The 59,222-nt window shown below is 44.3% G+C and overlaps 1 protein-coding gene across 2 annotated transcripts; it reads left to right on the top strand.

The window, feature by feature from the left end:
- Nucleotides 1-4,010: 4,010 nt before the first annotated feature.
- On the top strand, nucleotides 4,011-58,902 carry LOC110504119 (SPRY domain-containing SOCS box protein 4). 2 transcript variants are annotated; one of them, XM_021582951.3, is made up of 4 exons: nucleotides 4,011-4,362; nucleotides 36,916-38,154; nucleotides 55,902-56,000; nucleotides 57,562-58,902. In XM_021582951.3, exons 2-3 carry the CDS (start codon nucleotides 37,446-37,448, stop codon nucleotides 55,997-55,999), a joined length of 807 nt encoding a protein of 268 aa, XP_021438626.3. In that variant the 5' UTR covers nucleotides 4,011-4,362; nucleotides 36,916-37,445; the 3' UTR covers nucleotide 56,000; nucleotides 57,562-58,902. The 2 variants fall into 2 exon arrangements, with proteins under 2 accessions (XP_021438626.3, XP_090074961.1); XM_090218835.1 differs by lacking the exon at nucleotides 55,902-56,000.
- Nucleotides 58,903-59,222: the final 320 nt, after the last annotated feature.

Raw genomic sequence — 59,222 nt, 5'->3', positions numbered from 1 at the left:
TTTGCCCTAGCTAGTCCATAGCCCAATCAAAAATCAAATAAATACCTATGCTTACAATATACTGTGGTCTTTCTCTTTTCTTCTCTATCTCCTCCATCTCTCAACATCTGTTCTCAGTATGCAGTTATGCAATATGCAGTTATGCAAAACTCATATTTATTCAATAATAATAAGCGATAAGTAGGAGGTAGGAAAGGAAGCAGTGGGAGAGAGAGAAATGACAAGAGAGAAAGAGAGATGACGAGAGAGAGAGCGATTGAGATAAAGTGAGAGAGAGAGAGAGAGAGAGAGAGAGAGACACACACACACACACACACACACACACACACACACACACACATGTAAATGCAAACAAAACACTCGCCCACATATAAGGCGAAGTGAAAGAAAGTTCAGCACAGTGGAAGCAATATAGGCTGTTACTCATTTTCCTGGTTTTTAATGAGCAGAAAACATGGTGGCGTTTGACTGTCAATATATGATGATCAAATCAATCTGGTTTAGTGACACACCGGGTAGGAAATTAGATGAGAAACACACTATGACATTTGAGATGAGAAACACACTGACATTTGAGATGAGAAACACACTATCACATTTGAGATGAGAAACACACTATGACATTTGAGATGAGAAACACTATCACATTTGAGATGAGAAACACACTATGACATTTGAGATGAGAAACACTATCACATTTGAGATGAGAAACACTATCACATTTGAGATGAGAAACACACTATGACATTTGAGATGAGAAACACACTATGACATTTGAGATGAGAAACACACTAACATTTGAGATGAGAAACACACTATCACATTTGAGATGAGAAACACACTATGACATTTGAGATGAGAAACACACTATGACATTTGAGATGAGAAACACTATCACATTTGAGATGAGAAACACACTATGACATTTGAGATGAGAAACACTATCACATTTGAGATGAGAAACACTATCACATTTGAGATGAGAAACACACTGACATTTGAGATGAGAAACACACTATGACGTTTGAGATGAGAAACACACTGACATTTGAGATGAGAAACACTATCACATTTGAGATGAGAAACACACTATGACATTTGAGATGAGAAACACTATCACATTTGAGATGAGAAACACTATCACATTTGAGATGAGAAACACTATCACATTTGAGATGAGAAACACACTATCACATTTGAGATGAGAAACACACTATCACATTTGAGATGAGAAACACACTATGACATTTGAGATGAGAAACACACTATGACATTTGAGATGAGAAACACTATCACATTTGAGATGAGAAACACTATCACATTTGAGATGAGAAACACTATCACATTTGAGATGAGAAACACTATCACATTTGAGATGAGAAACACTATCAAATTTGAGATGAGAAACACTATCACATTTGAGATGAGAAATACTATCACATTTGAGATGAGAAACACTATCACATATGAGATGAGAAACACACTATCACATTTGAGATGAGAAACACTATCACATTTGAGCTGAGAAACACATACAGTGCATTTGGAAACTATTCAGACCTCCTTGACTTTGTTCTAATTTTGTTACACTACAGCCTTATTCTGAAATGCATTAAATAAAACATTGTCCTCAATCTAGACACAATACCCAATATTATTTTTTTAACCAGAAATACCTTATTTCCATAAGTTTTCAGACCCTTTGCTATGAGACTTGAAATTGAGTTCATCCTTTAGATGTTTCTACAACTTGATTGGAGTCCACCTGTGGTAAATTTAATTGATTGGACATGATTTAGAAAGGTACACCTGTCTATATAAAGGTCCCACAGTTGTCAGTGCATGTCAGAGCAAAAACCAAGCCATGAGGTTGAAGGAAACATTTTTTTAAATACATTTTAGAATAAGGTTGTAACGTAACAAAATGTGAAAAAAATCCATGGTTCTGAAGATTTTCTGAATGCACTGTATACACACACACACCGTCTGTCTGTAGCTCACAGCTCTCACACACACAGTTGGTCTGTAGCTCACAGCACACACACACACAGTCTGTCTGTAGCTCACAGACCCAGCAAAATGCTCACTAAGACATTAGTGATCGGTCGTCCCATAGGGCGGCGCACAATTGGCCCAGCGTCGTTAGGGGAGGGTTTGGACGGGGTAGGCCGTCATTGTAAAATAAGAATTTGTTCTTAACTGATTTGCCTAGTTAAATAACTAAATAGAACCATACCGCAATTGAGAATTTATTTACTTTTAGATAGAGTATTTGGCTGTTTGGCTTCCAGAGCCAATTCACCCTTTAAATAGAGGTCCTTGGACTAAGGACAAACGTTAGGCTCCTTTAGTCCAAAATGTGGCTATGTAGGCCTATAATATGCTGAACAAAAATATAAACGCAACATGCAACAATTTCAAAGATTTTACTGTTACAGTTCATATAAGGAAATTAGTTAATTGAAATAAATGAATTAGGTAGGGGTGTGGATCAGAAACCAGTCAGTGTCTTGTGTCATGCAGAGCAACAAATCTCTTTAGCAAAGAGATGGCTGTTGATTGTGGCCTGTGGAATAATGTCCCACTCCTCTTCAAAGGCTTCGAAGTTGCTGGACATTGGCGGGAACTGGAACATGCTGTCGTACACGATCCAGAGCATTCCAAATATGCTCAATGGGTGACATGTCTGGTGAGTATGCAGGCCATGGAAGAACTGGGCCATTTTCAGCTTCCAGGAATAGTGTACAGATCCTTGTGACATGGGGCCGTACATTATCATGCTGAAACATGAGGTGATGGTGGCGGATGAATGGCACGACAATGGGCCTCAGGATCTCGTCACGGTATCTCTGTGCATACAAATTGCCATCAGTAAAGTGCAATTGTGTTTGTTGTCTGTAGCTTATGCCTGTCCATACTATAACCCCACCGCCACCATGGGGCACTCTGTTCACAATGTTGACATCAGCAAACCATTCGCCCACACGACGCAATACATGCTGTCTGCCATCCACACTTCTCCAGCGTGCCAGTGGCCATCGAAGGTGAGCATTTACCCACTGAAGTTGGCTACGACGCTGAACTGCAGTCAGGTCAAGACCCTGGTTAGGACGACGATCAAGCAGATGAGCTTCCCTGAGACGGTTTCTGACAGTTTATTCAGAAATTCTTCAGTTGTGCTGACCCATAGTTTTATCAGCTGTCCGGGTGGCTGGTCTCAGACGATACTGCAGGTGAAGAAGCCAGATGTGGAGGTCCTGGGCTGGCATGGTTACACGTGGTCTGCGGTTGTGAGGCCGGTTGGACGTACTGCCAAATTCTCTAAAACGTTGTCTTATGGTAGAGAACTTAACATTAAATTGACTGGCAACAGCTCTGGTGGCCATTCCTGCAGTCAGCATGCCAATTGTGTGCTCCCTCAAAACTTGAGACATCTGTGGCATTGTGTTGTGTGACAAACTGCCCATTTTATAACTGTCCTTTTATTGTTCCCAGCACAAGGTGCACCTGTGTAATGAGAATACTGTTTAATCCGCTTCTTGATATGCAGGTGGATGGACTATCTTGGCAAAGGATAAATGCTCACTAACAGGGATGTTAACAAATTTGTGCCCTAAATTTCAGAAAAATAAGCTTTTTGTGTGTATGGAACATTTCTGGGATCTTTTATTTCAGCTTATGAAACATGGGACCAACACTTTATGTGGGGTGGCAGGGTAGCGCGGTTAGAGCGTTGGACTACCAACTGAAAGGGTTGCAAGTTCAAATCCCTGCGCTGACAAGGTACAAATCTGTTGTTCTGCCCACTAGGCCGTCATTGAAAATAAGAATTTGTTCTTAACTGACTTGCCTAGTTAAAAAAAATGTACGTTTATATTTTTGTTCCGTATATTTAGTTGAATTAAGGCTAGTTGCATAAAACTTTCAACTCTCTCTCTGATGTGTTGTCAAATTTAGACTAGGCTTCTTATTCACTCCCCGAGGTCAGTGTTGAGTTGTATCGTTATATCATTGCTACGAGACTCGGCAGACTTTAGGACGGCGAAAAGAAATGGCTCTGCTGGTGCCCTAGCCTTCACCTATTCCCGATCCTATCCCTCGAGCGACGTGGCCAATCAGTGTGTGTGTCAGCGACACATGAATGGTGATATCCAAGAAATGGAACAAAGAAGCCGCTCGTATCGAATTTCCGTCGATAGAGAAAATTCGCGGATGAAACAGCACAGAAGATTTGTTGAGATTTGTGAAACCAAATGAATATCTTCGACGCAAAGTCCAACTGTTTTGGTTTGCTCAAGGAGGGAACTTGGTCTCGTGAGAGCTTTGTCGGTCGCCAGGCGAGGCTGTTGGCTACATTGGAACGTAAGTAAAAACACATCTTGCCTGTTTCATTTTATTGCGTCGAAAATAATCATGTTTCAACACATTAAATAGTGTTGTTCAATATGCTTTCTTCGTGATGTTTAGAACATTTGTCAATGTTTACAACTTTTGGTACATGTTTTTATGACCGCACCGACTCAAACCGCATGAGAAGGCTAATTTAGGACTTTTTGAGAACAAGCGGAATCAAATTAAGTCTACTGGGAAGCGCGGCTTGGTAACTTGAGAAACAATAACTTGTCTTTGGCATCTAACGTTACTTGTAAAGGACGTTTTATTAATTCATCCCACCGTTTACAATAGCTTGGAAAATAATGACGAAAGATTAATACACTGAATGTTTTCGAAACGATATAATGAAAAGGTTATGTGGCTGCAAGCAAATAAACAATTTCCAAACATGTTTATAGTTGACAACATGCAGTACATTCAGCACCTCATATTGTCGAGAACAGGGACACCGAATAGGCCACCGTAATTGTTAGTTACATTAGGAAAGGATTTTTTTGCAGAAAATATTATGCCACTATTGTGGTGTACACATTTGCAGAACTCGCATGTCTGGTTTCAGTTTCAATTTGATTTCCCATTGTCACAGCGGAGTTTACGTCTGTGAGCGAGTCTACAGACGTGAGCAAACAGTAGAGAGATACAGTATTTTACAACGAATGTGGATTTGCCAAATCGGACGCCTATTCCAGTGTATCTGTTCCAGTTTGTTGGTGGTAAATGCTTTATCCCCTGGAGTAGTGGGTAAACACACCATCTAACTGGCATGGGCATTGTCCAGATGAAGTGTCTGATGACCGGTTACTGTGTGATGGACCTGTGGAGGAGCCAGTAATATAGATAATGATTTGTCTTTCCTTAATGTGTTTTAGTGCATGGTACATTAATATACCTCGTTGCCACCAGAGTAGGCCTTGCTTACTAATTTGACTAGGCTTACAACTAACCCATTAAATGGAAAACTATTACCAGTTTATGGTGGTTGCATATAGGCCTAATCAATGAATAATTCCCTGGGGTAGGAAGCAGTCCATATTTTATTTTCTGGTGTAGAACCATTCATGGCTCCCACACTCCAAGTTATTGACATCTGGAGTTTGAACCCATGACCTCAGTCATGTTCATAGGTCACATGACCCTGTAGCCACCTGGGTGGGCTACATCCATAGTGTATCATGACCACACAGATGTAGAGCTTGGATAGGCAAACTTGGATTTTTAGGGGGGACCAAATACAATGCTATTTCTCTGTAAACAATTAAGACTTTCAGCTTGCTTATAGAAAAGAGCACTCAACATGTGCTGCACTGGCACAAATGGCTGATTGGTTAAAATAAATTGATAATAAGAATATTGTGGGAGCTGTACTGTTAGATTTCAGTACAGCCTTGCATATTATTGACCATAACTTGTTGTTGAGAACTTATGTTATAGCTTTTCAACCTCTGCCATAGCTCATAATCCATGATATCTATCTAATAGAACACGGAGGGTTTTCTTTAATGGAAGCTTCTCTAATGTTCAACATGTACATTGTGGTATACCACAGGGCAGTTCTCTAGGCCCTCTACTCTTTTTGAAAATATTTTTACCAATTACCTGCCATTGGCATTCAACAAAGTCTGTGTCCATGAAGGCTGATGATTCAACCCTATACACGTCTGCAACCACAATTAGTAAAATCACAGCAACCCTAAACAAAGAGTTGCAGTCAGTTTTAGAATGGGTGGCCAGTAATATACTGGTCCCCCAACATCTCTAAAACTAAGAGCATTGTATTGGGTACAAATCATTCCCTAAGTTCGAGACCTAAGCTGAATCTGGTAATGAATGGTGTGGCTGTTGAGACTAAATTGCTTGGAGTTACTTTAGATTGTAAACCGTCATGGTCAAAACATATTGATTCAGTGGTTGTAAAGTTGGGGATAAGTGTGTCTGCGATAAAGAGATGCTCAGATTTTTTGGGCACCACACTCCACAAAGCAAGTCTTGCAGGGAAACATACAGTATTATACATAATAATGATGACATGGAACTCCCATCTCATATAGCGCAAGTGAACAGCTAATTTGGTTTAAAAAAAACAATAAAGCAACACCTCACAGCATGCCTCTTCCCCGTGTGACCTACTTTTTGTGTGTATGTATACAGTTGAAGTCGGAAGTTTACATACACCTTAGCCAAATGCATTTAAACTCAGTTTTTCACAATTCCTGACATTTAATCCTAGTAAAAACTCCCTGTTTTAGGTCAGTTAGGATCACCACATTATTTTAAGAATGTGAAATGTCAGAATAATAGAAGAGAGAATTATTTATTTCAGCTTTTATTTATTTTATCACATTCCCATTGGGTCAGAAGTTTACATACACTCAATTAGTATTTGGTAGCATTGCATTTAAATTGTTTAACTTGTGTCAAATGTTTTGGGTAGCCTTCCACAAGCTTCCCACAATAAGTTGTTTGAATTTTGGCCCATTCCTCCTGACAGCTGGTGTAACTGAGTCAGGTTTGTTGGCCTCCTTGCTCGTGCACGCTTTCTCAGTTCTGCCCACACATTTTCTATAGGATTGAGGTTAGGGCTTTGTGGTGGCCACTCCAATACCTTGACATTTTGCCACAACTTTGGAAGTATGTTTGGGGTCATTGTACATTTGGAAGACCCATTTGCGACCAAACTTTAACTTCCTGACTGATGTCTTGAGATGTTGCTTCAATATATCCATATAATTTTCCATCCTCATGATGCCATCTATTTTGTGAAGTGCACCAATCCCTCCTGCAGCAAAGCACCCCCACAACATGATGCTGCCACCCCCGTGCTTCACGATTGGGATGGTGTTCTTCGTCTTGCAAGCATCCCCCTTTTTCCTCCAAACTTCTTCCTTGCCGAGCGGCCTTTCAGCTTATGTCAATATAGGACTCATTTTACTGTGGATATAGATATTTTTGTACCGGTTTCCTCCAGCATCTTCACAAGGTCCTTTGCTGTTGTTCTCGGATTGATTTGCACTTTTCGCACCAAAGTACGTTCATCTATAGGAGACAGAACAAGTCTTTTTCCTGAGCAGTATGACGACTGCGTGGTGCCATGGTGTTTATACTTGCGTGCTATTGCTCCCAAGGATAAACCAGACTTGTGGAGGTCAACTATTTTTTTCGAGATCTTGGCTGATTTCTTTTGATTTTCCCATGATGCCAAGCAAGGAGGCACAGATTTGGAAGGTAGGTCTTGAAATACATCCCCAGGTACACCTCCAATTGACTCATGTTGTCAATTAGCCTTTCAGAAGCTTATCAAGCCATGACATCAATTTCTGGAATTTTCCAAGGTGTTTATTGTCACAGTCAACTTAATGTATGTAAACTTCTGACCCACTGGAATTGTGATACAGTGAAATAATTTGTCTGTAAACAAGTGTTGGAAAAATTACTTGTCATGCACAAAGTAGATGTCCTAACCGACTTGGCAAAACTATAGTTTGTTAACAAGAAATTTGTGGAGTGGTTGGAAAATGAGTTTTAATGACTCCAACCTAAGTGTATGTAAACTTCAACTGTACTCTCGTTCTCACTCAATCTTTCTTTTCTGCTCCCTCTCACTCTTTCTAGCCTTCTCTCTTTTTACCCCCCTGCCTTCTATGTCTCACAAATGTGATGATGGTGTGATGAGGTATTTCTATAGAAGTTAAGTGACATTGCTTCATTCACTCATTTTAAGGACTCTGAAGAATAGCAACCAAGATGACATTTGGTCACCTTTATACTGCCAGTCAGTGCCACACCCCTCAGATTGCCACTCCATCTCCCTCCATCAGACAGGTGCATGCTACTCATGTTGATCATCTTAGGAACATACCTTCCAGGAACATAATTTTCAGAACAACACAAATAATTTCACATCCTCTTCTGTTGGTCTGTCCAATAAAAGCCTGGGAGGGACAAGCACGCTCCAGAGGAACGGCAGGCTGCGGTTCTTCCACTCCACCCTCCTCGGAGCCTGTCTGGTCATGAGAAGTGATGAATTCATTTTAATCTCCACACAAACCAACAGTGCTGCGTCAGTAAGCTGTCCAGAGTCTTGACACACCAGCACTAGTCCCATCGACTGTGCCTGTCCCGTAATCCATTGTCCCTCCCACCCACCCGCGGCATGACTCAAGTGTTCATATACTGTCCAAGGGTGTTTTAATCAGTTTTGGACTCACTTGGGCTTCACCTTTAGTAGCTGTGTGACTCGATCAAAGGTCATTTGCTTTTCTATAGCCACTTTTGTACTATAGTTATAGTCTGCTCTTCCTAATGTCACTTGTGTCTAGGGCTGTTACCGTGACCATATTACTGCCACTCCGGCGGTCGAGTTATGACGACAGTCAAATTCCATGTGACTGTTTAGTCACGGTAATTAGGCTTCTCTAAGCTCTGCTGCTGATGGTCATTAGTAGCCTACCAAACTTGCTAACTGCCTGGTACACAGCACTCTACTGTTCCTCTAATCACTCTGACATCATGACAGCCTATGCAATTGCATTAAAGGTTTTGATGGCCTCTCAAAAAGAGGATCCCATCAGCTTTCTATTGGCTAGGCCTACTATTTATCTTAACTTTTCTAATGTAAAGCTTAGCAATGTGCTTAATAACAGGAGTATAGCCTACATGCCCCTGTTCCATGATAATGGTCTATTCGAAATCAAAACATATTTCACACGTTATTTTGTATATTTAAAGACCTTAATAGTCCGATGGGTGACAATATTAGCCTAGTATAGAACAAGAAGCCCTGCACACTGTTAGCTCCCAATTCACTGCTTTATTATCCACCTTTTGATCCAAAAGGGATGTTCGTCAGGTCTTTATTGATCGGATGTAGATCCGTTTCGGTTAGGGGGTTAGGGTTAGGGGGTTAGGGTTAGTAAAGTGGTGAATTGGGAGCTTTAACAGTGTGCGGGCCTTGTTCTATGCTAGTATTTTTTTTATTAGCCCAGCACCTATGTTTTTAAGGATGTGCGTATGACCACAAACCTTTCTAGTGACAATATTAGCCTTATCAATTATCACTTGTGAATGATGCTGATGTTGCAACTTTTTCAAATCCTAGTCGCACACCTCATGTAGCCTCGCCCATAGGCCTAATATGTTTTGAAAAGGTTTGTCACAACTAGTGGCCAAGTAACTTCTCGAAATGAAGCACATTAATCAGCGTAATAAATGCTGTAGAGCCTAACTGGCATACATAGTTTCAAGTTTGGGCAAAATCATTTTCACAGAAGGACAAGTCGACCAATAGAATAGGTCAACTTTTCTACTATAGGGGATAGTAGTGACATAGGCTAGTGCTTTTGCTGTTTGTTAGGGCTACTCTTTTTCTATAATTATATTCAGCCCAAGGGCACAACGTCCACTTTGGCCACAAAAGGCATGGATTTTTTTAGGGGGCATTATGGCCTCACAAGGGGAATTTAAGGCCTGGTGACAATATTATCAAGTGCTTGTGAAATTGTGAATGAAGCATGTGCAGCTTGAACAAGAAACACATCGGAGCTCATGCCTTTCATGTGACTTTTTTCTATGTACCATTCGTCCCACCATGCAGCCTTGTAATGTACTGAAAATCCAAACCTATAGCTGCATAAATAACTCAATTAAGCAGTGCTTTCGGAAAGTATAAATTGTTACGTTACAGGCTTATTCTAAAATGTATAAACTTTTTTGTCATGAATCTACACACACTACCCCATAATGGCGAAGCAAAAACAGCTTTTTAGATTTTTTTTGGGCACAAAACACATTTCCATAAGTATTCAGACCCTTTACTCTGTACTTTGTTGAAGCACCTTTGGCAGCGACTACCACCTCAAGTCTTTTTGGGAATGACTCTACAAACTTGGTACACCTGTATTTGGGGAGTTTCTCCCATTCTTCTCTGCAGATCCTCTCAAGCTCTCAGATTGGAAGGGGTGTGTCGCTGCACAGCTATTTTCAGGTCTCTACAGAGATGTTTGATTGGGTTCAAGTTAATGGAGCTGGTGGCCACACAAGATACTGACTGTTACTTTTGATTTTGACCCCCTCCCTCCCCCCTTTTGTTCAGGGACATATTATTCCATTTCTGATAGTTACATGTCTGTGGAACTTGTTCAGTTTGTCTCAGTTGTTGAATCTTATGTTATACAAATATTTACACAAGTTTGCTGAAAATAAACGCAGTTGAAACGCAGTTTTTTTTTGCTGAGTTTATTTTTGAGACGAGTAGGATGACAATCGATATGCATTACACATCTTTCTGGTCTTAGATATTCTAAAATGAGCCTTAATACAAACATATTGCCCCCATTTGTATCCAGGTGTGTTAGTGTATAAGTCAGTTGGCAGGCTCTTTTGATGGTAATCTTGATGTACAGCATGTTCACTCACCTCTGTTCCCCCTAAATCAGATCAGACAGGGCATGCAAAAGACCACTGATATGGTTTTGCATGAGTCTGAACTAAAGGAGAGGAGAGCAGGAAAGCACCGTTTGACTGAAATGGAAAATGGGGAGCAGGATACAGTGAAATGTACCTAGGGGGAGAGACGAGGAGAGGGAGAGACTGGGGATCAAATTGATCTGACAATGAGAAAATTATTTAAAATGACTGATAGCAATTTCCCTCAAGTCAGTTTTTTAAATTTTTTATCAATTAGTTTGAGACAGGCACTTCTCACCTTTATCACGAGTAGCTGCCTAAAAGATAATAGAAATGGTTGAGTTTGGGAACGATGGTAGCAATTGATTGTGAGCGAGAGCCCTGGGCAGTTTCTGATAAATGTGTGATTGTCCTCGTGTGTCTAAGTGACAGATCAACGTGTTCCCTATTTGCATTACAGAGAAATAGAGTAGCATGAAGGACCACTTGGGTCCAGCCAACTCTAACACAAAGCACTGCCCCCAAACAAAACATCTGTGTTCTTTCTGTCACATGCTGTTCAGATCAAGCCCTAGTCCCCAGTGACGTATCTGGAAGGATGGGAGTTCTGTAATGTTCTAATAATCATGTATGGCATTCATTGGGTTTTCCCACCAAGTTGGTCTTTCAGTTTAGTTCAGCGGATGGTCAGGTTCACCGTAGTCTTATAGGTTGAGAGATCGCTGTGTCATGTCACTAAATCACGCACCAGGAAGTATTCCTTCCAGTATGTTAGTGAGACCTCACCCCAGCTGCTGCTTTTTCTCATCTGTTTTACAGTCTGTTCTATCTGGCATGCAAAGTGTTGTACCCGTTGCCTGGGTCAGACACAGGGCAGTGTCTCTGGGCTGCCATCCACAGACGGGCACACAAAGATAACTCTCACTGACCTGCTCAGAATAGTCAGTCACGCATCACTTCCCCCTTCTCATCTCAGCCTAATGGAACAGCAGGACTTGACATTAACGCTTGTCCTCTTGCCAGGAGATTCCAGGAGAGCTACTGGGGGTTCCAGGAGAGCTACTGGGGGTTCCAGGAGAGCTACTGGGGGTTCCAGCCCTGCATGAACACATGACATTGTAAAAGATCAGCTGCTCAACAGGACCTTGATAAGCTGACCCAAATCCTGCACATCCAGTAGTTTTCCAGATGGAGACAGCACGGCGAACGGCGGCTCAACGCGACGGCACGGCACACGACGGCTGTTGCATCTCCTGTTAGGCTATGCTTGCTAGGCAGCAGTAGACTCAGTCTAGGCCTTCCCAGCAGGTTTGACATGACAGTGGTCCCTGCACAGTGAGTCTTGTTGACCAGAACAAGACAGTGAGTGAACACTACATCCCATAGTCCCCCTTAGCACCGGCGTACGCTGAACAATACACAAGTCCTTCAGTGTTCAGTCAATCACCGGCCAGCTAGTAATGACAGTAATGCAGAGCTGGAAAATGTTATTCTTTGTACCTGACTGAGTCTTTAACAGTCAACACTAGGGTTGCACATTTTGAGGAATATTCAGAGGTGGAAACTTTCCGTGGGATTTAATGGTAATATATGCACATTAATATCATTTCAATGTAGGTGTTTTTTTTGCATTGGATATATTTACCATATCATATGGAGACAAACAAACATTTTACCTTATCAAAAGTATACTTAATTGCAAATGAATAAATCCTTCCAATAGAAATAAAACTATTTAGTTATGAATTGAACTTTTAAATGAGTTGACTCTTCACATGGGATGATTTCACTGGGATGATTTCACTGTGTGTGTTGCTGGGCACCCAGCAACACACACATCCTCTTGGTGGTGCTCTTATTCTTGCCACTTTTGGTGAGGTAGATTGCTGCTATAATTTGATGACCCTTCACACACCTAACCATTTCCTTGGCTCTCTTGTAGAGTGTATCCATTGTTATCTGTGCCATGATGACCTTGAGGAGCAGATTCAATGCATGAGCAGCACAGCCAATGGGTGTGATTTGAGGGTAGGACTCTACTTTAGACCAAGCAGCATTCATGTTTGCAGCATTGTCTGTCACCAGTGCAAGTACCTTATGTGGTCCAAGGTCATTGACTGCCTTCAGTTCATCTGCAATGTAGAGACTGGTGTCTGTTGTCCCTTGTGTCTGTGCTCATGTAGAATACTGGTTGAGGGGTGGAGATGTAGTTAATTATTCCTTGCCCATGAACATTTGACCACCCATCAGAGATGACTGCAATAGTCTCCTTGACCTTAACTTAAACTCTGTTTAACTCTGCATCCAGCAAATGAGTAGATAAGGCATGTTTGTTTGGTGTATGCTGGGCGAAGAACATTCAGAAATCTCTTCCAATACACATAGCCTGTGAGCATCAGAGGTGAACCAGTTGCATACACAGCTCGATTAAGATATTCATCAGCATTTCTCTGACTACGTTCCTCCATTGAGTCAAAAAAACTTCTGATTCCAGGAGGACCATGAGCTGTTTCTGTCGATAAGGTGTCTGATTCATAATTTTCACCTCAAATTGAATTAGAGGGACTTTTGTCAGAGGTTGCTTGTTATGAGCACTGAGGGAACTTTATGCACTTGGCCAGGTGATTCTGGATCTTTGTTGCATTCTTCACATATGATTTGGCACAGTATTTCCAAATGTACACAGATTTTCCTTCTATATTAGCTGCAGTGAAATGTCATCAGATAGTGCCTGTGGCATTTTCCTGTAAAAATTAGAAAAATATTAAACAAATACAATTCCATCTACAGATAATTAGTCAAGCAGTTAGATTAAACAACTCCTCTGTAAGATAAATGTTTAAAATGAAAAATGAATGGAAACGGGTGAATTAACACACCTCACTTAGCAAGCTAAAACTTACATGGTAGCAAAAACTAACTAGCAGAAATTGTTAACAAGTTAGACATTATTTAAACACACTTTGCTGTAGGCTACTATTTACCAGTTAACAAAAAATCATGTATGTCATATAAAATATATTCACCCCACCCAGTATTGTAATCAAAACCAGAAAGCATAGTCCTTGGCTCAGACAGTATAGTAGTGTGGGCTCAGTAGCATCTCATTAGGGTGCAAGATCTTGAGAATCAGCTGTACATGTGATGGAAGAATGCACTGTGCATGCAGAGGGTTGCAATTCCATTGAATCGGGGCAAGTTTAACCAAAATACAAAGACGTGGATGTCGACTATGGCAGCCCCCCGCACCTCTGATTCCGAGGTGTTTGGTTAAATGCAGAAGACTCATTTCAGTTGAATACATTCAGTTGGACAACTGACTAGGTATCCCTCTTTCTGGGTTCACCAGTTTTCTCTGTGAAAGTGGTTGTTAGTTGTGCAGTTGCAACATGAATAATAGAATTATCTTGTGCGTTCAGTGATGTGCTCTACACAGGGCCCAGTGTTCCTCTAACACACCAGCTCCGGGTTTGTGGGTCCTGCCACGCTGCACAGTCTAATGTATCTTTTGTTCTCAGCAGTTGTTCCCGTCCGTGGAATTCTTTCTTCTGTACAATTTTCCCTATTATTTTGTTGGCAACTGACATACTTTAAAAATACCTATGTAAATGTAACTGCTGGCCTAGAGTTGTGCTGCTTGCAGTGACAGACCATATATACTGTAAATGTTTTATTCCCAAGATCGGTGTTTGCATGTTTTTCCTGTTGATGCATACAATGCGTGTGTGAGAAGCTATCACGGCAGTTCCCTGTTATGAGTAGAGGTCATCACATCCCTGTCCACATCACCCAGCGGTCATCACATCCCTGTCCACATCACCCAGCGCTCCAGACTGGGTTGAGAATAGATGAGTGATGGCTCTCTGTCTCAAACGGGGTCATCTCTCCTGGGGGGTTCATCGCTCCCTGGGGGGTGTTTGACAAGCTCAGTGACGCAGAATAAGCCAGGGGGCAGGATCAAAGATGTGCAAAACTGAAATTATATTTGTCACCAAAGGTTTTGTTTTACATTTTTAATTAGGGAGGCTGTCAAAGGGCCAAGCTGAATGACCCATAAATTATATATAACTAATAATACACTGTGCCTGCTGCTACATAAGTTAATGACTTTAGTGTGTGTGTGTGTGTGAGCCAATTTAACTGCTAAAGTGACCTGTCATTTTTTTTAAACTGCTAACAATGGTGCCTGATGTCAAATGAATGCTCACAGTGCATACATAGTGTGATCACAAAATACTACTGAGTCCAATGTAGTTTTGCCTTAATTTTGTATTTTATTATAAGTTGGTCAGTGTGTTATGACCCACACTAACAAGCTACTAATTGGTTGTCAGTGTGACAGACCAGGTTTGGACATGGGTCTCCGAGTCACAAGATGATTTTAGCCCACTGAGCTTAAGCCTAGACATTTGAACTAGACATCAGACTGCATAAGTCTGAAGAAACTATGTACTTAAATCAGTGATTGGCCTACATTGGGCAGACTTGCTTGTTCGGCTAAGCTTTGTGGAAGCTGATCATGTCCCATGGTAAAACGGGCACGTCGGACCTCCACAATTTAGTGTATTCAGACCCCTATACTTTTTTCACATTTTCCTCATCAATCTACACAATACCACATAATGACAAAGTGAAAGTTGTTTTTATTAATTTTTTTATTTTGTATTAAAAATGAAAAACAGATACACTACCGTTCAAAAGTTTAGGGTCACTTAGAAATGTCCTTGTTTTTGAAAGAAAAAAGCACTTTGTCCATTAAAATCAAATTGATCAGAAATACAGTGTAGACATTGATGTTGTAAATGACTTATAGCTGGAAATGGCTGATTTTGTTTATGGAATATCTACAAAGGCGTACAGAGGCCCATTTATCAGCAGCCATTACTCCTGTGTTCCAATGGCACGTTGTTAGCTAATCAAAGTTTGCCATTTTAAAAGGCTAGTTGATCATTAGAATACCCTTTTGCAATTGTTAGCACAGCTGAAAACTGTTGTGCTGATTTTTAAAGAAGCAATAAAACTGGCCTTCTTTAGACTAGTTGAGTATCTGGAGCATCAGCCCAATTTACAGACTCAGAATGGCCAGAAACAAAGCACTTTCTTCTGAAACCTGTCAGTCTATTCTTGTTCTGAGAAATGAAGGCTATTCCATGTGAGAAATTGCCAAGAAACTGAAGATCTTGTGCAATGTTGTGTACTACTCCCTTCACATAACAGTGCAAACTAGCTCTAACCAGAATAGAAAGAGTGGGAGGCCCCTGTGCACAACTGAGCAAGAGGAAAAGTACATTAGTGTGTAGTTTGAGAAACAGATGCTGCACAAGTCCTCAACTGGCAGCTTCAATCCCGTGAACGGGATGAAACTCGACAGCATCTGGTGAAATCGGAGCAGGCCAAATTCAAAATAAAAAATCGTAATATTAAACATACATGAAAATACAAGTGTCATACATCATTTAAGAAAGTTTTTTTTTTTTTTTTAAATGAGCTAGAATTTGTAGTTTTTCTAGGTGGCTCCCATTTTGACTGTATTATTGTGGTAGATTTGGGCGCGCACTTTGTTATTTATCTCCGGTAATGAACATATTATTCTCCGTCTTCAATTTTATTGTTTATTTGCATATTAGAGTACCTCAGAAAATTGCATGGTATGCTTTCGCCGTAAAGCCTTTTTGAAATCTGACAAAGCAGCTGGATTAACAAGAAGTTAAGCTTTTAACCTGTTTGGGGTAAGGGGCAGCATTTTCACTTTTGGATAAATAGCATGCCCAAACTGAACTGCCTCCTACTCTGTCCCAGATCCTAATATATGCATATTATTAGTAGTATTGGATAGAAAACACTGAAGTTGCTAAAACTGTTTGAATCATGTCTGAGTATAACAGAACTTATTTAGCAGGTGATACCCTGAGGACAAACCATTCAGGTAATTTTTTTTGAGGTCACTGTCTTTACAATACGTTTTCATGGGGAATCCAGAATTCTAATCGACTTTCCTGCAGTTCCTACTGCTTCCACTGGATGTCACCAGTTTGTAGAAATTAGTTGAGGTTTTTCCTTTGTGTAATGAAGTAGCCCTGATCAAAACGAGGGTCACTTCAAGTGCTTGTTAGAGGCGCATGACCAGAGAAGTAGTGTCAGTTTGTTTTGCTCCTGTATTGAGCACAGATCATCCCGTCTTCAATTTGATCGATTATATACGTTTAGAAATACCTACAATTTTATTACAAAAGTAGTTTGAAATGTTTTGGCAAAGTTTATAGGTAACTTGAGATATTTTGTAGTTGGAAGTGGTGTTTTTCTGGATCAAACGCGCCAAATAAATGGACATTTTGGATATATATCGATGGAATTAATCGAACAAAAAAGACCATTTGTGATGTTTATGGGACATATTGGAGTGCCAACAAAAGAAGCTCAAAGGTAAGGCATGATTTATATTATATTTCTGCTTTTTGGACCACGCCTGCAGAGTTGAAATATGCTACTCATTGTTTACTGTTGTGCTATCATCAGATAATAGCATCTTATGCTTTTGCCGAAAAGCCTTTTTGAAATCTGACATGTTGGCTGGATTCACAACGAGTGTACCTTTAATTTGCTATCTTGCATGTGTAATTTAATGAAAGTTAGATTTTTATAGAAATGTATTTGGCGCTCTGCATTTTCCCTGGCTATTGGCCATGTGGGACGCAAGCGTCCCGCCTACCCCAGAGAGGTTAACCTCTTAGAGCTCTAGGGGCGCTATTTCATTTTTGGATAAAAAACGTTCCCGTTTTAAGCGCGATATTTTGTCACGAAAAGATGCTCGACTATGCATATTCTTGACAGTTTTGGAAAGAAAACACTCTGAAGTTTCAGAATCTGCAAAGATTTTGTCTGTAAGTGCCCCAGAACTCATTCTACAGGCGAAACCAAGATGATGCATCACCCAGGAATTAGCAGAATTTCTGAAGCTCTGTTTTCCATTCTCTCCTTATATGGCTGTGATTGCGCAAGGAATGAGCCTACACTTTCTGTCGTTCGCCCAAGGTCTTAGCAGCATTGTGACGTATTTGTAGGCATATCATTGGAAGATTGGCCATAAGAGACTACATTTTCCAGAGGTCCGCCCGGTGTCCTTTGTCTAAATTTGTGCGTAATCTTCAGGTGCAGGCATTTTCTCCTGGGATTCAGGAGAGAAAGCATGTTTCCAAGAACGATGTATCAATGAAGAGATATGTGAAAAACACCTTGAGGATTGATTCTAAACAACGTTTGCCATGTTTTCAGTCGATATTATGGAGTTAATTTGGAAAAAAGTTTGCGTTTTGAGGACTGAATTTATGGATTTTTTTTGGTAGCCAAATGTGATGTATAAAACGGAGCTATTTCTAATACACAAGGAATCTTTTTGGAAAAACTGAGCATCTGCTATCTAACTGAGAGTATCCTCATTGAAAACATCAGAAGTTCTTCAAAGGTAAATGATTTTATTTGAAGGCTTTTATGTTTTTGTTAATGTTGCGTGCTGGATGCTAACGCTAATGCTAACGCTAAATGCTAACGCGAAATGCTAACTCTAGCTAGCTACTTTTACACAAATGATTGTTTTCCTATGGTTGAGAAGCATATTTTGAAAATCTGAGATGACAGTGTTGTTTACAAAAGGCTAAGCTTGAGAGATGGCATATTTATTTCATTTCATTTGCGATTTTCATAAATAGTTAACGTTGTGTTATGCTAATGAGCTTGCTGATAGATTTACACAATCCTGGATACAGGGGTTTTTTCATAGCTAAACGTGACGCAGAAAACGGAGCGATTTGTCCTAAACAAATAATCTTTCAGGAAAAACTGAACATTTGCTATCTGAGAGTCTCCTCATTGAAAACATCTGAAGTTCTTCAAAGGTAAATGATTTTTTTGAATGCTTTTCTGTTTTTTTGTGTAAATGTTGCCAGCTGAATGCTAATGCTAAATGCTACGTTAGCCATCAATACTGTTACACAAATGCTTGTTTTGCAATGGTTGAGAAGCATATTTTGAAAATCTGAGATGACAGTGTTGTTAACAAAAGGCTAAGCTTGAGAGCTAGCATATTTATTTCATTTCATTTGCGATTTTCATGAATAGTTAACGTTGCGTTATGGTAATGAGCTTGAGTCTGTATTCACGAACCCGGATCCGGGATGGGGAGATCAGAAAGGTTAACTTGTTGAGTATATGGGGCTGTATTTTGTTGTTTGGATGAAATATGTACCCAAATGAAACTGCCTATTTCTCAGCCCCAGAATCTAGAATATGCATATAATTGTCCGATTAGGATAGAAAACACTCTAAAGTTTCAAACTGTCAAAATATTGTCTGAGAGTATAACAGAACTGATATTGCAGATGAAAACCGGAGGAACATCCAACCAGGAAGTACTGTTTTTCCTGAAACCTCTGTTCCATTGCATGCCTTCACTCCATATAAAGGCATATCAACCAGATTTATTTCCCTATGGCTTCCACATGGTCTGAACAGTCTTTAGACATAGTTTCAACCTTTTATTCTGAAAAATGAGCTAGAAAGATCACATTGCGTCAGTGGATGTCTGGGAGCCAGCAGCGTTTTGCATGCACAGGCAGCTTGGAGCAGACATTTTCTCTCACTCCTATTGAAAAAGCTACTGTCCGGTTGAAATATTATCAATTATATATTGTAAAAACAACCCGAGGATTGATTATAAAAAATGTTTGACATTTTTCTACGAACTTTATGGATGCTATTTAGAATTTGTCATGACCGCTCGAGCCTGTGGATTTCTGAACATAACGCGCCAACCAAGTGGGGGTATTTTGGATATAAAAATAATCTTTATGGAACAAAAGGAACATTTATTTTGTAACTGGGAGTCTCGTGAGTGCAAACATCCGAAGAGCATCAACGGAAAGCGATTTAATTTATTGCTTTTCTGACTTTCATCAGACATTATTGTAACAGTTTTTGAAACTTCAGAGTGTTTTCTATCTAATACTACCAATTACATGCATATCCTAGCTTCTGGGCCTGAGTAACAGGCAGTTTACTTTGGGCACGTCAGTCATCCGAAATTCTGAATACTGCCACCGGCCCTCAAGAAGTTAAATAGTCCTCGCAAACACCAGTCTCAACATCAACAGTGAAGAGGCGACTCCTTCTAGGCATATCTCAGACTTGCCAATAAAAATATTAAGATGGGCAAAATAAGACATTGGGGCCTCCTGGGTGGTGCAGTGGTCTAAGGCACTGCATCGCAGTGCTAGCTATGCCACTAGAGACTCTGGGTTCGAGCCCAGTCTCTGTCGCAACGGGCCGCGACCGGGAGGTCCATTGGCCTAGCGTCATCTGGGTTAGGGAGGGTTTGGCTGGTAGGGATATCCTTGTCTCATCACGCACTAGCGACTCCTGTTGCGGGCCGGGCGCAGTGCATGCTGACCAGGTAGCTAGGTGCATGCATGCATGCATGCATTTATGCTGGCTTCTGGGTTGGATGCGCTCTGTGTTAAGAAGCAGTGCGGCTTGTTTGGGTTGTATTTCGGAGGACGCATGTAAGTTTGAGGTGTTCTTTGTGATCTGAACAACATTTGTGAGACGCAGAAAAAATGAAAAGATGCTGGAGGAGTGCTTGATGCCATCTGTCAAGGGAGGCAATGTGATTTTCTGGGGGTGCTTTTTGGTGGTGGTTAAGTGGGAGACTGGGTAAAGGATCTTGAAGGAAGGCTATCACTCCATTTTGTAATGCCAATTCCCTCCTACAACAGGACAATGACCCAAAGCACAGCTCCAAACTATGCAATAACTATTTGGGGAAGAAGCAGTCAGCTGGTATTCTGTCTATAACGGAGTGGCCAGCACAGTCACTGGATCTCAACCCAATTGAGCTGTTGTGGGAGCAGGTTGACCGTAAGAGCCAATTCAACTTGTGTGAGGTGCTTCAGGAAGCATGGGTGGAAATATCTTCAGATTACTTCAACAAATTGACAACTGGAATGCCAAAGGTCTGCAGGCTGTATTGCTGCAGATTGAGGATTCTTTGATGAAAGCAAAGTTTGAAGGACACTTAATTCAATTAAAAATGATTATTTATAACCATGTCAACTTCTTGAGTATTTCATATTCATTTTTCAACTAATTTCATGTATGTTCATGGAAAACAACAATATTTCTAAGTGACTCAACTTTTGAACGGTAGTGGAGTATTCAGACCCTTTGCTACGAGACTCCAGATTGAGCTCAGCTGCATCCTTTTTCTACAACTTGATTGTAGTGATTTCAATTGATTGTACATGATTTGCACACCTGTCTATATAAGTTCCCACAGTTGACAGGGCATGTCAGAGCAAAAGCCAAGCCATGGTGTTGAAGGAATTGTCCGTAGAGTTCCGAGACAGGATTGTGTCGAGGCACAGCATTTCTGCAGTATTGAAGTTCCCCAAGAACACCATGGCCTCCATCTTTCTTAAATGGAAGAAGTTTGGGACCACCAAGACTCTACCCAGACTTGGCCACTTTGCCAAAACTGCGCAATCGGGGGAGAAGGGCCTTGGTCAGGAAGGTGACCAAGAACCCGATGGCCACTCTGACAGAGCTCTAGAGTTCCTCTGTGGAGATGGGAGAACCTTCCAGAAGGACAAGCAGCACTCCACCAATCAGGCCTTTAAGGTAGAGTGGCCAGATGGAAGCCACTCCTCAGTAAAAGGCACGTGACAGTCCGCTTGGTGTTTGTCAAAAGACACTTAGACTCAGACCATGAGAAACAAGATTCTCTGTTCTGATGAAACCAAGATTGAACTCTTTGGCCTGAATGCCAAGTAACGTCTGGAGGAAACCTGGCACCATCCCTACGGTGAAGTGTGGTGATGGCAAGATCATGCTGTGGAGATGTTTTTCAGCGGCAGGGACTGGGAGACTAGTCAGGATTTGAGGGAAAGATGAACGGAACAAAGTACAGAGATCCTTGATAAAAACCTGCTTCAGTGTGTTCAGGACATCGGACTGTGGTGAATGTTCGCCTTCCAACAGGACAGCGACCGTAAGCCCACAACCAAGACAACACAGGAGTGGCTTTGGGACACGTCTCAATGTCCTTGAGTGGTCCAGTCGTAGCCCGGACTTGAACCCCGATCAAACATCTTTGGAGAGACCTGAAAATGGCTGTGAAGCAACGCTCCCCATCCAACCTGACGGAGCTTAAGAGAAGAATGGCAGAAACTAAATACAGGTGTGCAAAGCTTAAGGCTCAAGGCTGTAATCGCTGCCAAAGGTGCTTCAACAAAGTATAGAGTAAAGGGTCTGAATAGTTATGTAAAAGTGACATTTCAGTTTATTTTTTACTACATTTGCAAAGATTTCTGAACCTGTTTGTACAAATCATTATGGGCTATTGTGTGTTGCTAGATGAGGGAGAAACAATTTAGTACTTTTTTTTAATAAGGCTGTAACGTAAAAATTATAACAAAGTCAATTGTCTGAATACTTTCCAAATGCACACCGTTTGCCTGTGCTTTGTTTGTTCAAAATGAATTCATATGCATCATTACCAGTCGTCAAGGCTTTGTGGAGTACAATTAACTGACTGCTCCAAATGAGTTAAATTACTGACAAACAGGTAGAGTTTGTAGTGAAGGTTTAATGTACTTGCATCCTTGCTCTTGTTCCCGGGGGCTCGGGCGTTCCCGGAGGCTCGGGCGTTCCCGGAGGCTCGGGGGTTCCAAAGTCTGATTTCTCATTTTAATAACAATCTCTTAGTATTTCATTACTTTTCATTATTCCTGTTATTAGTGATGGGCCTGTGTAATGTGCTCTCTGCCAGGGTGGACCAGTAGTGGTTGGAACAGAGCCTCATGTCTCAGGATTGTGTTCTAATAGAGTCCCTCTGTCTGTAGGCTCATGCTGTTGTGTCTGGTGGGCCGGCTGGGTATTTTGGGAGCTAATTTACTGTCTCTCATGAGGGTGGTGGAGTGGGGATGGAGGGAGCGGTGTATGAGATGCACCCAGGGTGATTCATCTCCATGCTGCATTGGCAAGACATGCAGATTTTTATTTTATTTCACCATTTAATGTTTGTGCCTATGATGCAGTTCAGCCCGGCACTTGTATATAAGTCAAGTACAGTCTGGGGGAGAAACGCACCCTGAGTGTTTTGTGGAGAGATGAAGAAAGAGCACAGGGTTGAACGGCGATAGAGGTCTCCCCAGTGGCTCACACCGATAAATGGCTGACATAGAAATGTCAAATCATTGAAAACAGTACTCACTCTTCCAGCCTCTCTCCCCCTGATCTGCAAAACACTCAATTGTACAATAGGGGTTTCCTCCACCGCCACCACATCCTATAAAGGGGGGGGGGGGGGGGGGCACAGTGGAATAATGAAGACCCTTACTGAAGACGATTCAGTGGGTGAATGAGGGGGAGGAAACAGGTGGTCAATTGTAAAGGAAGAGCAATAAGAGACCGTCTCAACTCTAGCTCTTCCAACCTGCTGCCCATCTCTCACATCGGTTTCTTTTTGCCTGTGGGCCTGGTGAGCTGGGAGAGATGACTCATTTTGTCAGTAGATCGGTCAAACACAGCACACACCGAGGTTACCCTGACTCTAGCACTTAAATCGATAACCACTCTTTATGTGTACAGACCGGTATGAGGGTTGAATGGGAATTGAAAATATATGGCCACTAAGGTCACAGCAAAACAAACTGGGAAAAAAGGTCAGATTCCTCCTTGTTTGTTTGGGTACTGGTTTCTCTCAACACTAAAACAAGTCATTATCTTTAGGTAAGTCCCTAAATGACTGGCACACACAAAAAAAACACATCAGGTTTGCACTACATCAAGTGGGCTAATCAGAGAGAACTGTGGGAAGCTGCTTCTTTGATTTGACTGCAGATCAGATCCCATCCATTGGTGTAGGCTGTTTATCTCCCAAATAAGCAGGGCTGCCACAATTGCATAACTGACAATTATGGGCAATAACCATTAACTTTATTTTCAAGTAGATATATTTCACCTAATAGCAGTTTCGTACCGGCCAAACTTCTGCTCTGGTGATTACACAGAGAACATGAATACATCATCATAAAAAGCACAGTGACTCTCAGCAAGCCTATCGCAGTAAACAAACTTCAGGTAAATAACTGAAGAACGTTTTTTACATGAAGCAGGTAAAGTTAGTAAGAATTTTACGAGCACAAGGGGTGTCAAAGTAGATCAGTCATGATGATGCTGGACTTTGGGCCTGAGGGCAGGGCACTGTGATCTGCCCAGCATGTCCAACTTCTTTAACCCCCCACCCCCCCAGGTTTTCCGTATGTTACAAAGTGCCCTCTATATCCCTTATCAAATGCACTATAGTCTGCCCTGCTTTGGAAACATTTGCAGGTGTGCTACATGGATCTCAGATTAAGATTCCTAAAAGGTTGAAATATGATATATTTTTTTCTTCAGTCCTTTTTCTGTTCATTTGATGTTGCGTTTCCTTTGGATTAATCTCCACATGAATGTGAGAAACACACCACTTTCTCTTGGAGCACACTGGCATACCTGGAACTCTTTTGAACAAAACGCACTACCTTTTTTCAAGATACCTTTTTGTGTAGTGAAAATGATGCTGTTTCTATTCGGCTGTGTAACTGTTAACAAGACTGCTTATACGATCTTATTTTATAGTCTATGAAACTGCAGCTTTACAGCAGCAGCCAATAGATGTCACATCCTGCTCCTACTGCTTTAACCAAAGTTTTTATTTAGCGCCTTAGCTACCAAACGGCCTGCTCTCCAATCCTCATTTTGTTTAATTGCTGCTGACCGCCGGAGAGTGAGCGGGGAGATTGTGGGAGAGGTGAAAGTAGCTGTAATGAGAAAGGCGTGATGTATTAATCAGGGCTGACATCTCTCATCCCCTCTTGTCTCAAGTGGCAGAGAGCTCCCAGTTCCACCCAGCAACATCTGGAGACTCAGCAGGTGGATAAACTCCCAATTAGAACCAGGTTTCCACCTAAGTGAAACTGGAGGCTGCAGCACTTTACACAGCTGATGGATGTAGTCTTGGCTGGGCAGTCTAGTCTCAAGTGGTTCATCATGTGGTTGAGGATGGAAGTTACTGCTGGTTTGGTGCTGTTTTGGATTTATTAAGTGTGTGTTTGGGTCTATTTTGCTGGAAGGTGAAAGCAACAGGGGCACCGTGAGGAGAGGTTTGTTGTCTGGTGAACTGTGTGTGTGTGTGGAGGCTGGGAATTATTCTGTACACGAGAGACCTTGTAGTCACATGGTGATTAGAGGCCTGTTTGCCTGAGGCTGAGAAATGTACTATATCGACGGAGTCATTTCATCAATTCCGCCCCGGCCTAATGGCCAATTTAGCCAGCAGACGACAGGCGTTGAGGCACTACACACCTTGTTAACGTTTGAAGAGTCGCCTGAACATTGAGATTGCAGGCCTCCCAAGTGGCGCAGCAGTCTAAGGCACTGCAGTGCTTGAGGCGTCACTACACCTCGACCGGTAGACCCACGAGGTGACTCACAATCTGTCCAGGTTAGGGGAGGTTTTGGCCAGCCGGGATGTCCGCGTCCCATCGCGCTCCAGCAACACCTGTGGCGGGCCGTGCGCATGCATGCTGACACGGTCTCAAGGTATATGGTATTTCGTCCGACGCATTGACTGGCTTCCGGGATAAGCGAGCAGTGTGACTTGGCAGTGTCGTGTTTCGGAGGACACATGGCTCGACTTTAGCTTCTCCATAGTTCGTACAGGATTTGCAGCGATGGGACGAGACTGTATCTACCAATTTGGACATCACAAAATTGGGGAGAAAAAACATTAAGATCGAGACTCCTCATGAATACGGTTTCTCTCTCTCGCTCTTATTTCTGACTTAATGACTTGGTTCATTGGTATTGAGCTATTCTCACTTGGTACAGATTATCTCCTGCCTACAGCAGACTGGTTATGTGGGGGTTGGAGCATTCAGTCCTGTGATCTGGTCTGAGGAAGTGTCCAGTGCAGAGGCCTATAAAAGTAGCCAAGTGTACTGCACATCCAGGTTAGTGAAGTCCCTTACCCTCAGGTTTACTAGGTCACTGTTTGACTCTTAATTGCCCTACACTCAAGTGTAGTGCCTTACATTTTAGTGTCCTTATCTTCCACCTCCCAAGGCTCCTGCCTTACCCCACGTCACTGTCTAGGCCTGTGTCCTGTCTTCTACTGGTTGTCTCGTTGATCCTCTCCTCCAATCCACTTTTAAGAGAGGTGAGGAAGCAAGGATTTGACCGCTAGTAATGTTTCCAGACACTGTCTATATTTACTGTCCTGATTTTACTTACTGCCTCATTGGCTCCCTTCTGTTTGTTCTTAACTGACTTGCCTAGGTTAATCATATATATATATATATACACACACACACACACACACACACACACACACACACATACACAGTGCATTGCGAAAGTATTCGGCCCCCTTGAACTTTGCGACCTTTTGCAACATTTCAGGCTTCAAACATAAAGATATAAAACTGTATTTTTTTGTGAAGAATCAACAACAAGTGGGACACAATCATGAAGTGGAACGACATTTATTGGATATTTCAAACTTTTTTAAGAAATCAAAAACTGAAAAATTGGGCGTGCAAAATTATTCAGCCCCCTTAAGTTAATACTTTGTAGCGCCACCTTTTGCTGCGATTACAGCTGTAAGTCGCTTGGGGTATGTCTATCAGTTTTGCACATCGAGAGACTGAAATGTTTTCCCATTCCTCCTTGCAAAACAGCTCGAGCTCAGTGAGGTTGGATGGAGAGCATTTGTGAACAGTAGTTTTCAGTTCTTTCCACAGATTCTCGATTGGATTCAGGTCTGGATTTTGACTTGGCCATTCTAACACCTGGATATGTTTATTTTTGAACCATTCCATTGTAGATTTTGCTTTATGTTTTGGATCATTGTCTTGTTGGAAGACAAATCTCCGTCCCAGTCTCAGGTCTTTTGCAGACTCCATCAGATTTTCTTCCAGAATGGTCCTGTATTTGGCTCCATCCATCTTCCCATCAATTTTAACCATCTTCCCTGTCCCTGCTGGAGAAAAGCAGGCCCAAACCATGATGCTGCCACCACCATGTTTGACAGTGGGGATGGTGTGTTCAGCTGTGTTGCTTTTACGCCAAACATAACGTTTTGCATTGTTGCCAAAAAGTTAAATTTTGGTTTCATCTGACCAGAGCACCTTCTTCCACATGTTTGGTGTGTCTCCCAGGTGGCTTGTGGCAAACTTTAAACAACACTTTTTATGGATATCTTTAAGAAATGGCTTTCTTCTTGCCACTCTTCCATAAAGGCCAGATTTGTGAAATATACGACTGATTGTTGTCCTATGGACAGAGTCTCCCACCTCAGCTGTAGATCTCTGCAGTTCATCCAGAGTGATCATGGGCCTCTTGGCTGCATCTCTGATCAGTCTTCTCCTTGTATGAGCTGAAAGTTTAGAGGGACGGCCAGGTCTTGGTAGATTTGCAGTGGTCTGATACTCCTTCCATTTCAATATTATCGCTTGCACAGTGCTCCTTGGGATGTTTAAAGCTTGGGAAATCTTTTTGTATCCAAATCCGGCTTTAAACTTCTTCACAACAGTATCTCGGACCTGCCTGGTGTGTTCCTTGTTCTTCATGATGCTCTCTGCGCTTTTAACGGACCTCTGAGACTATCACAGTGCAGGTGCATTTATACGGAGACTTGATTACACACAGGTGGATTGTATTTATCATCATTAGTCATTTAGGTCAACATTGGATCATTCAGAGATCCTCACTGAACTTCTGGAGAGAGTTTGCTGCACTGAAAGTAAAGGGGCTGAATAATTTTGCACGCCCAATTTTTCAGTTTTTGATTTGTTAAAAAAGTTTGAAATATCCAATAAATGTCGTTCCACTTCATGATTGTGTCCCACTTGTTGATTCTTCACAAAAAAATACAGTTTTATATCTTTATGTTTGAAGCCTGAAATGTGGAAAAAGGTCGCAAAGTTCAAGGGGGCCGAATACTTTCGCAAGGCACTATATATATATATATATATATATATATATATATATATATATATATATATATATATATATATATATATATATATATATATATATATATATATATGATTAACCTAGGCAAGTCGGTTAAGAACAAATTCTTATTTACAATGACAGCCTACCCAGGATGATGCTGGGCCAATTGTGCACAACCATATGGGACTCCAAATCACGGTTGGTTGTGATACAGGTTGGAATCGAACCAGGGTCTGTAGTGACGCCTCTAGCGATGCAGTGCCTTTAGACCGCTGCACCACTTGACCTTCCTGATGCAACAAAAGTGCAGAGATGAGGTGCTGTCGTTTTATTTAGAGATACTAATAAAAGATCCTGGACATGTCATGATGCCAATTGGCTCAGAGTGCTTTTGATTGTTCATTCCTGTTGATGGAGCCACCAATGAGATTGTTTCTGTTACCCATGGGGCAGGGTGGGGAACCTGATCAGACCAGTTTGGGCTTACCTACTTGCTCGCCCAGGTAACCAGAGCCTTCAGCCTGGATACCTTTTTAATATTTAAACAGGGCTAAGCCCGAACAACTGAAATGTTCTGTGGACCTGGAGAAAATGCCTTGGGTTTTAACCAACTGCATGATCCTAGCACCACAAAGATAGTCTAGCACTCACTGTATATTATGTTGATAACCCACGTCACCCCATTGTGGATTTCATTCGAGAGCATTATTTGTCCATGTACCCCAAGCCCTTTTATAAATTGTATAGGAGGTTCTCGTCTCGTGCACTCGTTCTACCCATGTGTAGCATCAACCTGCCACAGTCAGTTCCCAGGTGCTACTCAAACCTGTTTTTCTGGGCTTTGTTGTTGCCAGTATAGTGCTATTGTCTGGTGACAAGTATCATTATCTGTAATCTATCCATTAATTTGCCTAACTGTTGGCTGATGGGATGGATGTGTGGCTCTGGCAAGGCAGGCACAGGGATTTTGAGTTTACTAAGGAACAGTATGAGAAGGAATAGACAAGGAGTTGTGAAAGAGGAGACACCTGCTGACCTTTCAACTTGACTGACCTCTGTTAATAGCACCTGGGTGTGTGTACTCAACCCAAGTGGATTACGCCTCTAGAATACACCTTGAGCTTCCAGTAAAACAACTCCTGCAAAGTCTGACAGGACTTGGAACAAGCGGCTTTGTCTACTGGGGCCAGGTTTCAAATACTTCACTATCTGGATCCAACTTGTGGCAATGCATCTACTGACCCCCAGAGCAGTGCTAGGGTATGATGCCTTTCTGACCTTCTGTGATCCAGCTCTATAGGGAACTAGCCATTCTGCTCTCAGCTGGGTGCATATCTGAAGGAGCTGGATTACAGTAGAAGCTGTGGGTAAGGGGGTGCTATTGTACTCTTTAGTCTCCTTTTGTATATGAGATGGCAAGTCATTTGGACGAATGGCCTCATTGACCAACCCTGCTGGCAACTCCCTTTTGATCTTTGTCGTGAAGTGATGAAAAGTAGCACCAATCTGTCAAGATAGCTGTTTGTGATGGCGTGTTACTATTTTATAGCTAGCGTCCTGCAAGGTTTTTCTGTTTCATCTTTTTTCATGTAGTGTGTATGCACATAGTTTGATTCGTAATGTTTCTACCATTCCTCTTCCTCTGCTAAATGTTTTCTGTTGCACTGACTGCTTTCTTTCATCTCTCCACCTTGTCCCCCCCCTCTCCCCCACCCTGCCTTCATCTTTAGCCATCTCTTTCCCTCATCTCTCCACCTTGTCCCCCCCTCCCCTGCCTTCCTCATCTTTAGCCATCTCTTTCTCTCTCATCTCTCCACCTTGTCCCCCCCCCCTCCCCCACCATGCCTTCCATCTTTAGCCATCTCTTTCCCTCATCTCTCCACCTTGTCCCCCCCCTCCCCTGCCTTCCTCATCTTTAGCCATCTCTTTCCCTCATCTCTCCACCTTGTCTCCCCCCCCTCTCCCCCACCCTGCCTTCCTCTTTAGCCATCTCTTTCCCCCATCTCTCCACCTTGTCCCCCCCTCTCCCCCACCCTGCCTTCCTCATCTTCAGCCATCTCTTTCTCTCTCATCTCTCCACCTTGTCCCCCCCTCCCCTGCCTTCCTCATCTTTAGCCATCTCTTTCTCTCTCATCTCTCCACCTTGTCCCCCCCTCTCCCCCACCAATGCCTTCATCTTTAGCCATCTCTTTCCCTCATCTCTCCACCTTGTCCCCCCCCTCCCCTGCCTTCCTCATCTTTAGCCATCTCTTTCCCTCATCTCTCCACCTTGTCCCCCCTCTCCCCCACCCTGCCTTCCTCATCTTTAGCCATCTCTTTCCCTCATCTCTCCACCTTGTCCTCCCCCTCTCCCCCACCCTGCCTTCATCTTTAGCCATCTCTTTCCCTCATCTCTCCACCTTGTCCCCCCCTCCCCTGCCTTCATCTTTAGCCATCTCTTTCCCTCATCTCTCCACCTTGTCCCCCCCTCCCCTGCCTTCCTCATCTTTAGCCATCTCTTTCCCTCATCTCTCCACCTTGTCCCCCCTCTCCCCCACCCTGCCTTCATCTTTAGCCATCTCTTTCCCTCATCTCTCCACCTTGTCCCCCCTCTCCCCCACCCTGCCTTCCTCATCTTTAGCCATCTCTTTCCCTCATCTCTCCACCTTGTCCCCCCCCACCCTGCCTTCCTCATCTTTAGCCATCTCTTTCCCTCATCTCTCCACCTTGTCCCCCCCTCCCCTGCCTTCCTCATCTTTAGCCATCTTTTTCCCTCATCTCTCCACCTTGTCCCCCCTCTCCCCCACCATGCCTTCATCTTTAGCCATCTCTTTCCCTCATCTCTCCACCTTGTCCCCCCCTCCCCTGCCTTCCTCATCTTTAGCCATCTCTTTCCCTCTCATCTCTCCACCTTGTCCCCCCTCTCCCCCACCATGCCTTCATCTTTAGCCATCTCTTTCCCTCATCTCTCCACCTTGTCCCCCCCTCCCCTGCCTTCATCTTTAGCCATCTCTTTCCCTCAACTCTCCACCTTGTCCCCCCTCTCCCCCACCCTGCCTTCCTCATCTTTAGCCATCTCTTTCCCTCATCTCTCCACCTTGTCCCCCCTCTCCCCCACCCTGCCTTCCTCATCTTTAGCCATCTCTTTCCCTCATCTCTCCACCTTGTCCCCCCTCTCCCCCACCCTGCCTTCCTCATCTTTAGCCATCTCTTTCCCTCATCTCTCCACCTTGTCCCCCATCTCCCCTGCCTTCATCTTTAGCCATCTCTTTCCCTCATCTCTCCACCTTGTCCCCCCCTCTCCACCACCCTGCCTTCCTCTTTAGCCATCTCTTTCCCCCATCTCTCCACCTTGTCCCCCCTCTCCCCCACCCTGCCTTCCTCATCTTTAGCCATCTCTTTCTCTCTCATCTCTCCACCTTGTCCCCCCCCTCTCCCCTGCCTTCCTCATCTTTAGCCATCTCTTTCTCTCTCATCTCTCCACCTTGTCCCCCCTCTCCCCCACCCTGCCTTCCTCATCTTTAGCCATCTCTTTCTCTCTCATCTCTCCACCTTGTCCCCCCTCGCTCTTCATGTTAATGATCAATGCTCCCTTCTGTGTGGTGCTGTGTTTGACAGTTGTGTGACAGGTTGTTACTAGCTAGTTGACTGAGTCATACATGGTTAACTGTATTTTGTCAACGTTGTGTGGTGAGGGTTGAAATGGACTGTAATGTAGACACACAGTGGGGTTTAAGAGGTTTCCAGCCCGTGCTCTCTGCTGGCCTCGGGACTCCTCTGCTCTGACGAAGGGAGCTCTTTAGTCTCACACAGAGGTCAAATACGTAGCGATGCTGTCATAAATAGAAGCCCATGTGAAAACAAGGCAATGGAACAGACACATCCTAATGTACTCGTACGCAGAAGCTGCATTAGGATTTTTATACAGTATGCATTTCAATTTATTAGCTGGTGGTTGTAGAATCTGTGTGGGGTTAGACTTGACTCTGCTTTCTACAGCTTGTGTGATTAAGCCTCCCCAGATTGAGGAAAGGGCATGGTGAGAGGAATGCCACTCGAAAGTGTGTGGGAGTAGAGATGGTGGGAAGGCTCTCATGTCTCTCATGGGAGAAACATGAGAGGGAAAGGGGATGGATAGGCACTGAGAAGGGTAGCGAAGAGGCGGGCATGGTTGCAAAGCTGAACAGCGAGATGGTTCGACGGTAGAGGGTTGAAATGTTAACATGAACAAGTATGTCTTCATGCTCTCTCCATACTTGGAAGGTGATGTCTGTGAGAGGAGTAAGATGACACAGCTCTCCCACCATCATTCTGCCCTCTGTCCCTCCCTCTTTCTCCCCCAGTTTCCCTATTCAGTCTCACCTACTGAAGTAACACTACAGTGCTCTCACTCACATGAGGCTGTCTCTGCAGCAACCAGCGAAGTACATTCCAGCCAGGGAGGCTTTCAGCTCTGAGTGGCATGTCTCTTCTAGGAGGTTTGGTCAGTGGCATGTCTCTTCTAGGAGGTTTGGTCAGAGAGCAGGATCGACATGCCATTCTTTTTCTAGCTCCACTTGAAGCACAGAGCAAGCGAGACTGGATTGTTTTGTAGTCTTTGGGAAATAATTTCTGTGGCCTCGTGCTTAGCCCCCTTCCTCGCTCTTTCCTTCTGTCTTCCCCTCCCTCTCTCCTTCCAGCGGCTGTTTTCCTGTCGTATCTGAGAACTGACTGAGGCTAGACTGTTTATCTATCCTATTTCTCTCTCTCTCTCTCTCGGTCTTCCTCGCTCAATCCACTGTGTTCTGGCCATAGTTGAACAAGGCATCCAGGAAAAGTCTGAGATTCCCTCTCTCCTCCTAGTGTTTGCGTACACATTGCCTTGAGTCGTGAGAAAGCTAAATGCTGAGACCAGCTTGACTTTGGATATCGTTTCACATGGTAAGAAGTTTCTGTTTTTCTCCATGTTCCCTCTCTTGCTCTCTGTCTCTCGTTCGTTTGTTACTCTTGCGTTCAAGCTGCGTTGTGCTAAAGAGACTGAAGGGAGCGTTGTGGTATCATTCCACAGCTGTTTGGCTAACACACACACACAAAGAGAGAATGCACTTCCTCTAGGGTTGGGATGAGAGATGATTAGCTGTTAAGATGTGCTGTTACACAAGTCTGGAGAGTGATTAAGTCACTGTCTTTTTCTGTCCTGTGAGACGATGTGCTCTGCTTTTAACTGTAAAGCAAACTCGCTATCAAGATGTTATACTCCAATTCTTAAAGTATTGGATTTCACCATGGCTCTCACTGTAACCGTATCCTATGGTTTGTCATACTTGCGCTGCGGCAGTGTACTATTATTCAGTCTCGCAGTAAATCCCTCAGTGTTGTATTTAAGTTACTGTTAGAGCAAGTCATCTTTGAGTTAGGTTGAGTGTTTACGACTAGGGATGTGCTTGCCCTATCACCTAACAGTTCAGTCACACCTCTGTCTGCTAGTCCTGGCTCAGATGGACTGGAACACTGAAATAGCCCAGACTCCACCCACCTTGTATCAATGGCGTTATTCTCATGCTCTCACATTAATAAACAGTGTAACCCCTCATCTTCCAATACGCAACATATCACTCTGGTGTTTTCCCCTCTGCTCAATAGTCATTTCTAGAGAGGTTGGGCTCCAGGAGAGTTGTATTGATCCCCCAGCCAGCCAATGGCCCGTGACACAACACAATGTTATGGGAATCCATTTATATACTGAGGTAGGACGGTGTGACGGACATCTGCTCTTCCACAAAGCACATGAGGTGGTGGGGAGGAACACGGGATGAGGAAGCACCACTGTCTTGGCAATAAGGGACAGAACATCACAGAGAGGAGAACTAAGGGGAGACGGAGGAGCAATAAGGGACGGCACGTCACAGAGAGAGGAGAACTAAGGGGAGACGGAGGAGCAATAAGGGACGGCACGTCACAGAGAGAGGAGAACTAAGGGGAGACGGAGGAGCAATAAGGGACGGCACGTCACAGAGAGAGGAGAACTAAGGGGAGACGGAGGAGCAATAAGGGACGGCACGTCACAGAGAGGAGAACTAAGGGGAGACGGATGAGCAATAAGGGACGGCACGTCACAGAGAGGAGAACTAAGGGGAGACGGAGGAGCAATAAGGGACGGCACGTCACTGAGAGAGAGGAGAACTAAGGGGAGACGGAGGAGCAATAAGGGACGGCACGTCACTGAGAGAGAGGAGAACTAAGGGGAGACGGAGGAGCAATAAGGGACGGCACGTCACTGAGAGAGAGGAGAACTAAGGGGAGACGGAGGAGCAATAAGGGACGGCACGTCACTGAGAGAGAGGAGAACTAAGGGGAGACGGAGGAGCAATAAGGGACGGCACGTCACTGAGAGAGAGAAGAACTAAGGGGAGACGGAGGAGCAATAAGGGACAGCGCGTCACAGAGAGAGGAGAACTAAGGGGAGACGGAGGAGCAATAAGGGACGGCACGTCACTGAGAGAGGAGAACTAAGGGGAGACGGAGGAGCAATAAGGGACGGCACGTCAGAGAGAGGAGAACTAAGGGGAGACGGAGGAGCAATAAGGGACGGCACGTCACAGAGAGAGGAGAACTAAGGGGAGACGGAGGAGCAATAAGGGACGGCACGTCACAGAGAGAGGAGAACTAAGGGGAGACGGAGGGTAGAATGTCAAATTCTTTTGGAATAAGAGAATCTGCTATTTAAAAGCTCTACAACTCACTGTGTGCGTGTGCAAAACTATATCTGTTCTTGTCCGTTTTCTGTGTATATGTCGGTTCAAAGCTGCTGTCACTCATTTGATCTTGATATAATGTGTTTTCAAGTTATGAATGAGTCTGTGTGGGCTTGTATTGTCTGGCCAGTCTCTGTTGTAATATGCTGACAACAACACTGCCAACGCCAGCCTGCTAGCAGTGGCCTCCATGCCAGCTGCTCTCACCTATACTAACGGAGAGGTCTGCTAGAATAACTAGAGATGTTCCTATTCCACTCCTTTACCTGTCATCTACCTCCTTTCCTCTGTTCATCACTCCATATTTCCTCCCTTAAGGCACGGACACACCGGTAGCGTTTGCCGACAGAGTACTTAGCACCTCCTGAAGAGAGTGTGAGCCATAATTTGCAAACCATGTAGAATCACACTACAATGTTTGGTATTGACCCCCACCGATGGGGTGATTCCTAAAACACATTGCGACGAACAAATGGTGTAGCGGTCTGAGGCACTGCATCTCAGTGCTAGACGTGTCACTACAAACCCTGGTTAGATTCCAGGCTGTATCACAACTGACCATGATTGGGAGTCCCGTTGGTCGGCACACAATTGACCGGGGTAGGCCATCATTGTAAATAATAATTTGTTCTTAACTGACTTGCCTAGTTAAATAAAATACTAATAATGAACGACAGATTGACATTCGTCACGGTGTTTGCGCTCCCTTAGACCCATCTCTTCTTGTGGGCTCGCATCTCCCTTTCACTCTCTTCCACTCATCTCCTGTCATATCTCTCCCACATTTAGTCTCCTCCACAACTATATTGAAGAGGAGATAGAGGTTAGTATAAACACCAGATGGTTTGGGGGGGGATGGGGGGTGGTCAAGAGTGCACACACACAGAGATTGGACTTCACACACGAGGGCACATGTGACTGCAGACATCTTGGTAATGAAGTTGAGGTCAGCAGGAGAGTAATTGTCACTCTGTCCATTATGCACCATTTGATTTCTCTCTTTCCTCTCTTCCCTCTTTAGTTTGTCATCTAATTGTCTGCTCTGGTGTTTTCCCTGTAGGCGTCATTTGATGACGAGTACCTTCCCTCAGACTAGACACACCACTCATTACAAAAGATGGGCTAGCTCAGTCAGCAAACAAGTGTCTGTCTGTTTCATACACACAGAGGAAGAGTGACTGTGTCTGATGGCGCAGCGCTGTGATCAGTAAGTCTGTGGGCCTCATTACATTGTGATAAATAGCACCCTTCATTCCAGCACAAATGGCACCATGAGTCATTTATAGACTGATAAATGAATAAAAATGTAAATGGAAGATGTGTAGCTTTTATTTGGGTAGAGCCTGCACAATGTAAATGATGTCTGGAACACACACAGCCATGCACACACAGGCACGTACGTCCTACTTCACACAGACAATAGTTTGTCAGCGTTTGTTATGTGGTTGAAATCTGGAGCTGGCTAGCCACCTCTGCCTCACCACCTCTGTCTCCCCCTGGTGTTTGGGTTCAGAGTGTGACCGACTCCCTCCATTGTGTCTCTGCAGAAGCTCTGCTCTCACAGGGAGGTGCAGGGTGACAGTTAAGGGTTCTCTCTCTGTTCTCTGGAAGCAGAGTAGGTCTTGTCATAAACAGGGAGGGCGTGTTTTTGGAACAGAAAATTTGGAACAGCTGGGCCCAGGGCTTGGTAACAGGGATGCACAGGGGTGTCTGTGGGTTTATGGGAAATGTAGTGGCAGGATGACTGTGCCGGAGATGATAATGTAAAATCTGTCACGGTAACTGACTGTCTTTGTTGTGGAATGATTTCTCAAATCTTTTTGGTCTTGTTTAGTCTCCACTCCTTCTGAAAGGGCCCTCATAAAATCTGCAGTCTCGTTTGGTGCATAGTTTGTGAAAGTTCATGTCGGGTTTGACACATGCACACGCAGAGTCTGTAGGGGTGGTGCCCTTGGCGTGTGAGGCTGGTAACTGAGGAGGAATGTCTTCAAGTCTTTTGAGTGAGTCAGTAGGAGAGTTCATCCTCCCTTTTTGTTGCTCAGATGTTCTCCCCCTCTTCTTCCAGAGAGCTGTTAGGAACTACAGAGCAGCCTGAGGCTTTTTCAGACTGATACATCTCTTTCTCTTGTGCTTCCTCTCCTCCCCCTTTATCTGCTCTTTTGACTGTTTTTATTCTGGGTGAAGGAAGCCAGCTGCATTAGCCTGTCTGTTTTGAGAGTTGAATTTCGATATGTAAGAAAAGGGCCTTCATTGTTGTGTTGTCTTGCCATTGCCGCTGTGTGTAACAGGAGTTTGGGAAAGTGAGAATATGTCATGATAAAGTCAACTAATGTTTTCTTCTGTGTGTCTCCTGTAGGAGTGAGGATCCTCTGACAGTGGACTGCGTTTCTCCTGTAGGAGTGAGGATCCTCTGACAGTGGACTGCGTTTCTCCTGTAGGAGTGAGGTTCCTCTGACAGTGGACTGCGTGTCTCCTGTAGGAGCGAGGTTCCTCTGACAGTGGACTGAGTGTCTCCTGTAGGAGCGAGGTTCCTCTGACAGTGGACTGAGTGTCTCCTGTAGGAGCGAGGTTCCTCTGACAGTGGACTGAGTGTCTCCTGTAGGAGCGAGGTTCCTCTGACAGTGGACTGAGTGTCTCCTGTAGGAGCAAGGTTCCTCTGACAGTGGACTGAGTGTCTCCTGTAGGAGCGAGGTTCCTCTGACAGTGGACTGAGTGTCTCCTGTAGGAGCGAGGTTCCTCTGACAGTGGACTGAGTGTCTCTGCGAGAGCGGCTCTCAGCCAGGGACGACTGCCCTTCTGGCCACAGCGCCCATGAGGTAACGGCGAGAAGTCCCATACCACCCTCGCTCTGCCCTCCACCCCATCTCCTTCTATCCCTCTCCAGCGATGGGTCAGAAGATCTCGGGCAGCATCAAGTCGGTTGACGCACGGGGCGATCCCTCCTATCGGCCTGTCCGCCGTGAGCTGCGGGGTCCAGACTTCTGCCGGCCTCCTCGTCTTGACCTACTTTTGGACATGCCCCCTGCGACCTCTGACCTGCAGCTCCACCATGCCTGGAACCCAGAGGACCGCTCACTCAACGTCTTTGTCAAGGAGGACGACAAGCTGACCTTCCACCGCCACCCGGTGGCCCAGAGCACCGACTGCATCCGCGGCCAGGTGGGCTACACACGGGGGCTCCATGTCTGGCGGATCCACTGGCCGGCGAGACAACGAGGAACACACGCTGTTGTAGGGGTGGGCACGGCTGACGCTCTTCTACACTCTGTGGGTTACACAGCCCTGGTGGGTTCGGACTGTGAGTCGTGGGGCTGGGACTTGGGCCGGAACAGACTCTACCACGACAGTAAGAACCGGCCAGCCTCCACCTCGGCACCAACATACCCGTGTTTCCTGGAGGCAGACGAGTCGTTTGTTCTGCCAGATGCCCTGCTGGTGGTGCTGGACATGGACGAGGGCACGCTTAGCTTCATGGTGGACGGCCAGTACCTGGGCGTGGCCTTCAGAGGGTTAAAGGGCAGGAGGCTGTACCCCATTGTCAGCGCCGTGTGGGGACACTGTGAGGTCTCCATCTTCTACGTCAATGGACTCGATCGTAAGTCAATGGCATTGTGGCTTGACAGTGGGAAACATCTGTCTACCCCTCGCTCTTTCTGTCTACCCCCTCTCGCTCTCTTTCTGTCTACCCCCTCTCGCTCTCTTTCTGTCTACCCCCTCTCGCTCTCTTTCTGTCTACCCCCTCTCGCTCTCTTTCTGTCTACCCCCCTCTCGCTCTCTTTCTGTCTACCCCCCTCTCGCTCTCTTTCTGTCTACCCCCCTCTCGCGCTCTTTCTGTCTACCCCCCTCTCGCTCTCTTTCTGTCTACCCCCTCTCGCTCTCTTTCTGTCTACCCCCCTCTCGCTCTCTTTCTGTCTACCCCCCTCTCGCTCTCTTTCTGTCTACCCCCCTCTCGCTCTCTTTCTGTCTACCCCCCCCTCTCGCTCTCTTTCTGTCTACCCCCCCTCTCGCTCTCTTTCTGTCTACCCCCCCCTCTCGCTCTCTTTCTGTCTACCCCCCCTCTCGCTCTCTTTCTGTCTACCCCCCCTCTCGCTCTCTTTCTGTCTACCCCCCCTCTCGCTCTCTTTCTGTCTACCCCCCTCTCGCTCTCTTTCTGTCTACCCCCCTCTCGCTCTCTTTCTGTCTACCCCCTCTCGCTCTCTTTCTGTCTACCCCCTCTCGCTCTCTTTCTGTCTACCCCCCTCTCGCTCTCTTTCTGTCTACCCCCTCTCGCTCTCTTTCTGTCTACCCCCCTCTCGCTCTCTTTCTGTCTACCCCCCTCTCGCTCTCTTTCTGTCTACCCCCCTCTCGCTCTCTTTCTGTCTACCCCCCTCTCGCTCTCTTTCTGTCTACCCCCTCTCGCTCTCTTTCTGTCTACCCCCCTCTCGCTCTCTTTCTGTCTACCCCCCTCTCGCTCTCTTTCTGTCTACCCCCTCTCGCTCTCTTTCTGTCTACCCCCCTCTCGCTCTCTTTCTGTCTACCCCCTCTCGCTCTCTTTCTGTCTACCCCCTTCTCGCTCTCTTTCTGTCTACCCCCCTCTCGCTCTCTTTCTGTCTACCTCGCTCTGTCTACATTATATTGGGAGGTTCTGTAATCTGTGGTTTTGTATACCTCGGACCAGGCTATTCTCTAATACTGAAGCTCAAAGAAACTCTAGTACCAGAAGGTCAATGGTGCATTATGTCTTAACGGTGCTCACTTTACTCTCTCTGTGCTTTATTGTTTTCTAAACAAGAGCCCATGTCCAAAGCCAGTGACTCATACAACCATACTCTCTCAATGAATAGTCGGAGAGCTCGCTTTGAACTGCTTACTGTGTAGATGAGGGCAGTAGGAAATGTTGAGCTCCACAATGATATTGTGTTTGGAGCCAGGGTTTATTTTCGAAGTGCTAAGGCAATTGCGCTGTCCTGGGGGAGATTTCTGCTGAATCTACCTGCGCAGAGCACAGTGTGACAGCCCTGAATGTGACTGGGAGGAGGGATGGATGGAGAGTAAGAGGGCGAGTGATTAATTGTAATGAAAAGCACTAAGATAATGTACTATCTCAAAGCGCTTTAAGCAACAAGCACTTTTTTTTTCTTCTTCCAAAAACATAGTTAATGGATAATTATGGCAGGAATGGTAGTGCATTAGGAATGGTAGTGCATTAGGAATGGTAGTGCATTAGGAATGGTAGTGCATTAGGAATGGTAGTGCATTAGGAATGGTACCGCATTAGGAATGGTAGTGCATTAGGAATGGTAGTGCATTAGGAATGGTAGTGCATTAGGAATGGTAGTGCATTAGGAATGGTAGTGCATTAGGAATGGTAGTGCATTAGGAATGGTAGTGCATTAGGAATGGTGGTGCATTAGGAATGGTAGTGCATTAGGAATGGTAGTGCATTAGGAATGGTAGTGCATTAGGAATGGTACCGCATTAGGAATGGTACCGCATTAGGAATGGTACCGCATTAGGAATGGTACCGCATTAGGAATGGTACCGCATTAGGAATGGTAGTGCATTAGGAATGGTAGTGCATTAGGAATGGTAGTGCATTAGGAATGGTACCGCATTAGGAATGGTACCGCATTAGGAATGGTACCGCATTAGGAATGGTACCGCATTAGGAATGGTAGTGCATTAGGAATGGTACCGCATTAGGAATGGTACCGCATTAGGAATGGTACCGCATTAGGAATGGTAGTGCATTAGGAATGGTAGTGCATTAGGAATGGTAGTGCATTAGGAATGGTAGTGCATTAGGAATGGTAGTGCATTAGGAATGGTACCGCATTAGGAATGGTAGTGCATTAGGAATGGTAGTGCATTAGGAATGGTAGTGCATTAGGAATGGTAGTGCATTAGGAATGGTAGTGCATTAGGAATGGTAGTGCATTAGGAATGGTACCGCATTAGGAATGGTAGTGCATTAGGAATGGTAGTGCATTAGGAATGGTAGTGCATTAGGAATGGTAGTGCATTAGGAATGGTACCGCATTAGGAATGGTACCGCATTAGGAATGGTACCGCATTAGGAATGGTACCGCATTAGGAATGGTAGTGCATCAGGAATGGTAGTGCATCAGGAATGGTAGTGCATTAGGAATGGTAGTGCATTAGGAATGGTAGTGCATTAGGAATGGTAGTGCATTAGGAATGGTAGTGCATTAGGAATGGTAGTGCATTAGGAATGGTAGTGCATTAGGAATGGTAGTGCATTAGGAATGGTAGTGCATTAGGAATGGTAGTGCATTAGGAATGGTAGTGCATTAGGAATGGTAGCGCATTAGGAATGGTACCGCATTAGGAATGGTACCGCATTAGGAATGGTACCGCATTAGGAATGGTAGTGCATTAGGAATGGTAGTGCATTAGGAATGGTACCGCATTAGGAATGGTACCGCATTAGGAATGGTACCGCATTAGGAATGGTAGTGCATCAGGAATGGTAGTGCATTAGGAATGGTAGTGCATTAGGAATGGTAGTGCATTAGGAATGGTAGTGCATTAGGAATGGTAGTGCATTAGGAATGGTAGTGCATTAGGAATGGTAGTGCATTAGGAATGGTAGTGCATTAGGAATGGTAGTGCATTAGGAATGGTAGTGCATTAGGAATGGTACCGCATCAGGAATGGTAGTGCATTAGGAATGGTACCGCATTAGGAATGGTAGTGCATTAGGAATGGTACCGCATTAGGAATGGTAGTGCATTAGGAATGGTACCGCATTAGGAATGGTACCGCATTAGGAATGGTACCGCATTAGGAATGGTACCGCATTAGGAATGGTATTGCATTAGGAATGGTACCGCATTAGGAATGGTACCGCATTAGGAATGGTACCGCATTAGGAATGGTACCGCATTAGGAATGGTACCGCATTAGGAATGGTACCGCATTAGGAATGGTACCGCATTAGGAATGGTACCGCATTAGGAATGGTAGTGCATTAGGAATGGTACCGCATTAGGAATGGTACCGCATTAGGAATGGTACCGCATTAGGAATGGTACCGCATTAGGAATGGTACCGCATTAGGAATGGTACCGCATTAGGAATGGTACCGCATTAGGAATGGTACCGCATTAGGAATGGTACCGCATTAGGAATGGTAGTGCATTAGGAATGGTACCGCATTAGGAATGGTACCGCATTAGGAATGGTACCGCATTAGGAATGGTACCGCATTAGGAATGGTACCGCATTAGGAATGGTAGTGCATTAGGAATGGTACCGCATCAGGAATGGTAGTGCATTAGGAATGGTACCGCATTAGGAATGGTAGTGCATTAGGAATGGTACCGCATTAGGAATGGTAGTGCATTAGGAATGGTACCGCATTAGGAATGGTAGTGCATTAGGAATGGTAGTGCATTAGGAATGGTAGTGCATTAGGAATGGTACCGCATTAGGAATGGTACCGCATTAGGAATGGTACCGCATTAGGAATGGTACCGCATTAGGAATGGTAGCGCATTAGGAATGGTAGCGCATTAGGAATGGTAGCGCATTAGGAATGGTAGCGCATTAGGAATGGTAGCGCATTAGGAATGGTAGCGCATTAGGAATGGTAGCGCATTAGGAATGGTAGCGCATTAGGAATGGTAGCGCATTAGGAATGGTAGCGCATTAGGAATGGTACCGCATTAGGAATGGTACCGCATTAGGAATGGTACCGCATTAGGAATGGTACCGCATTAGGAATGGTACCGCATTAGGAATGGTAGTGCATTAGGAATGGTAGTGCATTAGGAATGGTAGTGCATTAGGAATGGTACCGCATTAGGAATGGTACCGCATTAGGAATGGTACCGCATTAGGAATGGTACCGCATTAGGAATGGTACCGCATTAGGAATGGTACCGCATTAGGAATGGTAGTGCATTAGGAATGGTAGTGCATTAGGAATGGTAGTGCATTAGGAATGGTACCGCATTAGGAATGGTACCGCATTAGGAATGGTACCGCATTAGGAATGGTACCGCATTAGGAATGGTACCGCATTAGGAATGGTACCGCATTAGGAATGGTACCGCATTAGGAATGGTACCGCATTAGGAATGGTACCGCATTAGGAATGGTACCGCATTAGGAATGGTACCGCATTAGGAATGGTAGTGCATTAGGAATGGTAGTGCATTAGGAATGGTAGTGCATTAGGAATGGTACCGCATTAGGAATGGTAGTGCATTAGGAATGGTACCGCATTAGGAATGGTACCGCATTAGGAATGGTAGTGCATTAGGAATGGTAGTGCATTAGGAATGGTAGTGCATTAGGAATGGTACCGCATTAGGAATGGTACCGCATTAGGAATGGTACCGCATTAGGAATGGTACCGCATTAGGAATGGTAGTGCATCAGGAATGGTACCGCATTAGGAATGGTAGTGCATTAGGAATGGTACCGCATTAGGAATGGTAGTGCATTAGGAATGGTACCGCATTAGGAATGGTACCGCATTAGGAATGGTACCGCATTAGGAATGGTACCGCATTAGGAATGGTAGCGCATTAGGAATGGTACCGCATTAGGAATGGTACCGCATTAGGAATGGTACCGCATTAGGAATGGTACCGCATTAGGAATGGTACCGCATTAGGAATGGTAGTGCATTAGGAATGGTAGTGCATTAGGAATGGTACCGCATTAGGAATGGTAGTGCATTAGGAATGGTACCGCATCAGGAATGGTAGTGCATCAGGAATGGTAGTGCATTAGGTATGGTACCGCATTAGGAATGGTAGTGCATTAGGAATGGTACCGCATTAGGAATGGTACCGCATTAGGAATGGTACCGCATTAGGAATGGTACCGCATTAGGAATGGTACCGCATCAGGAATGGTACCGCATTAGGAATGGTACCGCATTAGGAATGGTACCGCATTAGGAATGGTAGTGCATTAGGAATGGTACCGCATTAGGAATGGTAGTGCATTAGGAATGGTACCGCATTAGGAATGGTAGTGCATTAGGAATGGTAGTGCATTAGGAATGGTAGTGCATTAGGAATGGTACCGCATTAGGAATGGTACCGCATTAGGAATGGTACCGCATTAGGAATGGTAGTGCATTAGGAATGGTAGTGCATTAGGAATGGTACCGCATTAGGAATGGTACCGCATTAGGAATGGTAGTGCATTAGGAATGGTACCGCATTAGGAATGGTACCGCATTAGGAATGGTAGCGCATTAGGAATGGTAGCGCATTAGGAATGGTAGCGCATTAGGAATGGTAGCGCATTAGGAATGGTAGCGCATTAGGAATGGTAGCGCATTAGGAATGGTAGCGCATTAGGAATGGTACCGCATTAGGAATGGTACCGCATTAGGAATGGTACCGCATTAGGAATGGTAGTGCATTAGGAATGGTACCGCATTAGGAATGGTAGTGCATTAGGAATGGTAGTGCATTAGGAATGGTAGTGCATTAGGAATGGTAGTGCATTAGGAATGGTAGTGCATTAGGAATGGTACCGCATTAGGAATGGTAACGCATTAGGAATGGTACCGCATTAGGAATGGTAGTGCATTAGGAATGGTACTGCATTAGGAATGGTAGTGCATTAGGAATGGTAGTGCATTAGGAATGGTACCGCATTAGGAATGGTAGTGCATTAGGAATGGTAGTGCATTAGGAATGGTACCGCATTAGGAATGGTAGTGCATTAGGAATGGTAGTGCATTAGGAATGGTACCGCATTAGGAATGGTACCGCATTAGGAATGGTAGTGCATTAGGAATGGTAGTGCATTAGGAATGGTAGTGCATTAGGAATGGTACCGCATTAGGAATGGTAGTGCATTAGGAATGGTAGTGCATTAGGAATGGTAGTGCATTAGGAATGGTACCGCATTAGGAATGGTAGTGCATTAGGAATGGTACCGCATTAGGAATGGTACCGCATTAGGAATGGTACCGCATTAGGAATGGTAGCGCATTAGGAATGGTAGCGCATTAGGAATGGTACCGCATTAGGAATGGTACCGCATTAGGAATGGTACCGCATTAGGAATGGTACCGCATTAGGAATGGTAGTGCATTAGGAATGGTACCGCATTAGGAATGGTAGTGCATTAGGAATGGTACCGCATCAGGAATGGTAGTGCATCAGGAATGGTAGTGCATCAGGTATGGTAGTGCATCAGGAATGGTAGTGCATTAGGTATGGTACCGCATTAGGAATGGTACCGCATTAGGAATGGTACCGCATTAGGAATGGTACCGCATTAGGAATGGTACCGCATTAGGAATGGTACCGCATTAGGAATGGTACCGCATTAGGAATGGTACCGCATTAGGAATGGTACCGCATTAGGAATGGTACCGCATTAGGAATGGTAGTGCATTAGGAATGGTAGTGCATTAGGAATGGTAGTGCATTAGGAATGGTACCGCATTAGGAATGGTACCGCATTAGGAATGGTACCGCATTAGGAATGGTACCGCATTAGGAATGGTACCGCATTAGGAATGGTACCGCATTAGGAATGGTACCGCATTAGGAATGGTACCGCATTAGGAATGGTACCGCATTAGGAATGGTACCGCATTAGGAATGGTAGTGCATTAGGAATGGTAGTGCATTAGGAATGGTACCGCATTAGGAATGGTACCGCATTAGGAATGGTACCGCATTAGGAATGGTACCGCATTAGGAATGGTAGTGCATTAGGAATGGTACCGCATCAGGAATGGTACCGCATCAGGAATGGTACCGCATTAGGAATGGTACCGCATTAGGAATGGTAGTGCATTAGGAATGGTACCGCATTAGGAATGGTACCGCATTAGGAATGGTAGTGCATTAGGAATGGTAGTGCATTAGGAATGGTAGTGCATTAGGAATGGTACCGCATTAGGAATGGTACCGCATTAGGAATGGTACCGCATTAGGAATGGTACCGCATTAGGAATGGTAGTGCATTAGGAATGGTACCGCATTAGGAATGGTAGTGCATTAGGAATGGTACCGCATTAGGAATGGTACCGCATTAGGAATGGTAGCGCATTAGGAATGGTAGCGCATTAGGAATGGTAGCGCATTAGGAATGGTAGCGCATTAGGAATGGTAGCGCATTAGGAATGGTAGCGCATTAGGAATGGTAGCGCATTAGGAATGGTAGCGCATTAGGAATGGTACCGCATTAGGAATGGTACCGCATTAGGAATGGTACCGCATTAGGAATGGTAGTGCATTAGGAATGGTACCGCATTAGGAATGGTAGTGCATTAGGAATGGTACCGCATTAGGAATGGTAGTGCATTAGGAATGGTAGTGCATTAGGAATGGTAGTGCATTAGGAATGGTAGTGCATTAGGAATGGTACCGCATTAGGAATGGTACCGCATTAGGAATGGTACCGCATTAGGAATGGTAGTGCATTAGGAATGGTACTGCATTAGGAATGGTAGTGCATTAGGAATGGTAGTGCATTAGGAATGGTACCGCATTAGGAATGGTAGTGCATTAGGAATGGTAGTGCATTAGGAATGGTAGTGCATTAGGAATGGTACCGCATTAGGAATGGTAGTGCATTAGGAATGGTAGTGCATTAGGAATGGTACCGCATTAGGAATGGTAGTGCATTAGGAATGGTAGTGCATTAGGAATGGTAGTGCATTAGGAATGGTAGTGCATTAGGAATGGTACCGCATTAGGAATGGTAGTGCATTAGGAATGGTAGTGCATTAGGAATGGTAGTGCATTAGGAATGGTACCGCATTAGGAATGGTAGTGCATTAGGAATGGTACCGCATTAGGAATGGTACCGCATTAGGAATGGTACCGCATTAGGAATGGTACCGCATTAGGAATGGTAGCGCATTAGGAATGGTACCGCATTAGGAATGGTACCGCATTAGGAATGGTACCGCATTAGGAATGGTAGTGCATTAGGAATGGTACCGCATTAGGAATGGTAGTGCATTAGGAATGGTACCGCATCAGGAATGGTAGTGCATCAGGAATGGTAGTGCATCAGGTATGGTACCGCATTAGGAATGGTACCGCATTAGGAATGGTACCGCATTAGGAATGGTAGTGCATCAGGAATGGTAGTGCATCAGGAATGGTACCGCATCAGGAATGGTAGTGCAGGAATGGTTTGAGCAGTCAGTGTCAGGAGGAAGGCTAGAGTAGAGGTATTTCACAGATGAAACAGAGGGGGGTCACATGCAAGGGATTTCAGACTGATTCAGAGCTGTTTATCAGGGCGCCGTCACTGAAGCAGCGCTTCTCATTAGTATTCTCTGAAGTATTCACCCACCACTGGGGAAGCCACAACAGCATCAGAGAAGCACACTGCACATCAGTCCAGAATAGTCCTCCCTGAAGCTAACCACTGGAGAAAGCTGCTCAAAAAGATTGAATGAGAAAAAGATTTAGGATTTAATCATCTGTCTGTCAGTCATGTGTTCTGGACATAATAGACTGGAGATGAGGCTGTGTGTTGAGCAGAAAGAATAAGTGACTGTTTCCTCACTAGGTTAGTCCCAGAGACACTCAGTCTGAATAAGGCTTTAGTAGTGACAGTCAGAGCATGACTAGAGATGTTGTAAACCAGTGGTGGCCTACCCTCTACCTGCAGACCTACTGGATACTGAGATTCTACCAATCAGCTACTCATCAAGACCTGGATTAGCTGTGTTCGAGCAAGGCAGGAGCTATAACACACAGTAGCTCTCCAGGAGAGTTGGCCACTGTCAATCTACAACCTCCAGTACACTAATCATGTCAGTACAGAGAGACTGGCTGATGGATGGTGTTTTATACTGCAGACTGGCCTGGTTGACTGTATACAGTACTGTGTGTAGTAACTGGCTCTGCTACAGTGGAGAGAGAGTGGGAGGGCCTGTTGGTGTTCCTCTGTCTGGCCCTGCTCTGATCTATAAACACGTATGTGTTTACCCATAGGAAGCTGTCTGGGTCTTTATGGGTAGGTGTGTCTCTGTCTGGCCCTGCTCTGATCTATAAACACGTATGTGTTTACCCATAGGAAGCTGTCTGGGTCTTTATGGGTAGGTGTGTCTCTGTGTGTGGGTGTCTAAGTATAGCAGACATGAATGTCACCTACTGTGGGAGTCATTTAGGACCGTTGATTGACTGGATTGTGTAACACTATCACCCTTCCCCACTGTATATGTTACAGAAAGACCCAAAGCAGGACGAGGGCTCTTAGACGGTCAGACAAGAACTACATGTCCATGGCTGCAAGCCAGGTGTTTTTGTGTGTGAGTTCACGGAAGGGAGCCAGGAGTGTTGGAATTCTGGAGGCAGTCCTAGTGTGCCTCGGAGCTCAACGTCTGGCCTTGCGAAGGGAGGTGTGTGTTTATTGTGCCACATACAGTCACCCTCTGTTGAATGGTTTTCTCTATCTCACAGACATACACACTGGGCTGTTTGTGTAGAACGTGTGACTTTAATGCATTCATCTAGAGCCCATTGGAACACAAGGCCTATTCTTTATCAACTGGTTTACTTTCAAGAGGATATTTTCCATACGTACATTTTCAATACATGCACACATTTGTTTACATCCCTGTTAGTGATAATTTCTCCTTTTCCAAGATAATCCATCCACCTGAGAGGTGTGGCATATCAACAAGCTGATTAAACGGCATGATCATTACACAGGTGCACCTTGTGCCGGGAACAATAAAAGACCACTCTAAAATGTACAGTTTTGTCACACAACACAATGCCACAGATGTCTCAAGTTGAGGGAGCGCGCAATTGGCATGCTGACTGCAGGAATGTCCACCAGAGCTGTTGCCAGTGAATTTAATGTTAATTGCTCCATTTAAGTTGCCTCAAACATTGTTTGAGAGAATTTGGCAGTACATCCAACTGGCCTCACAACCGCAGACCCACGTGTGTATGGCGTTGTGTGGGCAAGCAGTTTGTTGATATAGTGAACAGTGCCCCGTGGTGGTGAGGTTATGGTATGGGCAGGCATAAGCTATGGACAATGATCACAAATGCATTTTATCAATGACAATGTGAATGCGCAAATACTGTGACGTGATCCTGAGGCAAATCCTGTGACGTGATCCACCAAATCTGTCGTTCTGCCCCTGAACCCACTGTTCCTAGGCTGTCATTGAAAATAAGAATGTGTTCTTAACTGACTTGCCTAGTTAAATAAAGGTCAAATAAAAACATGTCAGAGAAGCTAATGGAAGCAGCTCATGTCACAGCTCTGTAGCCTCATCATGTTATGTTAGTCTTCTATAGACATTATGCAGGTCCTCTGAGTGTTCTCTGCAGTGATGTTACGAGAATGTATTCCTTCTGCTGGAGTTCTCTTGGGACTGGATTGGCTGAAACAGCATTTTAGCCGTGGGTATATCAGACAATATACCACTGGTCTGACACAAAAATACTTATTTACTGTTCTATTTATCTTAGTAACCAGTTTATAATAGAAATAAGGCACCTGGGGTGTGTGCCGTGCCTGAGAACAACCCTTACCACACCCCCCCTGGCCTTGTTGCTTAATTATGCTGTGGAAATGGGGAAACATTCCCCTGTAACTCACAGGAAAATGCAGACCATGTATTAGTATGCATTGGCTCGTGTTCCCAAAGGTATCTTTTCCATGTTTGTTTTAGACTCACCGTGGTAAAGGAGTCTTCTCTTTCAATAAAATAAATTGTCCCTTAACACACAGTTAATGCATTTCTCTGATCCTCTATTTGTCACGAACACTTAGTTTCTTCTCTGCACGACTTTCACACTGATAGAAGCTTTATTGATTTCTTTAGTGTTTCTGTTCCCCAAAGCCTGTAAATACACAACAATAGAGTGGGGATGAGGCTGTACTGCTAGCTCTTTTCTTATGGCACTGTTCTTCCCATAAGATGGTACTACACAAAACACAACAATACAGGCAAGCTGCCAGCAGCCGAACTCATTCACTGCTAAACAAGAGAATAAGGAGGCAATCACTTTGCAAAACCTCCGTTGGAAATTAACACCATTTCACGCTGGCTCTTTCTTTCTCTCGCTCTGTCACTCACTCCCGCTCTTTCATTTATGCTGAAATCCCTGCTTCAATATTTACACTTCTAATCATGGCAGGGAGTTGCTGTAGAAACTGTTTATTTGAATGGGGAGAGGAGACAGTAAGTGCTGGCTTGGGGAGGGAGATCTAGCCTGGGAATGGATGGCTCCTCTTCTTCGGTGCCATGGAACTCTGCTCCCTGATAGTGTGGAGAATAGATTCAGACAGTGAGTACATTTATATGCACACTAATAATTAAATATTAAACTGGTTATGACAGTAGTCATGTCCTAATAATTGAAAAGATTGCTCAGAAAACCAGGTTTTAAATCTGTGTATGCTTAGTTCAATTTTGACTCTACACTGATTTTTAAGCACTTTGTTCTGCATATTTTAAGGGTGGGATCTACTCATCACAGATGAGTAGGTAAACCACCACTTCCCTCCTAATTGGCCAACGTGCAATCATTGGAAAACCAACTGGATGATCTATGATTTAAGACTATCCTACCAACAGGACATTAAAGTCAGTTAACAACATGGATAATATAGAGCTGGCTTCTCTGTGTTTCGGCAGGGCAGAGCAGCTACGTCTGGTAAGACGAGGGGCAGGGGTGTGTCTATTTGTCAATAACTGCTGGTGTGCAATGTCTAATATTAAAGAAGTCTCGCGGTATTGCTCTTCTGAGGTAGAATACCTCATTAGCTGTAGACAACACTATCTACCAAGAGTTCTCATCTGTATTATTTGTAGCTGTCTATTTACCACCACAAAACGATACTGGTACTAAGACCGCACTCAACGAGCTGTATAAGGCCTCTGCTTACAAGCAAAAACTAAAGCAGGAAGCACCAGTGACTCGCTCAATACAGAAATGGTCAGATGAAGCGGATGCTACGCTACAGGACTGTTTCGCTAGCACAGACTGGAATATGTTCCGGGATTCATTCAATGGCATTGAGGAGTATATCACCTCAGTCACCGGCTTCATCAATAAATGCATCGACGTCGTGACATTTCCCAACCAGAACCAATGGATTACAGGCAACATCTGTATATAAGCAATCCCACTATGCCCTCAGACGAACCATCAAACAGGCAGTGTCAATTCAGGCTAAAGTTTGAATTCTACTAAACCGGCTCTGACACTTGTCAGATGTGGCAGGGCTTGAAAATGATTAGACTACAAAGCGAAACCCTGCCATGGGCTGCCCAGTGACGCGAGCCTACCAGATGAGCTAAATGCCTTATTATGCTCCCTTCGAGTTAAGCAACACTGAAGCATGCATGAGACTAGCAACTGTTCCGGACAACTGTGTGATCATGCTCTCCGTAGCCGATGTGAGCAAGACCTTTTTTTAAACAGGTCAACATTCACAAAGCTGCGAGACATATGGATTACCAGGATGTGAACTGCGAGCATGCGCGGACCAACTGGAAAGTGTCATGACTGCCATTTTCAACCTCTCCGTGTCCGAGTCTAATACCTACACTATCGTTCAAAAGTTTGGAATGTCCTTGTTTTCCATGAAAACATAGTGCCTTGCGAAAGTATTCTGCCCCCTTGAACTTTGCGACCTTTTGCCACATTTCAGGCTTCAAACATAAAGATATAAAACTGTATTTTTTTGTGAAGAATCAACAACAAGTGGGACACAATCATGAAGTGGAACGACATTTATTGGATATTTCAAACTTTTTTAACAAATCAAAAACTGAAAAATTGGGCGTGCAAAATTATTCAGCCCCTTTACTTTCAGTGCAGCAAACTCTCTCCAAGATATCCATAAAAAGTGTTGTTTAAAGTTTGCCACAAGCCACCTGGGAGACACACCAAACATGTGGAAGAAGGTGCTCTGGTCAGATAAACCAAAATTGAACTTTTTGGCAACAATGCAAAATGTTATGTTTGGCGTAAAAGCAACACAGCTGAACACACCATCCCCACTATCAAACATGGTGGTGGCAGCATCATGGTTTGGGCCTGCTTTTCTTCAGCAGGGACAGGGAAGATGGTTAAAATTGATGGGAAGACGGATGGAGCCAAATACAGGACCATTCTGGAAGAAAACCTGATGGAGTCTGCAAAAGACCTGAGACTGGGACGGAGATTTGTCTTCCAACAAGACAATGATCCAAAACATAAAGCAAAATCTACAATGGAATGGTTCAAAAATAAACATATCCAGGTGTTAGAATGGCCAAGTCAAAGTCCAGACCTGAATCCAATCGAGAATCTGTGGAAAGAACTGAAAACTGCTGTTCACAAATGCTCTCCATCCAACCTCACTGAGCTCGAGCTGTTTTGCAAGGAGGAATGGGGAAAAAATGTCAGTCTCTCGATGTGCAAAACTGATAGAGACATACCCCAAGCGACTTACAGCTGTAATCGCAGCAAAAGGTGGTGCTACAAAGTATTAACTTAAGGGGGCTGAATAATTTTGCACGCCCAATTTTTCAGTTTTTTATTTGTTAAAAAAGTTTGAAATATCCAATAAATGTCGTTCCACTTCATGATTGTGTCCCACTTGTTGTTGATTCTTCACAAAAAAATACAGTTTTATATCTTTATGTTTGAAGCCTGAAATGTGGCAAAAGGTCGCAAAGTTCAAGGGGGCCGAATACTTTCGCAAGGCACTGTACGTGAAATTAGTTGCAAAATGAATAGGAAATATTGTCGAGAGGTTGACAAGGTTATAAATAATGATTTTTAATTGAAATTCCCACAATACACAAATCAAACCCACAATTGCTGATGCTCCAGATACTCAACTAGTCTAAAGAAGGCCAGGTTTCTTGCTTCTTTAATCAGAGCAACAGTTTCCAGCTGTGCTAACATAATTGCAAAAGGGTTTTCTAATGATCAATTAGCCTTTTTTTAAATGATAAACTTGGATTAGCTATTTATTTCCTTAACTTACCTCATTTGCACTCACTGTATATAGACTTTTTGTTTTCTTTTGCTCTACTGTATTATTGACTGTATGTTTTGTTTATTCCATGTGTTCCTGTGTTGTTGTATGTGTCGAATTGTTACGCTTTATCTTGGCCAGGTCGCAGTTGCAAATGAGAACTTGTTCTCAACTAGCCTACCTGGTTAAATAAAGGTGATATAAAATAAAAAGCTAACACAACTTGCCATTGGAACACAGGAGTGATGGTTGCTGTTAATGGGCCTCGGTGAGCCTATGTAGATATTCCTTTAAAAAATCAGCCGTTTCCAGCTACAATAGTCATTTACAACATTAACAATGTCTACACTGTATTTTTGATCAATTTGATGTTAATTTAATGGACAAAAAATTACTTTTCTTTCAATAAAAATTACTTTTTTTAAGTGACCCTAAACTTTTGAACGTTGTGAACATGTTTCAAACAGTCCACCGTGGTCCCTGTGCCTATGAAAGCGAAGGGAGCCTGCCTAAACCATTACTGCCCTGTAGCACTCACATCTGTAGCCATCAAGTGCTTTGAAAGGCTGGTCATGGTTCACATCAACACCATCATGCCAGAAACACTAGACTCACACCAATTTGCGTACCGCCCCAACAGATCCACAGATGCAATCTCAATCGATCTCCCGACTGCCCTTTCCCACCTGGACAAAAGGAACACCTATGTGAGAATGCTATTCTTGACTATAGCTCTACATTCAAGACCATAGTGCCCACAAAGCTCATCACTAAGCTAATGACCCTGGGACTAAACACCTCCCTCTGCGACTGGATCCTGAACTTCCTGATGGTCCGCCTCCAGGTGGTAAGGGTAGGCAACTACACATCTGCCACACTGATCGTCAACCCTGGGGCACCTCAGGGGTGAGTGCTTAGTCCCCTCCTGTAGTCCCTGTTCACCCACGACTGTGGCCAAGCATGACTCCAACACAATAAGTTTGCTGATGACACAACAGTGGTAGGCCTTATCACCGAAAATGATGAGACAGCCTATAGGGAGGAGGTCGGAGACCTGTCAGTGTGGTGCCAGGACAACCATTTTTTAAAAAAACTTTGTTACTTTGACTTGCCTAGTTAAATAAATTCTTATTTACAATGACTGCCTACCTTGGCCAAACCCTAACCTGGATGATGCTGGGCCAATTGTGTGCCGCCCTATTGGACTCTCAATCACGGCTGGTTGTAATACATCATGGAATCAAACCAGGGTCTGCAGTGACGCCTCTAGCACTGAGATGCAGTGTCTTAGACTGCTGAGCCACTCGGGAGCCACAATGTGAGCAAGACCAAGGAGTTGATCGTGAACTATAGGAAAAGGAGGGCCGAACAGGCCCCCATTAACATCAATGGGACTGAAGTGGAGCGGGTGGAGTGTTTTCAAGTTCCTTGGTGTCCACATCCCCAACAAACTATCATAGTCCAAACACACCAAGACAGTTGTGAAGAGGGCACAACACCTTTTTCCCCTCGGGAGACTGGAAAGATTTGGCATGGGTCCCCAGATCCTCAAAGTTCTACTGCTGCACCATCGAGAGCACTGGTTGCATCACTGTCTGGTTTGGCAACTGCTCGGGATCTGACCGTAAGGCACGACAGAGGGTAGTGCGTACGCCCCGGTATATCACTGGGGCCAAGCTTCCTGACATCCAGGACCTACTAGGCGGTTTCAGAGGAAGGCCCAAAAAAAGTCAGACTTCTCTCTGCTACTGCACGGGCGCCAAGTCTAGGACCAAAAGGCTCCTTAACAGCTTCTACCCACAAGCCGTAAAACAACTAATCAAATGGCCACCCGGACTATCTACATTGACTCGGTACCAGTACTCCCTATATCTAGCCTTGTTATGTACATTTGTTACTTTTTGTTTGATTTTTTTATTTTTTTTATTTAGTAAATATTTCATCAACTCTTTCTTGAACTGCATTGTTAAGGTCTTGTAAGTATTTCAAGGTAAGGTCTACACCTGTTGTATTTGGTGCATGTGACAAATTTGATTTGATTGCAGTGGTGTATTTGATCTGCTCATGTGCCAGCACTGGGTAGCGCAAGCCTCCCTCTTCTGCACGAGTGAAGTGAGCTCGGGAACAACAAAGTAGGAATCTTAACTTATTTTCGCTTACAAACTTTGTCACAACTCGGAATCAAATAGGCTTCGTAAAAATAACATTGTCAATGTGGTAGAAATAATATTTTTAATTGGTGATTTTCTGCATTTATTTAAGTCCCATCAGGATTATTAGGGAAATCGTTATTCTTGCAAATCATGTAAATGTTTTCAACTATATTAATCTGACTATCCACAATCGTATTGTGTGTAAGTGTACTCTGTCTTGCACAGAGGTATAAACCCTTTCTATTACAGTGCTTTAGAGCAGCTCAATGTCTCTGAATAGATACTCAGACAGTAATGCTCATGGCTAGGTACAGACTTTTCAAAAGTGTGTGTGTGTGTGTGTGTGCCCGTAGGGTCTGTGAGTAATCAGGGCTATAAGAAGCTTTATTATGCTGAGGACCAGAGTATAGAGGCACTGCAGGGAAGTGGTTGTATGGACTGGAGTGTTTGGTTATGTCTGGAGATCAGGGGCTAGATCCTTTGGTTCTGTCTGGAGATCAGGGGCTAGATCCTTTGGTTCTGTCTGGAGATCAGGGGCTAGATCCTTTGGTTCTGTCTGGAGATCAGGGGCTAGATCCTTTGGTTCTGTCTGGAGATCAGGGGCTAGATCCTTTGGTTCTGTCTAGTAATAACACTCCAGCCCAAAAGAAAGAAGAGGAGCAACATTTCTACCGTCTGTTAGTTCAGTGAGAAATTGGATTCGGCTCAAGTCAATGATTTCCAATTTGAGAGAGGCTGAGGCTTGCCCTTTCTCTCTCCCTCCTTTCTCTTCCTCACCGCTCTTTCCATTCATTCCTTCTCACTCTATCTGTGATGTTCTCTTGGGGATTGGTCAATGAATTAGACTTGGAGATGCTCCACTTCTGTGTAGTCACTGTTGTACGTACTTTCCCATGCGTACTTATTGGAAAAATCAGTCACGCAGACGTTCCTTGTCAGGATGAGGCGCAAATGTTATGCATTGATGTCACACACACACACAGGTCTTGTCACAGATGGTCATTTTATATATTTGCCCCCCCCCCCCCACCTCACACACACTTGCCATAAGTTGGTATTTTATACATGTACATCACACACACACTCACTCCCAATCACGAGGTGGTCATTGGAACTGGTGCACAGTTTGAGATGTTATCCTTCTCCACACACTCCACTGACAGTTCTCCATATTGATTAGATGAGCTCCGAGTCTGGAGTTAACAAGTCTGTTCCTCACTGAATATCCTGACATCAGTTCTATTGGCAGCGCTCCTGGCTGAGAGGAAACAAGAGCTGGAGGCAGAGATTGATCTGAGACACAGATGGAAAGGAAACTGGGACAACAGGATCAAGATACCTTCTTAATGTGCGTCTCCTGAAATTACACAAGTGGGTTGTGTTTTGAACACGCGTACACTTTTATAAAAAATATCCTGGAAGATGGTGTCAGTGAAAGGTACCAACCTGTTACACCTCAATGCACCAGTCAGTCTGCTTTCTTCTCACACAGAGGGGGAGAGCTCTGTTGCTGTCCCAAATGCCCCTGCTCCCTCTATCTCAGACACTTTGTACCGGGACTGCTCGGTGTATTAGTCATAGGAATTTGTGTGTACACGGCTGTGTCTACACATGTCTTTCTACATGTATGTGTAGGCCTATATGTAGGTCATCTGTTATATACAAGCCTAGAGCATGCTCCTGATCCTCCCAGAGCTATGGCCCTGGACTGCTGGGGGTAGGACCTGAGCCCACGCCTGAATTGTCTCGAGAGTCCACGGGGGGGGGGGGGGGACATGTAGGGGACAGGGACATGTAGGGGACAGGAAGAGAGGGATGGATAATTACTTTAATCCATTTAACTGAACCACTTGACTTGGGTTTTCATGAGCCCACATGGCATGCAGTTCAGCACGCCAAGGCAGATGTGCTGGGTCAACATGTAGCTGTTATGGACGCCGTTGGGCTCTGTATGTTTGCCTTCTCCCCCTTCCTGTCCCCTTTGTTCTTTTTTTCTGAGGACTATTTCAAACTAAGCATGATTCTCAAGAGATGAGCATCATACACGTTTCTCCATGCAGGCACACTCACTGGAAAAGTGGTGTCTGATAGCTGAGCCAGACAGTTGATGCACCGAATACGATAGCAGGTTCCTGCTCAGTTTCTTGCTCAGATTCCCGCTGTTTGACGGCGCCAGCTGGGTGATTGGACAGTTTCCAGGAAGCAGCAGCATCATAATTATCATCCCTCCTATGCAATTCCCTTGGCTCTGCTGAAGAACATGCGTTGTTACTGTTCCTTGAAGTGGTTTACTCAATCCAACACCTCGCAAGTTTCTTTTTCATATTTGTTCATTTAAGAACATTTAATTATGATGATGAAATAGATCATGTCAAGTAGTGTGCCAGCCAGCCTGCTTTGGTACCACATCCTTCCTATGGAAACATCTTTGTGTATAATACAGGAGAGGCCAATGTTAGTGTGTTGTCTAGTGGTCACCATTCCATTTAGAGGATTCCCTAGGGTCCCCCTTGACACCGTCCACCCTGTCTATTCAAAGCCATGTGGCCAGTGACTCAACAGTGAGTGTGTAGTGAGGGAGACTGTGTTTGGCGAGCCCCTGGGTATCACCTTCACACAGACTGCTCAGGAGAGTGTCTGCTCTGTGAGTCCAGTACAAACACATGGTCATGGCAGGTGGAACGGTCAAGCTTACATCTGAAGTGCACTCTCATTATCAAAGTTTGTGTGTGTGGGAAGATCTCTCTGACAAACACATGCACTTAAAAGCTCTTCTGAGGATGATATCATATTGCTCAGTCTACACTTTTATTAAATGCACTCTGAAATAGCATATATTACATCTGTAAATGTATGTGAACATTTTTTTTACCCCGTTTTAAAGTCCTCTCCTCTCCTGTCTGTCACAGCGGAGCCCCTCCCCCTGATGGACCTGTGCAGGCGAGTGGCCAGGCTGGCTCTGGGGCGGGACCGAGTCAACCAGATAGACACCCTCCCTCTGCCAGAGACCATCAAGAACTACCTCCAGTACCAGTGAACTTACACACACCAGGACAACGAACGACTGCTTGACGACGGCTACATTTCACTACAGTCAACCCCAAACAATTGAACCCTGAAACACTGGACATCTACTGAGGATGATGATGATGGTCGGGAGGAAGCCTATAAAGGAGTTGCGAGTTTCCTTTTAGGATGTGTCCATTTTGAACTCCATTGTTTCAGTTTGCTCACTGCTGTCCCCCAGATGGACAGATGAGTGATTGATGGACAGATGGAGGTAGATGGGCGTGAGACTGGACTCTAGCAGAAGTGTTGGGCTATGATGCTGGCTTCTCATTGGGTCTATGGGTTTATAGCGTGTAAGCTTCTAGAATATATTCCTGGAGGAACAGGGTGTTTTGGGGATGATGCACACATAGTTACTGTACATCTATAGACTCTCTGGAAGCCTCTCTGAACATGTAGATATTTTGACTCTATAGCAGGCTCTACTGAGGCTCACCAGCCCCTAGCCACAGGGACGCGAACATCGTTCAACGCATGCATATGCAAACACTAGCTCATGCTCAGAGGGGCTGTTTTCACTGTGTGAGGTTTTATGCATGTGTGGGTTGGTGCGTGTCGGTCTTGCTCAGCAACAGGCACCCTAAGACATCAGTCTGAACCACTGAGTTTGGCAACACTGCAGCCTTGATATCTCTAGTCCCCTGCTGCACTGCACCTTCCTCACCTCAACTGGCAGTCTCCCTTTTATTTATCAGTGGGCTTCATTGGATCCATGCCTCTGTCTGGGTGGGTGACTGGGGGTGCATCCACAGTGGCACCCTATTCCCTACATAGTGCACACCATCTGATCAAGTGTAGTGCACTATGTAGGGAATATGGTGCCATTGTGGACATACCTGGAATGTTGTCAGTCAGTGTGATGTGTTAAAGCTGAGGTTGGTCTGAGGGCCAATCTGTTACTGTTTATGTGCCTGCTCAGAAAAAGTACATCTGTCACAGGAGACAAAGACCTGCTGCTTTTTTCCCTCTTTCCGTTCTTATCCTGATGGTGACTATTCCTTTAAGTATATGTTCTGTTTTTATGACTGGGGATTTAGTTTGTTTCTGATTTTTGTTTTCTATGGTTTTGAGATCTATTTGCTGGACAGGAAGTGACCCGGGTGAGACAGGAAGTCTCGCTGAGAGAGACTGATCGAGGAATGTGCTGCCATGAGAATAAAACACAAACAAAGTGAACCAAACACGCTGGTGTTTTCTGTCCAGTTGGACCTACTGTCACCTCAGTATGCCAGTGTCATCCAAATGAAGGGAAGTCTCAATGCTGCCCAGCACATTCACAACATTATGCCTTTGAACTAAAAATATAGTAATTAATTTATTTAACTGTGATTTAAAGTATGTTGCTGTATTTGGATGCCTGTATTTGATATTTAGTCCGTGACGTTTTCTGAAGCAGGCAGGCTTTGAACGGAGAACAAAGCCTGTTATGTGATCACAGTTCAGACAAAGCAGCTTTCCCTGACCATTCATGTTTTACAGCATAAATGTGTCTGTCAATCAT

This window comes from Oncorhynchus mykiss, chromosome 24, assembly GCF_057628025.1.
Source record: "Oncorhynchus mykiss isolate SJ-2025 chromosome 24, ASM5762802v1, whole genome shotgun sequence".
Taxonomy (NCBI): Eukaryota; Metazoa; Chordata; class Actinopteri; order Salmoniformes; family Salmonidae; genus Oncorhynchus; species Oncorhynchus mykiss.
This window is presented reverse-complemented; position numbering and strand designations above follow the sequence as displayed.

What these genes read in the sequence shown, in the direction of transcription:
- LOC110504119 (XM_090218835.1), top strand. Translation starts at nt 37,446, where the DNA reads ATGGGTCAGAAGATCTCGGGCAGCATCAAGTCGGTTGACGCACGGGGC. An exon ending in CTACGTCAATGGACTCGATC is followed by an intron (nt 38,155 to 57,561) that starts GTAAGTCAATGG and finishes TGTCTGTCACAG; the next exon opens with CGGAGCCCCTCCCCCTGATG.